This window comes from Colletes latitarsis, chromosome 4 (genome assembly GCF_051014445.1).
Source record: "Colletes latitarsis isolate SP2378_abdomen chromosome 4, iyColLati1, whole genome shotgun sequence".
In the NCBI taxonomy this organism is placed as follows: Eukaryota; Metazoa; Arthropoda; class Insecta; order Hymenoptera; family Colletidae; genus Colletes; species Colletes latitarsis.
Window position 1 is genome coordinate 20,491,855 of NC_135137.1, and position 72,089 is coordinate 20,563,943.

General features: G+C 36.9%; 5 long non-coding RNA genes across 5 annotated transcripts; all 5 read right to left on the minus strand.

Annotated features, from left to right (window-relative positions):
* Positions 1-18,780: 18,780 nt before the first annotated feature.
* LOC143341165 (uncharacterized) lies at positions 18,781-22,344 on the minus strand. Its single transcript, XR_013079566.1, has 3 exons — positions 21,092-22,344; positions 20,910-20,955; positions 18,781-18,830 (listed from the first exon to the last, which is right to left on the minus strand). It is a non-coding gene; the product is annotated as an uncharacterized LOC143341165 (long non-coding RNA).
* Positions 22,345-26,809: 4,465 nt separating this feature from the next.
* Positions 26,810-31,269, minus strand: LOC143341010 (uncharacterized). Its single transcript, XR_013079549.1, has 3 exons — positions 30,017-31,269; positions 29,835-29,880; positions 26,810-27,755 (listed from the first exon to the last, which is right to left on the minus strand). It is a non-coding gene; the product is annotated as an uncharacterized LOC143341010 (long non-coding RNA).
* Positions 31,270-35,750: 4,481 nt separating this feature from the next.
* Positions 35,751-40,194, minus strand: LOC143341015 (uncharacterized). The gene is made up of 3 exons (XR_013079551.1): positions 38,942-40,194; positions 38,760-38,805; positions 35,751-36,680 (listed from the first exon to the last, which is right to left on the minus strand). It is a non-coding gene; the product is annotated as an uncharacterized LOC143341015 (long non-coding RNA).
* Positions 40,195-44,615: 4,421 nt separating this feature from the next.
* LOC143341009 (uncharacterized) lies at positions 44,616-49,123 on the minus strand. The gene is made up of 3 exons (XR_013079548.1): positions 47,871-49,123; positions 47,689-47,734; positions 44,616-45,609 (listed from the first exon to the last, which is right to left on the minus strand). It is a non-coding gene; the product is annotated as an uncharacterized LOC143341009 (long non-coding RNA).
* Positions 49,124-54,471: 5,348 nt separating this feature from the next.
* On the minus strand, positions 54,472-58,229 carry LOC143341007 (uncharacterized). Its single transcript, XR_013079547.1, has 3 exons — positions 56,977-58,229; positions 56,795-56,840; positions 54,472-54,715 (listed from the first exon to the last, which is right to left on the minus strand). It is a non-coding gene; the product is annotated as an uncharacterized LOC143341007 (long non-coding RNA).
* Between the last annotated feature and the right edge of the window lie 13,860 nt (positions 58,230-72,089).

A 72,089-nucleotide genomic window follows, 5' to 3' on the forward strand; every position in this document is an offset into this window, starting at 1 on the left:
GTTAGGTCTGGGATATGCGCGCATCTGGCTTATACTTTCGCCATTTTCGCAAACTTGTTGGCCAGATCCTGGGTTTTTTTCGGGTTTGAATCACGTAGTAATGTGGTACCACACAGAAACAGTCCATTAAACCTGGATTCGGACAGTATTTTAGCGGATAACACGTGTTAGGTCTGGGTTAGGTCTGGGATATGCGCGCATCTGGCTTATACTTTCGCCTTTTTCGCAAACTTGTTGGCGAGATCCTGGGTTTTTTTCGTGTTTGAATCACGTAGTAATGTGGTAACACACTGAAGCAGTCAATTATACCTGCTTTCGATCAATATTTTAGAGGATAACACCGGTTAGGTCTGGGTTAGGTCTGGGATATGAGCGCATCTGGCTTATAGTTTCGCCTTTTTCGCAAACTTGTTGGCCAGATCCTGGGTTTTTTTCGTGTTTGAATCACGTAGTAATGTGGTAACACACTGAAGCAGACAATTAAACCTGCTTTCGATCAATATTTTAGAGGACAACACCGGTTAGGTCTGGGTTAGGTCTGGGATATGCGCGCATCTGGCTTATACTTTCGCCTTTTTCGCAAACTTGTTGGCCAGATCCTGCGTTTTTTTCGTGTTTGAATCACGTAGTAATGTGGTACAACACTGAAGCAGTCAATTAAACCTCGTTTCGATCAATATTTTAGAGGATAACACCGGTTAGGTCTGGGATATGCGCGCATCTGGCTTATACTTTCGCCTTTTTCGCAAACTTGTTGGCCAGATCCTGGGGTTTTTTCGTGTTTGAATCACGTAGTAACGTGGTACCACACCGAAACAGTCCATTAAACCTGGTTTCGGACAGTATTTTAGAGGATAACACCGGTTAGGTCTGGGTTAGGTCTGGGATATGCGCGCATATGGCTTATACTTTCGCCTTTTTCGCAAACTTGTTGGCCAGATCCTGGGTTTTTTTCGTGTTTGAATCACGTAGTAATGTGGTAACACACTGAAGCAGTCAATTAAACCTGCTTTCGATCAATATTTTAGAGGATAACACCGGTTAGGTCTGGGTTAGGTCTGGGTTATACCAGCATCTGGCTCATGATTTCGCCTTCTTCGCATACGTGTTGGTCAGATCCTGGGTTTTTTTCGTGTTTGAATCACGTAGTAATGTGGTACAACACTGAAGCAGTCAATTAAACCTGGTTTCGATCAATATTTTAGAGGATAACGCAGGTTAGGTCTGGGATATGCGCGCATCTGGCTTATACTTTCGCCTTTTTCGCATACTTGTTGGCCAGATCCTGGGTTTTTTCGTGTTTGAATCACGTAGTAATGTGGTAACACACTGAAGCAGTCAATTAAACCTGGTTTCGATCAATATTTTAGAGGATAACACCGGTTAGGTCTGGGTTATGCGCGCATATGGCTTATACTTTCACCTTTTTCGCAAACTTGTTGGCCAGATCCTGGGTTTTATTCGTGTTTGAATCACATAGTAATGTGGTAACACACTGAAGCAGTCAATTAATCCTGGTTTCGATGAATATTTTAGAGGATAACACCGGTTAGGTCTGGGATATGCGCGCATCTGGCTTATACTTTCGCCTTTTTCGCAAACTTGTTGGCTAGATCCTGGATTTTTTTTCGCGTTTGAATCACGTAGTAATGTGGTACCACACAGAAACAGTCCATTAAACCTGGTTTCGGACAGTATTTTAGAGGATAACACCGGTCAGGTCTGGGTTAGGTCTGGGATATGCGCGCATATGGCTTATACTTTCACCTTTTTCGCAAACTTTTTGGCCAGATCCTGGGTTTTTTTCGTGTTTGAATCACGTAGTAATGTGGTAACACACTGAAGCAGTCAATTAATCCTGGTTTCGATCAATATTTTAGAGGATAACACCGGTTAGGTCTGGGTTAGGTCTGGGATATGCGCGCATCTGGCTTTCACTTTCGCCTTTTTCGCAAACTTGTTGGCCAGATCCTGGGTTTTTTTCGTGTTTGAATCACGTAGTAATGTGGTAACACACTGAAGCAGTCAATTAATCCTGGTTTCGATCAATATTTTAGAGGATAACACCGGTTAGGTCTGGGTTAGGTCTGGGATATGCGCGCATCTGGCTTATACTTTCGCCTTTTTCGCAATCTTGTTGGCCAGATCCTGGGGTTTTCTCGTGTTTGAATCACGTAGTAATGTGGTAACACACTGAAGCAGGCAATTAAACCTGCTTTCGATCAATATTTTAGAGGATAACACCGGTTAGGTCTGGGTTAGGTCTGGGATATGCGCGCATCTGGCTTATAGTTTCGCCTTTTTCGCAAACTTGTTGGCCAGATCCTGGGTTTTTTTCGTGTTTGAATCACGTAGTAATGTGGTACCACACCGAAACAGTCCATTAAACCTGGTTTCGGACAGTATTTTACAGGATAACACCGGTTAGGTCTGGGATATGCGCGCATCTGGCTTATACTTTCGCCTTTTTCGCAAACTTGTTGGCCAGATCCTGGGTTTTTGTCGTGTTTGAATCACGTAGTAATGCGGTACCACACAGAAACTGTCCATTAAACCTGGTTTCGGACAGTATTTTAGAGGATAACACCGGTTAGGTTTGGGTTAGGTCTGGGATATGCGCGCATATGGCTTATACTTTCACCTTTTTCGCAAACTTGTTGGCTAGATCCTGGGTTTTTTTTCGGGTTTGAATCACGTAGTAATGTGGTACCACACAGAAACATTCAATTAAACCTGCTTTCGATCAATATTTTAGAGGATAACACCGGTTAGGTCTGGGTTAGGTCTGGGATATGCGCGCATCTGGCTTATACTTTCGCCTTTTTCGCAAACTTGTTGGCCAGATCCTGGGTTTTTTTCGTGTTTGAATCACGTAGTAATGTGGTACAACACTGAAGCAGTCAATTAAACCTGGTTTCGATCAATATTTTAGAGGATAACACCGGTTAGGTCTGGGATATGCGCGCATCTGGCTTATACTTTCGCCTTTTTCGCAAACTTGTTGGCTAGATCCTGGATTTTTTTTCGCGTTTGAATCACGTAGTAATGTGGTACCACACAGAAACAGTCCATTAAACCTGCATTCGGACAGTATTTTAGCGGATAACACCGGTTAGGTCTGGGTTAGGTCTGGGATATGCGCGCATCTGGCTTATAGTTTCGCCTTTTTCGCAAACTTGTTGGCCAGATCCTGGGTTTTTTTCGTGTTTGAATCACGTAGTAATGTGGTAACACACTGAAGCAGTCAATTAATCCTGGTTTCGATCAATATTTTAGAGGATAACACCGGTTAGGTCTGGGTTAGGTCCGGGATATGCCCGCATCTGGCTCATGGTTTTGCCTCCTTTGCATACTTGTTGGCCAGATCCTGGGTTTTTTTCGTGTTTGAATCACGTAGTAATGTGGTAACACACTGAAGCAGTCAATTAATCCTGGTTTCGATCAATATTTTAGAGGATAACACCGGTTAGGTCTGGGTTAGGTCTGGGATATGCGCGCATCTGGCTTATAGTTTTGCCTTTCTCGCAAACTTGTTGGCCAGATCCTGGGGTTTTTTCGTGTTTGAATCACGTAGTAATGTGGTACCACACAGAAACAGTCCATTAAACCTGGTTTCGGACAGTATTTTAGAGGATAACACCGGTTAGGTCTGGGTTAGGTCTGGGATATGCGCGCATATGGCTTATACTTTCACCTTTTTCGCAAACTTGTTGGCCAGATCCTGGGTTTTTTTCGTGTTTGAATCACGTAGTAATGTGGTAACACACTGAAGCAGTCAATTAAGCCTGCTTTCGATCAATATTTTAGAGGATAACACCGGTTAGGTCTGGGTTAGGTCTGGGATATGCGCGCATCTGGCTTATAGTTTTGCCTTTTTCGCAAACTTGTTGGCCAGATCCTGGGTTTTTTTCGTGTTTGAATCACGTAGTAATGTGGTAACACACTGAAGCAGACAATTAAACCTGCTTTCGATCAATATTTTAGAGGACAACACCGGTTAGGTCTGGGTTAGGTCTGGGATATGCGCGCATCTGGCTTATACTTTCGCCTTTTTCGCAAACTTGTTGGCTAGATCCTGGGTTTTTTTCGGGTTTGAATCACGTAGTAATGTGGTACCACACAGAAACAGTCCATTAAACCTGGATTCGGACAGTATTTTAGCGGATAACACGTGTTAGGTCTGGGTTAGGTCTGGGATATGCGCGCATCTGGCTTATACTTTCGCCTTTTTCGCAAACTTGTTGGCCAGATCCTGGGTTTTTTTCGTGTTTGAATCACGTAGTAATGTGGTACAACACTGAAGCAGTCAATTAAACCTGGTTTCGATCAATATTTTAGAGGATAACACCGGTTAGGTCTGGGATATGCGCGCATCTGGCTTATACTTTCGCCTTTTCGCAAACTTCTTGGCCAGATCCTGGGGTTTTTTCGTGTTTGAATCACGTAGTAATGTGGTACCACACAGAAACAGTCCATTAAACCTGGTTTCGGTCAGTATTTTAGAGGATAACACCGGTTAGGTCTGGGTTAGGTCTGGGATATGCGCGCATATGGCTTATACTTTCACCTTTTTCGCAAACTTGTTGGCCAGATCCTGGGTTTTTTTCGTGTTTGAATCACGTAGTAATGTGGTAACACACTGAAGCAGTCAATTAAACCTGCTTTCGATCAATATTTTAGAGGATAACACCGGTTAGGTCTGGGTTAGGTCTGGGATATGCGCGCATCTGGCTTATACTTTCGCCTTTTTCGCAAACTTGTTGGCTAGATCCTGGGTTTTTTTCGGGTTTGAATCACGTAGTAATGTGGTACCACACAGAAACAGTCCATTAAACCTGGATTCGGACAGTATTTTAGCGGATAACACCGGTTAGGTCTGGGTCAGGTCCGGGATATGCCCGCATCTGGCTCATGGTTTTGCCTCCTTTGCATACTTGTTGGCCAGATCCTGGGTTTTTTTCGTATTTGAATCACGTAGTAATGTGGTAACACACTGAAGCAGTCAATTAAACCTGGTTTCGATCAATATTTTAGAGGATAACACCGGTTAGGTCTGGGTTAGGTCTGGGTTATACCAGCATCTGGCTCATGATTTCGCCTTCTTCGCATACGTGTTGGTCAGATCCTGGGTTTTTTTCGTGTTTGAATCACGTAGTAATGTGGTACAACACTGAAGCAGTCAATTAAACCTGGTTTCGATCAATATTTTAGAGGATAACGCAGGTTAGGTCTGGGATATGCGCGCATCTGGCTTATACTTTCGCCTTTTTCGCATACTTGTTGGCCAGATCCTGGGTTTTTTTCGTGTTTGAATCACGTAGTAATGTGGTAACACACTGAAGCAGTCAATTAAACCTGCTTTCGATCAATATTTTAGAGGATAACACCGGTTAGGTCTGGGTTAGGTCTGGGATATGCGCGCATCTGGCTTGTACTTTCGCCTTTTTCGCAAACTTGTTGGCCAGATCCTGGGTTTTTTTCGGGTTTGAATCACGTAGTAATGTGGTACCACACAGAAACAGTCCATTAAACCTGGATTCGGACAGTATTTTAGCGGATAACACGTGTTAGGTCTGGGTTAGGTCTGGGATATGCGCGCATCTGGCTTATACTTTCGCCTTTTTCGCAAACTTGTTGGCGAGATCCTGGGTTTTTTTCGGGTTTGAATCACGTAGTAATGTGGTACCACACAGAAACAGTCAATTAAACCTGCTTTCGATCAATATTTTAGAGGATAACACCGGTTAGGTCTGGGTTAGGTCTGGGATATGCGCGCATCTGGCTTATACTTTCGCCTTTTTCGCAAACTTGTTGGCCAGATCCTGGGTTTTTTTCGTGTTTGAATCACGTAGTAATGTGGTACAACACTGAAGCAGTCCATTAAACCTGGTTTCGATCAATATTTTAGAGGATAACACCGGTTAGGTCTGGGATATGCGCGCATCTGGCTTATACTTTCGCCTTTTTCGCAAACTTGTTGGCTAGATCCTGGATTTTTTTTCGCGTTTGAATCACGTAGTAATGTGGTACCACACAGAAACAGTCCATTAAACCTGGTTTCGGACAGTATTTTAGAGGATAACACCGGTTAGGTCTGGGTTAGGTCTGGGATATGCGCGCATATGGCTTATACTTTCGCGTTTTTCGCATACTTGTTGGCCAGATACTGGGTTTTTTCGTCTTTGAATCACGTAGTAATGTGGTAACACACTGAAGCAGTCAATTAAACCTGGTTTCGATCAATATTTTAGAGGATAACACCGGTTAGGTCTGGGTTATGCGCGCATATGGCTTATACTTTCACCTTTTTCGCAAACTTGTTGGCCAGATCCTGGGTTTTATTCGTGTTTGAATCACATAGTAATGTGGTAACACACTGAAGCAGTCAATTAATCCTGGTTTCGATGAATATTTTAGAGGATAACACCGGTTAGGTCTGGGTTAGGTCTGGGATATGCGCGCATCTGGCTTATACTTTCGCCTTTTTCGCAAACTTGTTGGCCAGATCCTGGGTTTTTCTCGTGTCTGAATCACGTAGTAATGTGGTAACACACTGAAGCAGGCAATTAAACCTGCTTTCGATCAATATTTTAGAGGATAACACCGGTTAGGTCTGGGTTAGGTCTGGGTTATACCAGCATCTGGCTCATGATTTCGCCTTCTTCGCATACGTGTTGGTCAGATCCTGGGTTTTTTTCGTGTTTGAATCACGTAGTAATGTGGTACAACACTGAAGCAGTCAGTTAAACCTGGTTTCGATGAATATTTTAGAGGATAACACCGGTTAGGTCTGGGATATGCGCGCATCTGGCTTATACTTTCGCCATTTTCGCAAACTTGTTGGCCAGATCCTGGGTTTTTTTCGGGTTTGAATCACGTAGTAATGTGGTACCACACAGAAACAGTCCATTAAACCTGGATTCGGACAGTATTTTAGCGGATAACACGTGTTAGGTCTGGGTTAGGTCTGGGATATGCGCGCATCTGGCTTATACTTTCGCCTTTTTCGCAAACTTGTTGGCGAGATCCTGGGTTTTTTTCGTGTTTGAATCACGTAGTAATGTGGTAACACACTGAAGCAGTCAATTATACCTGCTTTCGATCAATATTTTAGAGGATAACACCGGTTAGGTCTGGGTTAGGTCTGGGATATGAGCGCATCTGGCTTATAGTTTCGCCTTTTTCGCAAACTTGTTGGCCAGATCCTGGGTTTTTTTCGTGTTTGAATCACGTAGTAATGTGGTAACACACTGAAGCAGACAATTAAACCTGCTTTCGATCAATATTTTAGAGGACAACACCGGTTAGGTCTGGGTTAGGTCTGGGATATGCGCGCATCTGGCTTATACTTTCGCCTTTTTCGCAAACTTGTTGGCCAGATCCTGCGTTTTTTTCGTGTTTGAATCACGTAGTAATGTGGTACAACACTGAAGCAGTCAATTAAACCTCGTTTCGATCAATATTTTAGAGGATAACACCGGTTAGGTCTGGGATATGCGCGCATCTGGCTTATACTTTCGCCTTTTTCGCAAACTTGTTGGCCAGATCCTGGGGTTTTTTCGTGTTTGAATCACGTAGTAATGTGGTACCACACCGAAACAGTCCATTAAACCTGGTTTCGGACAGTATTTTAGAGGATAACACCGGTTAGGTCTGGGTTAGGTCTGGGATATGCGCGCATATGGCTTATACTTTCACCTTTTTCGCAAACTTGTTGGCCAGATCCTGGGTTTTTTTCGTGTTTGAATCACGTAGTAATGTGGTAACACACTGAAGCAGTCAATTAAACCTGCTTTCGATCAATATTTTAGAGGATAACACCGGTTAGGTCTGGGTTAGGTCTGGGTTATACCAGCATCTGGCTCATGATTTCGCCTTCTTCGCATACGTGTTGGTCAGATCCTGGGTTTTTTTCGTGTTTGAATCACGTAGTAATGTGGTACAACACTGAAGCAGTCAATTAAACCTGGTTTCGATCAATATTTTAGAGGATAACGCAGGTTAGGTCTGGGATATGCGCGCATCTGGCTTATACTTTCGCCTTTTTCGCATACTTGTTGGCCAGATCCTGGGTTTTTTCGTGTTTGAATCACGTAGTAATGTGGTAACACACTGAAGCAGTCAATTAAACCTGGTTTCGATCAATATTTTAGAGGATAACACCGGTTAGGTCTGGGTTAGGTCTGGGTTATGCGCGCATATGGCTTATACTTTCACCTTTTTCGCAAACTTGTTGGCCAGATCCTGGGTTTTTTTCGTGTTTGAATCACGTAGTAATGTGGTAACACACTGAAGCAGACAATTAAACCTGCTTTCGATCAATATTTTAGAGGACAACACCGGTTAGGTCTGGGTTAGGTCTGGGATATGCGCGCATCTGGCTTATACTTTCGCCTTTTTCGCAAACTTGTTGGCTAGATCCTGGGTTTTTTTCGGGTTTGAATCACGTAGTAATGTGGTACCACACAGAAACAGTCCATTAAACCTGGTTTCGGACAGTATTTTAGCGGATAACACGTGTTAGGTCTGGGTTAGGTCTGGGATATGCGCGCATCTGGCTTATACTTTCGCCTTTTTCGCAAACTTGTTGGCCAGATCCTGGGTTTTTTTCGTGTTTGAATCACGTAGTAATGTGGTACAACACTGAAGCAGTCAATTAAACCTGGTTTCGGTCAATATTTTAGAGGATAACACCGGTTAGGTCTGGGATATGCGCGCATCTGGCTTATACTTTCGCCTTTTCGCAAACTTGTTGGCCAGATCCTGGGGTTTTTTCGTGTTTGAATCACGTAGTAATGTGGTACCACACAGAAACAGTCCATTAAACCTGGTTTCGGACAGTATTTTAGAGGATAACACCGGTTAGGTCTGGGTTAGGTCTGGGATATGCGCGCATATGGCTTATACTTTCACCTTTTTCGCAAACTTGTTGGCCAGATCCTGGGTTTTTTTCGTGTTTGAATCACGTAGTAATGTGGTAACACACTGAAGCAGTCAATTAAACCTGCTTTCGATCAATATTTTAGAGGATATCACCGGTTAGGTCTGGGTTAGGTCTGGGATATGCGCGCATCTGGCTTATACTTTCGCCTTTTTCGCAAACTTGTTGGCTAGATCCTGGGTTTTTTTCGGGTTTGAATCACGTAGTAATGTGGTACCACACAGAAACAGTCCATTAAACCTGGATTCGGACAGTATTTTAGCGGATAACACCGGTTAGGTCTGGGTCAGGTCCGGGATATGCCCGCATCTGGCTCATGGTTTTGCCTCCTTTGCATACTTGTTGGCCAGATCCTGGGTTTTTTTCGTGTTTGAATCACGTAGTAATGTGGTAACACACTGAAGCAGTCAATTAAACCTGGTTTCGATCAATATTTTAGAGGATAACACCGGTTAGGTCTGGGTTAGGTCTGGGTTATACCAGCATCTGGCTCATGATTTCGCCTTCTTCGCATACGTGTTGGTCAGATCCTGGGTTTTTTTCGTGTTTGAATCACGTAGTAATGTGGTACAACACTGAAGCAGTCAATTAAACCTGGTTTCGATCAATATTTTAGAGGATAACGCAGGTTAGGTCTGGGATATGCGCGCATCTGGCTTATACTTTCGCCTTTTTCGCATACTTGTTGGCCAGATCCTGGGTTTTTTCGTGTTTGAATCACGTAGTAATGTGGTAACACACTGAAGCAGTCAATTAAACCTGGTTTCGATCAATATTTTAGAGGATAACACCGGTTAGGTCTGGGTTAGGTCTGGGTTATGCGCGCATATGGCTTATACTTTCACCTTTTTCGCAAACTTGTTGGCCAGATCCTGGGTTTTTTTCGTGTTTGAATCACATAGTAATGTGGTAACACACTGAAGCAGTCAATTAATCCTGGTTTCGATGAATATTTTAGAGGATAACACCGGTTAGGTCTGGGATATGCGCGCATCTGGCTTATACTTTCGCCTTTTTCGCAAACTTGTTGGCTAGATCCTGGATTTTTTTTCGCGTTTGAATCACGTAGTAATGTGGTACCACACAGAAACAGTCCATTAAACCTGGTTTCGGACAGTATTTTAGAGGATAACACCGGTCAGGTCTGGGTTAGGTCTGGGATATGCGCGCATATGGCTTATACTTTCACCTTTTTCGCAAACTTTTTGGCCAGATCCTGGGTTTTTTTCGTGTTTGAATCACGTAGTAATGTGGTAACACACTGAAGCAGTCAATTAATCCTGGTTTCGATCAATATTTTAGAGGATAACACCGGTTAGGTCTGGGTTAGGTCTGGGATATGCGCGCATCTGGCTTTCACTTTCGCCTTTTTCGCAAACTTGTTGGCCAGATCCTGGGTTTTTTTCGTGTTTGAATCACGTAGTAATGTGGTAACACACTGAAGCAGTCAATTAATCCTGGTTTCGATCAATATTTTAGAGGATAACACCGGTTAGGTCTGGGTTAGGTCTGGGATATGCGCGCATCTGGCTTATACTTTCGCCTTTTTCGCAATCTTGTTGGCCAGATCCTGGGGTTTTCTCGTGTTTGAATCACGTAGTAATGTGGTAACACACTGAAGCAGGCAATTAAACCTGCTTTCGATCAATATTTTAGAGGATAACACCGGTTAGGTCTGGGTTAGGTCTGGGATATGCGCGCATCTGGCTTATAGTTTCGCCTTTTTCGCAAACTTGTTGGCCAGATCCTGGGTTTTTTTCGTGTTTGAATCACGTAGTAATGTGGTACCACACCGAAACAGTCCATTAAACCTGGTTTCGGACAGTATTTTAGAGGATAACACCGGTTAGGTCTGGGATATGCGCGCATCTGGCTTATACTTTCGCCTTTTTCGCAAACTTGTTGGCCAGATCCTGGGTTTTTGTCGTGTTTGAATCACGTAGTAATGCGGTACCACACAGAAACAGTCCATTAAACCTGGTTTCGGACAGTATTTTAGAGGATAACACCGGTTAGGTCTGGGTTAGGTCTGGGATATGCGCGCATATGGCTTATACTTTCACCTTTTTCGCAAACTTGTTGGCCAGATCCTGGGTTTTTTTCGTGTTTGAATCACGTAGTAATGTGGTAACACACTGAAGCAGTCAATTAAACCTGCTTTCGATCAATATTTTAGAGGATAACACCGGTTAGGTCTGGGTTAGGTCTGGGATATGCGCGCATCTGGCTTATACTTTCGCCTTTTTCGCAAACTTGTTGGCTAGATCCTGGGTTTTTTTCGGGTTTGAATCACGTAGTAATGTGGTACCACACAGAAACAGTCCATTAAACCTGGATTCGGACAGTATTTTAGCGGATAACACCGGTTAGGTCTGGGTCAGGTCCGGGATATGCCCGCATCTGGCTCATGGTTTTGCCTCCTTTGCATACTTGTTGGCCAGATCCTGGGTTTTTTTCGTATTTGAATCACGTAGTAATGTGCTAACACACTGAAGCAGTCAATTAAACCTGGTTTCGATCAATATTTTAGAGGATAACACCGGTTAGGTCTGGGTTAGGTCTGGGTTATACCAGCATCTGGCTCATGATTTCGCCTTCTTCGCATACGTGTTGGTCAGATCCTGGGTTTTTTTCGTGTTTGAATCACGTAGTAATGTGGTACAACACTGAAGCAGTCAATTAAACCTGGTTTCGATCAATATTTTAGAGGATAACGCAGGTTAGGTCTGGGATATGCGCGCATCTGGCTTATACTTTCGCCTTTTTCGCATACTTGTTGGCCAGATCCTGGGTTTTTTCGTGTTTGAATCACGTAGTAATGTGGTAACACACTGAAGCAGTCAATTAAACCTGGTTTCGATCAATATTTTAGAGGATAACACCGGTTAGGTCTGGGTTAGGTCTGGGTTATGCGCGCATATGGCTTATACTTTCACCTTTTTCGCAAACTTGTTGGCCAGATCCTGGGTTTTTTTCGTGTTTGAATCACATAGTAATGTGGTAACACACTGAAGCAGTCAATTAATCCTGGTTTCGATGAATATTTTTGAGGATAACACCGGTTAGGTCTGGGATATGCGCGCATCTGGCTTATACTTTCACCTTTTTCGCAAACTTGTTGGCTAGATCCTGGGTTTTTTTTCGGGTTTGAATCACGTAGTAATGTGGTACCACACAGAAACAGTCAATTAAACCTGCTTTCGATCAATATTTTAGAGGATAACACCGGTTAGGTCTGGGTTAGGTCTGGGATATGCGCGCATCTGGCTTATACTTTCGCCTTTTTCGCAAACTTGTTGGCCAGATCCTGGGTTTTTTTCGTGTTTGAATCACGTAGTAATGTGGTACAACACTGAAGCAGTCAATTAAACCTGGTTTCGATCAATATTTTAGAGGATAACACCGGTTAGGTCTGGGATATGCGCGCATCTGGCTTATACTTTCGCCTTTTTCGCATACTTGTTGGCCAGATACTGGGTTTTTTCGTCTTTGAATCACGTAGTAATGTGGTACCACACTGAAGCAGTCAATTAAACCTGGTTTCGATCAATATTTTAGAGGATAACACCGGTTAGGTCTGGGATATGCGCGCATCTGGCTTATACTTTCGCCTTTTTCGCAAACTTGTTGGCCAGATCCTGGGGGTTTTTCGTGTTTGAATCACGTAGTAATGTGGTACCACACAGAAACAGTCCATTAAACCTGGTTTCGGACAGTATTTTAGAGGATAACACCGGTTAGGTCTGGGTTAGGTCTGGGATATGCGCGCATATGGCTTATACTTTCACCTTTTTCGCAAACTTTTTGGCCAGATCCTGGGTTTTTTTCGTGTTTGAATCACGTAGTAATGTGGTAACACACTGAAGCAGTCAATTAATCCTGGTTTCGATCAATATTTTAGAGGATAACACCGGTTAGGTCTGGGTTAGGTCTGGGATATGCGCGCATCTGGCTTTCACTTTCGCCTTTCTCGCAAACTTGTTGGCCAGATCCTGGGTTTTTTTCGTGTTTGAATCACGTAGTAATGTGGTAACACACTGAAGCAGTCAATTAATCCTGGTTTCGATCAATATTTTAGAGGATAACACCGGTTAGGTCTGGGTTAGGTCTGGGATATGCGCGCATCTGGCTTATACTTTCGCCTTTTTCGCAAACTTGTTGGCCAGGTCCTGAGTTTTTCTCGTGTTTGAATCACGTAGTAATGTGGTAACACACTGAAGCAGGCAATTAAACCTGCTTTCGATCAATATTTTAGAGGATAACACCGGTTAGGTCTGGGTTAGGTCTGGGATATGCGCGCATCTGGCTTATAGTTTCGCCTTTTTCGCAAACTTGTTGGCCAGATCCTGGGTTTTTTTCGTGTTTGAATCACGTAGTAATGTGGTACAACACTGAAGCAGTCAGTTAAACCTGGTTTCGATGAATATTTTAGAGGATAACACCGGTTAGGTCTGGGATATGCGCGCATCTGGCTTATACTTTCGCCATTTTCGCAAACTTGTTGGCCAGATCCTGGGTTTTTTTCGTGTTTGAATCACGTAGTAATACGGTACCACACAGAAACAGTCCATTAAACCTGGTTTCGGACAGTATTTTAGAGGATAACACCGGTTAGGTCTGGGATATGCGCGCATCTGGCTTATACTTTCGCCTTTTTCGCATACTTGTTGGCCAGATACTGGGTTTTTTCGTCTTTGAATCACGTAGTAATGTGGTAACATACTGAAGCAGTCAATTAAACCTGGTTTCGACCAATATTTTAGAGGATAACACGTGTTAGGTCTGGGTTAGGTCTGGGATATCCGCGCATCTGGCTTATACTTTCGCCTTTTTCGCAAACTTGTTGGCCAGATCCTGCGTTTTTTTCGTGTTTGAATCACGTAGTAATGTGGTAACACACTGAAGCAGGCAATTAAACCTGCTTTCGATCAATATTTTAGAGGATAACACCGGTTAGGTCTGGGTTAGGTCTGGGATATGCGCGCATCTGGCTTATAGTTTCGCCTTTTTCGCAAACTTGTTGGCCAGATCCTGGGTTTTTTTCGTGTTTGAATCACGTAGTAATGTGGTACAACACTGAAGCAGTCAATTAAACCTGGTTTCGATCAATATTTTAGAGGATAACACCGGTTAGGTCTGGGATATGCGCGCATCTGGCTTATACTTTCGCCCTTTTCGCAAACTTGTTGGCTAGATCCTGGATTTTTTTTCGCGTTTGAATCACGTAGTAATGTGGTACCACACAGAAACAGTCCATTAAACCTGGTTTCGGACAGTATTTTAGAGGATAACACCGGTTAGGTCTGGGTTAGGTCTGGGATATGCGCGCATATGGCTTATACTTTCGCCTTTTTCGCATACTTGTTGGCCAGATACTGGGTTTTTTCGTCTTTGAATCACGTAGTAATGTGGTAACACACTGAAGCAGTCAATTAAACCTGGTTTCGATCAATATTTTAGAGGATAACACCGGTTAGGTCTGGGTTATGCGCGCATATGGCTTATACTTTCACCTTTTTCGCAAACTTGTTGGCCAGATCCTGGGTTTTATTCGTGTTTGAATCACATAGTAATGTGGTACAACACTGAAGCAGTCAGTTAAACCTGGTTTCGATGAATATTTTAGAGGATAACACCGGTTAGGTCTGGGATATGCGCGCATCTGGCTTATACTTTCGCCATTTTCGCAAACTTGTTGGCCAGATCCTGGGTTTTTTTCGGGTTTGAATCACGTAGTAATGTGGTACAACACTGAAGCAGTCAGTTAAACCTGGTTTCGATGAATATTTTAGAGGATAACACCGGTTAGGTCTGGGATATGCGCGCATCTGGCTTATACTTTCGCCATTTTCGCAAACTTGTTGGCCAGATCCTGGGTTTTTTTCGGGTTTGAATCACGTAGTAATGTGGTACCACACAGAAACAGTCCATTAAACCTGGATTCGGACAGTATTTTAGCGGATAACACGTGTTAGGTCTGGGTTAGGTCTGGGATATGCGCGCATCTGGCTTATACTTTCGCCTTTTTCGCAAACTTGTTGGCGAGATCCTGGGTTTTTTTCGTGTTTGAATCACGTAGTAATGTGGTAACACACTGAAGCAGTCAATTATACCTGCTTTCGATCAATATTTTAGAGGATAACACCGGTTAGGTCTGGGTTAGGTCTGGGATATGCGCGCATCTGGCTTATAGTTTCGCCTTTTTCGCAAACTTGTTGGCCAGATCCTGGGTTTTTTTCGTGTTTGAATCACGTAGTAATGTGGTAACACACTGAAGCAGACAATTAAACCTGCTTTCGATCAATATTTTAGAGGACAACACCGGTTAGGTCTGGGTTAGGTCTGGGATATGCGCGCATCTGGCTTATACTTTCGCCTTTTTCGCAAACTTGTTGGCCAGATCCTGCGTTTTTTTCGTGTTTGAATCACGTAGTAATGTGGTACAACACTGAAGCAGTCAATTAAACCTCGTTTCGATCAATATTTTAGAGGATAACACCGGTTAGGTCTGGGATATGCGCGCATCTGGCTTATACTTTCGCCTTTTTCGCAAACTTGTTGGCCAGATCCTGGGGTTTTTTCGTGTTTGAATCACGTAGTAATGTGGTACCACACCGAAACAGTCCATTGAACCTGGTTTCGGACAGTATTTTAGAGGATAACACCGGTTAGGTCTGGGTTAGGTCTGGGATATGCGCGCATATGGCTTATACTTTCACCTTTTTCGCAAACTTGTTGGCCAGATCCTGGGTTTTTTTCGTGTTTGAATCACGTAGTAATGTGGTAACACACTGAAGCAGTCAATTAAACCTGCTTTCGATCAATATTTTAGAGGATAACACCGGTTAGGTCTGGGTTAGGTCTGGGATATGCGCGCATCTGGCTCACACTTTCACCTTTTTCGCAAACTTGTTGGCTAGATCCTGGGTTTTTTTTCGGGTATGAATCACGTAGTAATGTGGTACCACACAGAAATAGTCCATTAAACCTGGATTCGGACAGTATTTTAGCGGATAACACCGGTTAGGTCTGGGTTAGGTCCGGGATATGCCCGCATCTGGCTCATGATTTTGCCTCCTTTCCATACTTGTTGGCCAGATCCTGGGTTTTTTTCGTGTTTGAATCACGTAGTAATGTGGTACCACACAGAAACAGTCCATTAAACCTGGTTTCGGACAGTATTTTAGAGGATAACACCGGTTAGGTCTGGGATATGCGCGCATCTGGCTTATACTTTCGCCTTTTTCGCATACTTGTTAGCCAGATCCTGGGTTTTTTCGTGTTTGAATCACGTAGTAATGTGGTAACACACTGAAGCAGTCAATTAAACCTGCTTTCGATCAATATTTTAGAGGATAACACCGGTTAGGTCTGGGTTAGGACAGGGATATGCGCGCATCTGGCTCATACTTTCACCTTTTTCGCAAACTTGTTGGCTAGATCCTGGGTTTTTTTTCGGGTATGAATCACGTAGTAATGTGGTACCACACAGAAACAGTCCATTAAACCTGGATTCGGACAGTATTTTAGCGGATAACACCGGTTAGGTCTGGGTTAGGTCCGGGATATGCCCGCATCTGGCTCATGATTTTGCCTCCTTTCCATACTTGTTGGCCAGATCCTGGGTTTTTTTCGTGTTTGAATCACGTAGTAATGTGGTACAACACTGAACCAGTCAATTAAACCTGGTTTCGATCAATATTTTAGAGGATAACACAGGTTAGGTCTGGGATATGCGCGCATCTGGCTTATACTTTCGCCTTTTTCGCATACTTGTTGGCCAGATCCTGGGTTTTTTCGTGTTTGAATCACGTAGTAATGTGGTAACACACTGAAGCAGACAATTAAACCTGCTTTCGATCAATATTTTAAGGATAACACCGGTTAGGTCTGGGTTAGGTCTGGGTTATACCAGCATCTGGCTCATGATTTCGCCTTCTTCGCATACGTGTTGGCCAGATCCTGGGTTTTTTCGTCTTTGAATCACGTAGTAATGTGGTAACACACTGAAGCAGTCAATTAAACCTGGTTTCGACCAATATTTTAGAGGATAACACCGGTTAGGTCTGGGTTAGGTCTGGGATATGCCCGCATATCGCTTATACTTTCACCTTTTTCGCAAACTTGTTGGCTAGATCCTGGGTTTTTTTTCGGGTTTGAATCACGTAGTAATGTGGTACCACACAGAAACAGTCAATTAAACCTGCTTTCGATCAATATTTTAGAGGATAACACCGGTTAGGTCTGGGTTAGGTCTGGGATATGCGCGCATCTGGCTTATACTTTCGTCTTTTTCGCAAACTTGTTGGCCAGATCCTGGGTTTTTTTCGTGTTTGAATCACGTAGTAATGTGGTACAACACAGATGCAGTCAATTAAACCTGGTTTCGATCAATATTTTAGAGGATAACACCGGTTAGGTCTGGGTTAGGTCTGGGATATGCGCGCATCTGGCTTATACTTTCGCCTTTTTCGCAAACTTGTTGGCCAGATCCTGGGTTTTTTTCGTGTTTGTATCACGTAGTAATGTGGTACAACACTGAAGAAGTCAATTAAACCTGGTTTCGATCAAAATTTTAGAGGACAACACCGGTTAGGTCTGGGATATGCGCGCATCTGGCTTATACTTTCGCCTTTTTCGCAAACTTGTTGGCCAGATCCTGGGTTTTTTTCGTGTTTGAATCACGTAGTAATGTGGTACAACACTGAAGCAGTCAATTAAACCTGGTTTCGATCAATATTTTAGAGGACAACACCGGTTAGGTCTGGGATATGCGCGCATCTGGTTTATACTTTCGCCTTTTTCGCAAACTTCTTGGCTAGATCCTGGGTTTTTTTTGGGTTTGAATCACGTAGTAATGTGGTAACACACTGAAGCAGTCAATTAAACCTGCTTTCGATCAATATTTTAGAGGATAACACCGGTTAGGTCTGGGTTAGGTCTGGGATATGCGCGCATCTGGCTTATACTTTCGCCTTTTTCGCAAACTTGTTGGCTAGATCCTGGGTTTTTTTCGGGTTTGAATCACGTAGTAATGTGGTACCACACAGAAACAGTCCATTAAACCTGGATTCGGACAGTATTTTAGCGGATAACACCGGTTAGGTCTGGGTTAGGTCTGGGATATGCGCGCATCTGGCTTATACTTTCGCCTTTTTCGCAAACTTGTTGGCTAGATCCTGGGTTTTTTTTCGGGTATGAATCACGTAGTAATGTGGTACCACACAGAAACAGTCCATTAAACCTGGATTCGGACAGTATTTTAGCGGATAACACCGGTTAGGTCTGGGTTAGGTCCGGGATATGCCCGCATCTGGCTCATGGTTTTGCCTCCTTTGCATACTTGTTGGCCAGATCCTGGGTTTTTTTCGTGTTTGAATCACGTAGTAATGTGGTAACACACTGAAGCAGTCAATTAAACCTGGTTTCGATCAATATTTTAGAGGATAACACCGGTTAGGTCTGGGTTAGGTCTGCGTTATGCCCGCATCTGGCTCATGATTTTGCCTTCTTCGCATACTTGTTGGCCAGATCCTGGGTTTTTTTCGTGTTTGAATCACGTACTAATGTGGTAACACACTGAAGCAGTCAATTAAACCTGGTTTCGATCAATATTTTAGAGGACAACACCGGTTAGGTCTGGGATATGCGCGCATCTGGCTTATACTATCGCCTTTTTCGCAAACTTGTTGGCCAGATCCTGGGTTTTTTTCGTGTTTGAATCACGTAGTAATGTGGTACCACACTGAAGCAGTCAATTAAACCTGGTTTCGATCAATATTTTAGAGGATAACACCGGTTAGGTCTGGGTTAGGTCTGGGTTATGCCCGCATCTGGCTCATGATTTTGCCTTCTTCGCATACGTGTTGGCCACGTGTTGACGATAAAACTGTAAGATAAAGGATGAATTAAGTTCCAAGTCCCTAAAATTTTCCAAATCATAGATTTAAAAATGATTTAGATATTTACATGATTTTAGTGTGGGTATTTATACAAGTATGTAAATCTCTATTTATGCATAACATGTTACCCCTAAATGGGCAAGTTAATGAATTATATACATGTTAATTGTATAATAATAACCCTTTGTTCCTCATAAAAATTCACAACTGAATTGCTATCATTCTAAAAAAATCCATCCCAAAATATATTATCAAAACTAGTAATAAATTATTTGAACAAGGTGATAACAGATTTGAAATATTTAATAAAATTTAAATACCAGTGATTGATAGTATTAATAAAAGATAATATTAATACTATTTTGACACTGTTATTTGATTTTAATATTAATTATAGATACTTTGATTATTGATTTATTAAAACATAAAGTTAATGAAGTCCCAGTAGATTATAAATATTTTAAAGAGCATGAATTAGCATAGAATTTCATAAAAAATTTGATGAGTGATAGAAGTAACTTGAATAATCTGAATTTTGTAGCTTTTACTATATCTTTGGATATGGAATCACAGATTCATTTTATTAATAAAAATAGAGATAGTACTGATGATTTACTCAGACTCGTTAAAGTAAGTGGGCCAAGTGGGAAGAATATTAAGATAGATGGATAGATATTGGTAAAAGTATTCTTCTTGTCCTTATATAGGAAATCTTTAATATTACAAATAAACTCTTTCTGTAAAATCTTGAACTTATCATTATAATTTATAGAATTAAAGTCAACGCATCTAATAATGAAAGTGAACTGAAGTATTTTATAGACTTGTCAAGAACGTTTTTTGGTATATTCCTAGCAAACGACCCGTTCAACGATCGGGATGAGTTATACGTAATTCGATTCGTCTAATTCAGTATATTATTTATATGCATTTCATTATCTGCGGAAATTCGGTATTTTTACAAAGTAACTAAGTATTTTAAATATATTCTGATAGGTTCACAGGTGGAAACAAGTGACTGTCGTTACATGTGTTCAAAATGCCAGCTAGTAAAATGCTAATTTGTTAACAATAACATTTATTGAATGAAATTTCTGCTATTTCTGCAAATATCTCATTGAATAAATCACCATCTTTCTATTATATATACATTTACTAAATACATAATGGCTCAGGTATCCAATGAAGTTACTCTTATTGGAAATATAAAATATTGATAGTATTATATGTTAGAAAAAAGTGGCGTCTTCAATTTAATTCATGTAAGCATCAGTAATGAGATCTTGAAAATTGACGCTGTGATTAATTTTCAAATGGCCTCTGTGCCATTATTTCTACAACAAAATGTTGATTCATCAGTCTCTATCTACTCTACCCTTCCACAATTGCTGCGCAGTATTTTTATTTAATGTTAGTTATATAATATCACGACATTGCTCATAATTATATGTTAGCATATATGGTAATTTTAAAACAATATCTGTAACTGAGTTTGTTTTTAGAAAACCACGTTCTTTGCTTTTCAAATATCTTTATATAATGCAATGGCTTTTAAAAACTAAGGGTATAAACATCTCACCGTAAACCGTAAATAGTTTACATTTTAAAGATCCAGAAACAGGCGCTCATACGAATAAAACAGAAACTACGTGGAAGCATAGTAAACACTTTTTGCCTGAATATTGTCGGTTAGTATTTGCAGTTCCACACGTTTTTTAATATGTTTTTCTAACATATAATACAAAATAATAAATATTATATTTTCTATTTTCAGCAAAAAAGATAATTTCATTGGGTACTTAAGCCATTACGTGTTTTATAAACCTTCCAAGCAAGGAAAGGATGATTTATTTAATCAGTTCTTAAAAGAAATTTCAGAAATTTCATTTGATGATGATTGATTCTGTAAAAAATCAAAATATACCAGACTTAGATGATAATGAAATTTAATAATAAAAACAAGTTAAACCAACGTACTGCGTGCAATAGTAATTTACTATATATTGTAAACACTGTCAGCGGCGGGGAGACATTTTTTACTGTTGCTGCATGTACTGTCTACATACCTGGTTTTAATACTGTCCGCCTGACCGACTCGTGGAAGTTCTATGCCTAAAAAAATGATTTTTATGCATCATACACGTTCTACAAATTCCCATTTGACAATGTAGAATAGATCCAATTAGATAAATTATTTATAATTTTTAAAATGAACATAGCAACGATTTAATGTTAATCATTACATTACCAATTTTTCCAGATATTAGTTTAAAACCATCACCAACTTTAATATCAACCGGGTTTTGTAGATTTTTGGATTCATAAAAGTACTCATCTGTGTTTATTATGTGATCTGAGCAACCACTATCTAGTAGCCATTTAATATTTCTACTTCTTCTATTTTGCTACTTTTCATTACTTCAACCTTGAATGAATTGTAATTTCTACTGTCATCTAGACTCGAATTTCCAGCCACTTTTGTATCGTGTCTATTTTGTATATGTTTGAAAAGGTTGCCTTTTGTAATAATTATTAAAGTTTTCTGGGCAGTAACGTTGGATGTGCCCTGACTTATTACACTTGTAACGTACCGCTTCAGTAGTCGTTGCACTGCTATGCTGATTATCCTTTGAATTGAGATATTTGTTCTGATTGCGTTGTACGTGTCGAAACCTATGACCTCTAGGATTTTTAGTTAAATTTGAACTAAACGTGCGAGTGTAATTTCTGCTGTACTCAAAGTAGTAACTTTTACCGTTTCTCTTTTGATACTCTAACAGTAATTTAGATTTTACATACTCAACTGTTTTCTCCTTCGTTGGCAGTGCATCAATAATATCAACAATAAGTGAGAAGTTAACGTTAATAACAGATAATTCAATTTATCCTCTTCATTCACAGTCTCACCAGTATTTTTGAGCCTATTTATATGCGTTTCAAATTCGTTAAAGAAGTCACTTGGATTTTCACCTTCTTTCATTTTTAATTCTAACAATCTTCTTTTACACAATAGCTTTACTGCACTGTTTTTAACTAGATAAATTTCGTCAAGCTTTGCAATCATATTTTTCGCAGTCGTTTCTGATATTATTAATTCTAACTGAGTGTTTGAAATACTGTTTACGATGTAACTTTTTGCTTTAATTTCTTTTTTATTCCAATCTTCGACTCTTATTTCAGCCGGTCTTTCATCATGTAGAATAACCTCGTTACAGTCTTTCATTTCTAAAAATAAATTTAGCCTGAATTTCCAGTTCCATAAAATATTTGTAACATGAAATCGTCCTTTTTTTCACTTGCCATGCTTCTATCTTAGGTTATCTTCCTTTCACAACTAAATTTCTTTTCTTTACTGTTAACGAACAAACCACGGACCTCTGCTACCATGTTAAAATACTGTTTATATTATTTATTATAATGAATCTTGTTACAAAACAAACACACTTATTTTCCATTGTGAAAAGAAAACTTAAAAACTAAAAGAACATTTCTCGACGTGTGCTTCTTTCACACACACACACACGCGCGCGCGCGCGCGCACACACACACACACTCCTAAACACTAAAGAAACTAACGAATTTTAAGTCATATTTCTAACAATAACAGTAACAGTTTATAAAAAAATAACGAATTTCCACAGATGCATAGAAATGCATATCAATAATGTACTGAATTAGGCGAATCGAATAATGTATAACTCACCCCGATCCGTTGCTAGGAATGTTCCATAACTTTTCAACAAAGTCTAAAATTTTTCCCAAGGGTGAATACCTATACACTGTATAGATATCCTGTTTCCTTCAACCGAACGACACGTGTCCCTAAAAAATATATTTATAAAGTAAGTCGGTCAAGTAGGAAGAATATTCAGATATTTAAGAATATGAATGTATTGGTAAAAATATCCATTCCTCTTACCTTTATGTCCTGTGTATTGGATAATATAGATTTACATACTTTTACCGCTGAATTCGAAATTCTGAACTAAACATAGGTACAGGACTCGTCAAAACCGTTTTTCATTCTTTTTATAGTTTTATCTGTTTTCCAAAAAACAACCAATTAAATTAAGTTGCAAGAATGCAAAAGCGATAAAACTTACAGAGGCTTTAAATGTTTACTTAAGACTTTGCCTTTTGTAAAAACCGGCGATATTGACTGTGTGTGTGTGTGTGTAAATCGTCGTACGTTCGTGCCCGGTGCAGTAAAACACGTGCATCGATCTAGGTTACGTACGTTCCTCACGTGCCACTTTCTCAATCTATACTTTTAAATAAAAATTTTCGATGAGGTGCATTTGTAGCTATTACGTGTAGCATCATGAGCAAACTCTTAGAAAATCACTCCTACTCCTCATTTGGACAGAATTTTTACTTTCATGATTTTAGCGAAAAGTCGTTTTCCTGCTCGGGGAACACATATGTACAGGGTGTTCGGCCACCCCTGGGAAAAATTTTAATGGGGGATTCTAGATGCCAAAATACGAAAATACAGACGAAAATCAAGAATACCAATTTGTTGATAGAGGCTACGTTGAAAAGTTATTAACAATTAAACTCAAAAATTTCAAATCGTTCTGGAAAAATTGTTATCGGTTGCGGGGGTCAATTACAATCATTTTTGGTGAATACACATACCTCCGAAATCTTACCCACTTTCGAGATAAAAATTCGAGAATGTGTGAAATTTGTTCGATGGAAAAGAAAAATTTCAAATCGTTTTGGAAAAATTATCTTCGGTTGCGGGGGTTACTTACAACCATTTTGGGTGAATCGTCATATCCCCCTAATCATGCGCATTTTCGAGAAAGAAATTCAGTACGGGCGGAACTTTAAACGTTAACAACTTTTTAATAAAGCCTCCATTAACAAATTGGTATTCTTGATTTTCGTCTTACTTTGGTCTCTAGAATCCCCTGGGAGAAATTGTAATGGGAGATTCTAGAGGTTAAAGTAGAACGAAAATCAAGAATACCAATTTGTTGATGGAGTAATACGATACTAAACAAAGTTATTGACGTTTAAAGTTCCGCTCTTACTTTCGAATTTTTTTCTCGAAAATGCGCAGGATTTCGTATGTGGTATGTCTATTCACCGAAAATAATTGTAATTGACCCCCGAAACCGAAAGTAATTTTTTCAGAACGATTTGAAATTTTCTTTTTCTTTCGTCGAAAAATTTAGGCACTGCCTGTCGATTTTTCTTAAAAATTCCTTTCTGATTTTTATTCAGTTTGTAAAATAGTTGTTTAATAATACTCTTTGTGTAGGTACCCATGAGCTCTACTCGCGAAAAAAAACGTTTCATTGGAATATATTCACTATTCACTATATCAGTAGGAGTTGCGGGGGCTGTTTGAAAATTTGACCAGTTATATGGGATTTTTCTCACTTTACGGGGTCAAGGAACAACTTTTCCAACATCTCTACATATTCTCCATTAAAATGTGCGTTGTGTTGCTGTTTGAAACATTAAAATCGTTCGATCCGGCTGTCGACCAAAAAAAAAAATGCTTGTAACTGACCCCTGCAACGAAAACTAATTCTTCCAAGACGATTCGAAATTCTTTTTTACTTGAATTTTTTTTGTCGAAACTGAGTAGGATTTCGGGGGTACGATTCTAACTGACCTCCGCGACCAAAAATAATTTTTTCAGAACGATTTGAAATTTTTTTATTTAATGTTATTAATAACTACTTTTTAACGAAACCTCAGTCGAAAAATTGATATTCTTAATTTTCGTCTTATTTTGGCTTCTAGAATCTCCCATTAAAATTTTTCCCAGGTGTGGCCAAACACCCTGTATATATTAAATCAATATTAATGAAATTACACCTTGACCGAATTCATTTCAATCCCCACACTAATACATATATTGTGTGTATGTACCATAAATGGTCGAGAATGGAGTCACCTTTCCTATACTGGTATTATTAGATGGTCGCAGGTCCTGCATAAATTTCAATTTACATAATTTTTGTTTTGAGTAAACTCATTTTACTTTTTTGTATATTATTACCTAATGCAACTCATATTTTCCAGCCATGCGATGTAGGAATATTTAGACGATTAAAAGTTGCATGGCGAAGGGTAGTGCAGGAACATAGACAAAGTACGTAGGTAGACTAAACCCATTACGAAGGTGAATTTCGCACCAATATATCATACCATATATAAATTCCATGAAGAAGGAAATGCTTTTAAAGCTTGTGGTGGCCTATGACCGTTTAACTCAAATACAATTTACTACACAAAACGTATTTCAGAAAGAAGAAAATAAATTAGAATTCATGTCGCCAGATGAAACTGACATCAATGACAGCAATATAGGTAGTTTTACATAGCATTCAAGAGCATATTCCAGATGATCTGAGAGGGGAACAATTTTCTTTTCTATATAGAAAATATTAAAATACAATCGGGACACAACTCGCAGAGAGAAAGCACTGCTGATGTTCAACGCAGTGCAGTTCATAGTAACAGTAAAACCAATACCAGTGTAGAAGACTAATTTAACAACGTTTCGCTAGAAGAAACTAATATATGATATACTGATCATTAATTAACTTTAATATTTCATGACAATGATGCTTTTACTTTTTTCTAATGGGAATTGTTTTGTTTCCGATGGTACTGAAATCAAACTACATTAATTCTACAACGTTACTTTACTTATTTTCTCGTAAAGACAAAGATTCTTCAGAATCTATTCTGGATAAACATTATCAACATTATCAAAAGATTGAAAAAACAACAAAGAAAAGAAAAGAAAAGAAATATAGAAAGAGTGTGTGCAATCAAAGTTACATCAAAGACATGAAAATAGGCTCAGCTTGAAAAAATAGAAGCAATTGATAACCAGGAAAAAGAAAAACAAAGAATGAAAGAAGAACGATTAGAAAAGAAAAAAACAAGCCGAGAAATTAAAAGAAGAAAAGCTATTGAAAAAAGAAAGAAAAACAGAAAAATGAAAAGGAAAAGGAGAAAGAAAAGCAAGACGAAGAGAAGGAGAAATGTAAAACTCAAACTAAAAATAAAAATAAAGTTAAGAACGTGAAAAGAAAATAATAAATAATATTATTGTGTTGTTTTTACAGGGTGAATGTAGTAACTGAACCAGGTGGTTATGACTATGCAACATTTTTATTAGCATCTTTTTCAAACTCCACTTGGAACAACACTGTACGTATGTATGTATGGGATTATCAGGAACCGTGTTTGTTCGTTAATCGGTACACTCGTATTTATTTCGTTAAACACAGTCACACCTACTACGTACTTTTCTTCAATCTTTCTCTCTTCCGTGCTGTCTTTTCTCGCTTTCTGGGTTATTCACCCATCAGCTGTTCGGCCGTACGCTCGCCGCGTGTTGACGGCTTTTTCGGCGGTAACCGTCTTCGCTCGTGCAAGCTCGTGGACAGCGAACGATTCGCTGTACGGCCAAAAATTCGTGCGCGATTTAATAATTTTCAACTGCACGGTTCCCTACATACAGGGTGTTTGGCCATCCATGGGAAAAATTTTAATGGGGGATTCTAGAGGTCAAAATAAGACGAAAATCAAGAATACCAATTTGTTGATGGAGGCACTGTTAAAAAGTTATTAATGTTTAAAGTTCCGCTCGTACTGAATTTTTTTCTCGAAAATGCGCAAGATTTCGGGGGTATGTCTATACATAAAAAATGATTGTCACCGACCCTCGCAACTGAAAATAATTTTTCACAGAACGATTTGAAATCTTTTTTTTTCATCGAAAAATATAGGCACCCGATTAGATTTTCGGTAAGGAATTTTTTCCTCGAAAGTGCGTAGGATTTCGGGGGTATGTGTAATGACCAAAAATGATTGTAATTGACCCCTGCAACCGAAAATAATTTTTTTAGAAAAATTTTTGAAAAATTTGTTTTTCGCCGAAAAATATCAACACATACTCGAATTTTTTTCTCGAAACTGAGTAGGATTTCGAATATATGTCTATTCACTGAAAATGCTTGTAATTGACCTCCGCAGCCGAAAATAATTTTTCCGGAACGATTTGAAATTTTTGAATTTAATTGTTAATAACTTTTTAACGAAGCCACCATCAACAAATTGGTATTCTTGATTTTCGTCTTAGTTTGGCCTCTAGAATCTCCTATTAAAATGTTTCTCAGGGCTGGCCGAACACCCTGTATACTACTATGTTGGTCAGATCCATGGTTTGTTCCGGTTTGAATCACGCAGTAATGTGGGCCCACAAAGAAGCAGTCAATTAAACCTGATTTCGATCAATATTTTAGAGGATAACACCGGTTAGGTCTGGGTCAGGTCTGGGTTATGCCCGCATCTGGCTCATGATTATGCCTTCTTCGCATACTTGTTGGCCAGATCCTGGGTTTCTTCTGGTTTGAATCACGTAGTAATGTGGTACCACACAGTAACAGTCAATTAAACCTGGATTCGGTCAGTATTTTAGAGGATAACACCGGTTAGGTCTGGGTTAGGTCTGGGATATGCGCGCATCTGGCTTATACTTTCGCCTTTTTCGCATACTTGTTGGCCAGATCCTGGGTTTTTTTCGTGTTTGAATCACGTACTAATGTGGTAACACACTGAAGCAGTCAATTAAACCTGGTTTCGATCAATATTTTAGAGGATAACACCGGTTAGGTCTGGGTTAGGTCTGGGATATGCGCGCATCTGGCTTATACTTTCGCCTTTTTCGCAAACTTGTTGGCCAGATCCTGGGTTTTTTTCGTGTTTGAATCACGTAGTAATGTGGTACCACACTGAAGCAGTCAATTAAACCTGGTTTCGATCAATATTTTAGAGGATAACACCGGTTAGGTCTTGGTTAGGTCTGGGTTATACCAGCATCTGGCTCATGATTTTGCCTTCTTCGCATACGTGTTGGCCACGTGTTGACGATAAAACTGTAAGATAAAGGATGAATTAAGTTCCAAGTCCCTAAAATTTTCCAAATCATAGATTTAAAAATGATTTAGATATTTACATGATTTTAGTGTGGGTATTTATACAAGTATGTAAATCTCTATTTATGCATAACATGTTACCCCTAAATGGGCAAGTTAATGAATTATATACATGTTAATTGTATAATAATAACCCTTTGTTCCTCATAAAAATTCACAACTGAATTGCTATCATTCTAAAAAAATCCATCCCAAAATATATTATCAAAACTAGTAATAAATTATTTGAACAAGGTGATAACAGATTTGAAATATTTAATAAAATTTAAATACCAGAGATTGATAGTATTAATAAAAGATAATATTAATACTATTTTGACACTGTTATTTGATTTTAATATTAATTATAGATACTTTGATTATTGATTTATTAAAACATAAAGTTAATGAAGTCCCAGTAGATTATAAATATTTTAAAGAGCATGAATTAGCATAGAATTTCATAAAAAATTTGATGAGTGATAGAAGTAACTTGAATAATCTGAATTTTGTAGCTTTTACTATATCTTTGGATATGGAATCACAGATTCATTTTATTAATAAAAATAGAGATAGTACTGATGATTTACTCAGACTCGTTAAAGTAAGTGGGCCAAGTGGGAAGAATATTAAGATAGATGGATAGATATTGGTAAAAGTATTCTTCTTGTCCTTATATAGGAAATCTTTAATATTACAAATAAACTCTTTCTGTAAAATCTTGAACTTATCATTATAATTTATAGAATTAAAGTCAACGCATCTAATAATGAAAGTGAACTGAAGTATTTTATAGACTTGTCAAGAACGTTTTTTGGTATATTCCTAGCAAACGACCCGTTCAACGATCGGGATGAGTTATACGTAATTCGATTCGTCTAATTCAGTATATTATTTATATGCATTTCATTATCTGCGGAAATTCGGTATTTTTACAAAGTAACTAAGTATTTTAAATATATTCTGATAGGTTCACAGGTGGAAACAAGTGACTGTCGTTACATGTGTTCAAAATGCCAGCTAGTAAAATGCTAATTTGTTAACAATAACATTTATTGAATGAAATTTCTGCTATTTCTGCAAATATCTCATTGAATAAATCACCATCTTTCTATTATATATACATTTACTAAATACATAATGGCTCAGGTATCCAATGAAGTTACTCTTATTGGAAATATAAAATATTGATAGTATTATATGTTAGAAAAAAGTGGCGTCTTCAATTTAATTCATGTAAGCATCAGTAATGAGATCTTGAAAATTGACGCTGTGATTAATTTTCAAATGGCCTCTGTGCCATTATTTCTACAACAAAATGTTGATTCATCAGTCTCTATCTACTCTACCCTTCCACAATTGCTGCGCAGTATTTTTATTTAATGTTAGTTATATAATATCACGACATTGCTCATAATTATATGTTAGCATATATGGTAATTTTAAAACAATATCTGTAACTGAGTTTGTTTTTAGAAAACCACGTTCTTTGCTTTTCAAATATCTTTATATAATGCAATGGCTTTTAAAAACTAAGGGTATAAACATCTCACCGTAAACCGTAAATAGTTTACATTTTAAAGATCCAGAAACAGGCGCTCATACGAATAAAACAGAAACTACGTGGAAGCATAGTAAACACTTTTTGCCTGAATATTGTCGGTTAGTATTTGCAGTTCCACACGTTTTTTAATATGTTTTTCTAACATATAATACAAAATAATAAATATTATATTTTCTATTTTCAGCAAAAAAGATAATTTCATTGGGTACTTAAGCCATTACGTGTTTTATAAACCTTCCAAGCAAGGAAAGGATGATTTATTTAATCAGTTCTTAAAAGAAATTTCAGAAATTTCATTTGATGATGATTGATTCTGTAAAAAATCAAAATATACCAGACTTAGATGATAATGAAATTTAATAATAAAAACAAGTTAAACCAACGTACTGCGTGCAATAGTAATTTACTATATATTGTAAACACTGTCAGCGGCGGGGAGACATTTTTTACTGTTGCTGCATGTACTGTCTACATACCTGGTTTTAATACTGTCCGCCTGACCGACTCGTGGAAGTTCTATGCCTAAAAAAATGATTTTTATGCATCATACACGTTCTACAAATTCCCATTTGACAATGTAGAATAGATCCAATTAGATAAATTATTTATAATTTTTAAAATGAACATAGCAACGATTTAATGTTAATCATTACATTACCAATTTTTCCAGATATTAGTTTAAAACCATCACCAACTTTAATATCAACCGGGTTTTGTAGATTTTTGGATTCATAAAAGTACTCATCTGTGTTTATTATGTGATCTGAGCAACCACTATCTAGTAGCCATTTAATATTTCTACTTCTTCTATTTTGCTACTTTTCATTACTTCAACCTTGAATGAATTGTAATTTCTACTGTCATCTAGACTCGAATTTCCAGCCACTTTTGTATCGTGTCTATTTTGTATATGTTTGAAAAGGTTGCCTTTTGTAATAATTATTAAAGTTTTCTGGGCAGTAACGTTGGATGTGCCCTGACTTATTACACTTGTAACGTACCGCTTCAGTAGTCGTTGCACTGCTATGCTGATTATCCTTTGAATTGAGATATTTGTTCTGATTGCGTTGTACGTGTCGAAACCTATGACCTCTAGGATTTTTAGTTAAATTTGAACTAAACGTGCGAGTGTAATTTCTGCTGTACTCAAAGTAGTAACTTTTACCGTTTCTCTTTTGATACTCTAACAGTAATTTAGATTTTACATACTCAACTGTTTTCTCCTTCGTTGGCAGTGCATCAATAATATCAACAATAAGTGAGAAGTTAACGTTAATAACAGATAATTCAATTTATCCTCTTCATTCACAGTCTCACCAGTATTTTTGAGCCTATTTATATGCGTTTCAAATTCGTTAAAGAAGTCACTTGGATTTTCACCTTCTTTCATTTTTAATTCTAACAATCTTCTTTTACACAATAGCTTTACTGCACTGTTTTTAACTAGATAAATTTCGTCAAGCTTTGCAATCATATTTTTCGCAGTCGTTTCTGATATTATTAATTCTAACTGAGTGTTTGAAATACTGTTTACGATGTAACTTTTTGCTTTAATTTCTTTTTTATTCCAATCTTCGACTCTTATTTCAGCCGGTCTTTCATCATGTAGAATAACCTCGTTACAGTCTTTCATTTCTAAAAATAAATTTAGCCTGAATTTCCAGTTCCATAAAATATTTGTAACATGAAATCGTCCTTTTTTTCACTTGCCATGCTTCTATCTTAGGTTATCTTCCTTTCACAACTAAATTTCTTTTCTTTACTGTTAACGAACAAACCACGGACCTCTGCTACCATGTTAAAATACTGTTTATATTATTTATTATAATGAATCTTGTTACAAAACAAACACACTTATTTTCCATTGTGAAAAGAAAACTTAAAAACTAAAAGAACATTTCTCGACGTGTGCTTCTTTCACACACACACACACACGCGCGCGCGCGCGCGCGCACACACACACTCCTAAACACTAAAGAAACTAACGAATTTTAAGTCATATTTCTAACAATAACAGTAACAGTTTATAAAAAAATAACGAATTTCCACAGATGCATAGAAATGCATATCAATAATGTACTGAATTAGGCGAATCGAATAATGTATAACTCACCCCGATCCGTTGCTAGGAATGTTCCATAACTTTTCAACAAAGTCTAAAATTTTTCCCAAGGGTGAATACCTATACACTGTATAGATATCCTGTTTCCTTCAACCGAACGACACGTGTCCCTAAAAAATATATTTATAAAGTAAGTCGGTCAAGTAGGAAGAATATTCAGATATTTAAGAATATGAATGTATTGGTAAAAATATCCATTCCTCTTACCTTTATGTCCTGTGTATTGGATAATATAGATTTACATACTTTTACCGCTGAATTCGAAATTCTGAACTAAACATAGGTACAGGACTCGTCAAAACCGTTTTTCATTCTTTTTATAGTTTTATCTGTTTTCCAAAAAACAACCAATTAAATTAAGTTGCAAGAATGCAAAAGCGATAAAACTTACAGAGGCTTTAAATGTTTACTTAAGACTTTGCCTTTTGTAAAAACCGGCGATATTGACTGTGTGTGTGTGTGTGTAAATCGTCGTACGTTCGTGCCCGGTGCAGTAAAACACGTGCATCGATCTAGGTTACGTACGTTCCTCACGTGCCACTTTCTCAATCTATACTTTTAAATAAAAATTTTCGATGAGGTGCATTTGTAGCTATTACGTGTAGCATCATGAGCAAACTCTTAGAAAATCACTCCTACTCCTCATTTGGACAGAATTTTTACTTTCATGATTTTAGCGAAAAGTCGTTTTCCTGCTCGGGGAACACATATGTACAGGGTGTTCGGCCACCCCTGGGAAAAATTTTAATGGGGGATTCTAGATGCCAAAATACGAAAATACAGACGAAAATCAAGAATACCAATTTGTTGATAGAGGCTACGTTGAAAAGTTATTAACAATTAAACTCAAAAATTTCAAATCGTTCTGGAAAAATTGTTATCGGTTGCGGGGGTCAATTACAATCATTTTTGGTGAATACACATACCTCCGAAATCTTACCCACTTTCGAGATAAAAATTCGAGAATGTGTGAAATTTGTTCGATGGAAAAGAAAAATTTCAAATCGTTTTGGAAAAATTATCTTCGGTTGCGGGGGTTACTTACAACCATTTTGGGTGAATCGTCATATCCCCCTAATCATGCGCATTTTCGAGAAAGAAATTCAGTACGGGCGGAACTTTAAACGTTAACAACTTTTTAATAAAGCCTCCATTAACAAATTGGTATTCTTGATTTTCGTCTTACTTTGGTCTCTAGAATCCCCTGGGAGAAATTGTAATGGGAGATTCTAGAGGTTAAAGTAGAACGAAAATCAAGAATACCAATTTGTTGATGGAGTAATACGATACTAAACAAAGTTATTGACGTTTAAAGTTCCGCTCTTACTTTCGAATTTTTTTCTCGAAAATGCGCAGGATTTCGTATGTGGTATGTCTATTCACCGAAAATAATTGTAATTGACCCCCGAAACCGAAAGTAATTTTTTCAGAACGATTTGAAATTTTCTTTTTCTTTCGTCGAAAAATTTAGGCACTGCCTGTCGATTTTTCTTAAAAATTCCTTTCTGATTTTTATTCAGTTTGTAAAATAGTTGTTTAATAATACTCTTTGTGTAGGTACCCATGAGCTCTACTCGCGAAAAAAAACGTTTCATTGGAATATATTCACTATTCACTATATCAGTAGGAGTTGCGGGGGCTGTTTGAAAATTTGACCAGTTATATGGGATTTTTCTCACTTTACGGGGTCAAGGAACAACTTTTCCAACATCTCTACATATTCTCCATTAAAATGTGCGTTGTGTTGCTGTTTGAAACATTAAAATCGTTCGATCCGGCTGTCGACCAAAAAAAAAAATGCTTGTAACTGACCCCTGCAACGAAAACTAATTCTTCCAAGACGATTCGAAATTCTTTTTTACTTGAATTTTTTTTGTCGAAACTGAGTAGGATTTCGGGGGTACGATTCTAACTGACCTCCGCGACCAAAAATAATTTTTTCAGAACGATTTGAAATTTTTTTATTTAATGTTATTAATAACTACTTTTTAACGAAACCTCAGTCGAAAAATTGATATTCTTAATTTTCGTCTTATTTTGGCTTCTAGAATCTCCCATTAAAATTTTTCCCAGGTGTGGCCAAACACCCTGTATATATTAAATCAATATTAATGAAATTACACCTTGACCGAATTCATTTCAATCCCCACACTAATACATATATTGTGTGTATGTACCATAAATGGTCGAGAATGGAGTCACCTTTCCTATACTGGTATTATTAGATGGTCGCAGGTCCTGCATAAATTTCAATTTACATAATTTTTGTTTTGAGTAAACTCATTTTACTTTTTTGTATATTATTACCTAATGCAACTCATATTTTCCAGCCATGCGATGTAGGAATATTTAGACGATTAAAAGTTGCATGGCGAAGGGTAGTGCAGGAACATAGACAAAGTACGTAGGTAGACTAAACCCATTACGAAGGTGAATTTCGCACCAATATATCATACCATATATAAATTCCATGAAGAAGGAAATGCTTTTAAAGCTTGTGGTGGCCTATGACCGTTTAACTCAAATACAATTTACTACACAAAACGTATTTCAGAAAGAAGAAAATAAATTAGAATTCATGTCGCCAGATGAAACTGACATCAATGACAGCAATATAGGTAGTTTTACATAGCATTCAAGAGCATATTCCAGATGATCTGAGAGGGGAACAATTTTCTTTTCTATATAGAAAATATTAAAATACAATCGGGACACAACTCGCAGAGAGAAAGCACTGCTGATGTTCAACGCAGTGCAGTTCATAGTAACAGTAAAACCAATACCAGTGTAGAAGACTAATTTAACAACGTTTCGCTAGAAGAAACTAATATATGATATACTGATCATTAATTAACTTTAATATTTCATGACAATGATGCTTTTACTTTTTTCTAATGGGAATTGTTTTGTTTCCGATGGTACTGAAATCAAACTACATTAATTCTACAACGTTACTTTACTTATTTTCTCGTAAAGACAAAGATTCTTCAGAATCTATTCTGGATAAACATTATCAACATTATCAAAAGATTGAAAAAACAACAAAGAAAAGAAAAGAAAAGAAATATAGAAAGAGTGTGTGCAATCAAAGTTACATCAAAGACATGAAAATAGGCTCAGCTTGAAAAAATAGAAGCAATTGATAACCAGGAAAAAGAAAAACAAAGAATGAAAGAAGAACGATTAGAAAAGAAAAAAACAAGCCGAGAAATTAAAAGAAGAAAAGCTATTGAAAAAAGAAAGAAAAACAGAAAAATGAAAAGGAAAAGGAGAAAGAAAAGCAAGACGAAGAGAAGGAGAAATGTAAAACTCAAACTAAAAATAAAAATAAAGTTAAGAACGTGAAAAGAAAATAATAAATAATATTATTGTGTTGTTTTTACAGGGTGAATGTAGTAACTGAACCAGGTGGTTATGACTATGCAACATTTTTATTAGCATCTTTTTCAAACTCCACTTGGAACAACACTGTACGTATGTATGTATGGGATTATCAGGAACCGTGTTTGTTCGTTAATCGGTACACTCGTATTTATTTCGTTAAACACAGTCACACCTACTACGTACTTTTCTTCAATCTTTCTCTCTTCCGTGCTGTCTTTTCTCGCTTTCTGGGTTATTCACCCATCAGCTGTTCGGCCGTACGCTCGCCGCGTGTTGACGGCTTTTTCGGCGGTAACCGTCTTCGCTCGTGCAAGCTCGTGGACAGCGAACGATTCGCTGTACGGCCAAAAATTCGTGCGCGATTTAATAATTTTCAACTGCACGGTTCCCTACATACAGGGTGTTTGGCCATCCATGGGAAAAATTTTAATGGGGGATTCTAGAGGTCAAAATAAGACGAAAATCAAGAATACCAATTTGTTGATGGAGGCACTGTTAAAAAGTTATTAATGTTTAAAGTTCCGCTCGTACTGAATTTTTTTCTCGAAAATGCGCAAGATTTCGGGGGTATGTCTATACATAAAAAATGATTGTCACCGACCCTCGCAACTGAAAATAATTTTTCACAGAACGATTTGAAATCTTTTTTTTTCATCGAAAAATATAGGCACCCGATTAGATTTTCGGTAAGGAATTTTTTCCTCGAAAGTGCGTAGGATTTCGGGGGTATGTGTAATGACCAAAAATGATTGTAATTGACCCCTGCAACCGAAAATAATTTTTTTAGAAAAATTTTTGAAAAATTTGTTTTTCGCCGAAAAATATCAACACATACTCGAATTTTTTTCTCGAAACTGAGTAGGATTTCGAATATATGTCTATTCACTGAAAATGCTTGTAATTGACCTCCGCAGCCGAAAATAATTTTTCCGGAACGATTTGAAATTTTTGAATTTAATTGTTAATAACTTTTTAACGAAGCCACCATCAACAAATTGGTATTCTTGATTTTCGTCTTAGTTTGGCCTCTAGAATCTCCTATTAAAATGTTTCTCAGGGCTGGCCGAACACCCTGTATACTACTATGTTGGTCAGATCCATGGTTTGTTCCGGTTTGAATCACGCAGTAATGTGGGCCCACAAAGAAGCAGTCAATTAAACCTGATTTCGATCAATATTTTAGAGGATAACACCGGTTAGGTCTGGGTCAGGTCTGGGTTATGCCCGCATCTGGCTCATGATTATGCCTTCTTCGCATACTTGTTGGCCAGATCCTGGGTTTCTTCTGGTTTGAATCACGTAGTAATGTGGTACCACACAGTAACAGTCAATTAAACCTGGATTCGGTCAGTATTTTAGAGGATAACACCGGTTAGGTCTGAGTTAGGTCTGGGATATGCGCGCATCTGGCTTATACTTTCGCCTTTTTCGCATACTTGTTGGCCAGATCCTGGGTTTTTTTCGTGTTTGAATCACGTACTAATGTGGTAACACACTGAAGCAGTCAATTAAACCTGGTTTCGATCAATATTTTAGAGGATAACACCGGTTAGGTCTGGGTTAGGTCTGGGATATGCGCGCATCTGGCTTATACTTTCGCCTTTTTCGCAAACTTGTTGGCCAGATCCTGGGTTTTTTTCGTGTTTGAATCACGTAGTAATGTGGTACCACACTGAAGCAGTCAATTAAACCTGGTTTCGATCAATATTTTAGAGGATAACACCGGTTAGGTCTTGGTTAGGTCTGGGTTATACCAGCATCTGGCTCATGATTTTGCCTTCTTCGCATACGTGTTGGCCACGTGTTGACGATAAAACTGTAAGATAAAGGATGAATTAAGTTCCAAGTCCCTAAAATTTTCCAAATCATAGATTTAAAAATGATTTAGATATTTACATGATTTTAGTGTGGGTATTTATACAAGTATGTAAATCTCTATTTATGCATAACATGTTACCCCTAAATGGGCAAGTTAATGAATTATATACATGTTAATTGTATAATAATAACCCTTTGTTCCTCATAAAAATTCACAACTGAATTGCTATCATTCTAAAAAAATCCATCCCAAAATATATTATCAAAACTAGTAATAAATTATTTGAACAAGGTGATAACAGATTTGAAATATTTAATAAAATTTAAATACCAGAGATTGATAGTATTAATAAAAGATAATATTAATACTATTTTGACACTGTTATTTGATTTTAATATTAATTATAGATACTTTGATTATTGATTTATTAAAACATAAAGTTAATGAAGTCCCAGTAGATTATAAATATTTTAAAGAGCATGAATTAGCATAGAATTTCATAAAAAATTTGATGAGTGATAGAAGTAACTTGAATAATCTGAATTTTGTAGCTTTTACTATATCTTTGGATATGGAATCACAGATTCATTTTATTAATAAAAATAGAGATAGTACTGATGATTTACTCAGACTCGTTAAAGTAAGTGGGCCAAGTGGGAAGAATATTAAGATAGATGGATAGATATTGGTAAAAGTATTCTTCTTGTCCTTATATAGGAAATCTTTAATATTACAAATAAACTCTTTCTGTAAAATCTTGAACTTATCATTATAATTTATAGAATTAAAGTCAACGCATCTAATAATGAAAGTGAACTGAAGTATTTTATAGACTTGTCAAGAACGTTTTTTGGTATATTCCTAGCAAACGACCCGTTCAACGATCGGGATGAGTTATACGTAATTCGATTCGTCTAATTCAGTATATTATTTATATGCATTTCATTATCTGCGGAAATTCGGTATTTTTACAAAGTAACTAAGTATTTTAAATATATTCTGATAGGTTCACAGGTGGAAACAAGTGACTGTCGTTACATGTGTTCAAAATGCCAGCTAGTAAAATGCTAATTTGTTAACAATAACATTTATTGAATGAAATTTCTGCTATTTCTGCAAATATCTCATTGAATAAATCACCATCTTTCTATTATATATACATTTACTAAATACATAATGGCTCAGGTATCCAATGAAGTTACTCTTATTGGAAATATAAAATATTGATAGTATTATATGTTAGAAAAAAGTGGCGTCTTCAATTTAATTCATGTAAGCATCAGTAATGAGATCTTGAAAATTGACGCTGTGATTAATTTTCAAATGGCCTCTGTGCCATTATTTCTACAACAAAATGTTGATTCATCAGTCTCTATCTACTCTACCCTTCCACAATTGCTGCGCAGTATTTTTATTTAATGTTAGTTATATAATATCACGACATTGCTCATAATTATATGTTAGCATATATGGTAATTTTAAAACAATATCTGTAACTGAGTTTGTTTTTAGAAAACCACGTTCTTTGCTTTTCAAATATCTTTATATAATGCAATGGCTTTTAAAAACTAAGGGTATAAACATCTCACCGTAAACCGTAAATAGTTTACATTTTAAAGATCCAGAAACAGGCGCTCATACGAATAAAACAGAAACTACGTGGAAGCATAGTAAACACTTTTTGCCTGAATATTGTCGGTTAGTATTTGCAGTTCCACACGTTTTTTAATATGTTTTTCTAACATATAATACAAAATAATAAATATTATATTTTCTATTTTCAGCAAAAAAGATAATTTCATTGGGTACTTAAGCCATTACGTGTTTTATAAACCTTCCAAGCAAGGAAAGGATGATTTATTTAATCAGTTCTTAAAAGAAATTTCAGAAATTTCATTTGATGATGATTGATTCTGTAAAAAATCAAAATATACCAGACTTAGATGATAATGAAATTTAATAATAAAAACAAGTTAAACCAACGTACTGCGTGCAATAGTAATTTACTATATATTGTAAACACTGTCAGCGGCGGGGAGACATTTTTTACTGTTGCTGCATGTACTGTCTACATACCTGGTTTTAATACTGTCCGCCTGACCGACTCGTGGAAGTTCTATGCCTAAAAAAATGATTTTTATGCATCATACACGTTCTACAAATTCCCATTTGACAATGTAGAATAGATCCAATTAGATAAATTATTTATAATTTTTAAAATGAACATAGCAACGATTTAATGTTAATCATTACATTACCAATTTTTCCAGATATTAGTTTAAAACCATCACCAACTTTAATATCAACCGGGTTTTGTAGATTTTTGGATTCATAAAAGTACTCATCTGTGTTTATTATGTGATCTGAGCAACCACTATCTAGTAGCCATTTAATATTTCTACTTCTTCTATTTTGCTACTTTTCATTACTTCAACCTTGAATGAATTGTAATTTCTACTGTCATCTAGACTCGAATTTCCAGCCACTTTTGTATCGTGTCTATTTTGTATATGTTTGAAAAGGTTGCCTTTTGTAATAATTATTAAAGTTTTCTGGGCAGTAACGTTGGATGTGCCCTGACTTATTACACTTGTAACGTACCGCTTCAGTAGTCGTTGCACTGCTATGCTGATTATCCTTTGAATTGAGATATTTGTTCTGATTGCGTTGTACGTGTCGAAACCTATGACCTCTAGGATTTTTAGTTAAATTTGAACTAAACGTGCGAGTGTAATTTCTGCTGTACTCAAAGTAGTAACTTTTACCGTTTCTCTTTTGATACTCTAACAGTAATTTAGATTTTACATACTCAACTGTTTTCTCCTTCGTTGGCAGTGCATCAATAATATCAACAATAAGTGAGAAGTTAACGTTAATAACAGATAATTCAATTTATCCTCTTCATTCACAGTCTCACCAGTATTTTTGAGCCTATTTATATGCGTTTCAAATTCGTTAAAGAAGTCACTTGGATTTTCACCTTCTTTCATTTTTAATTCTAACAATCTTCTTTTACACAATAGCTTTACTGCACTGTTTTTAACTAGATAAATTTCGTCAAGCTTTGCAATCATATTTTTCGCAGTCGTTTCTGATATTATTAATTCTAACTGAGTGTTTGAAATACTGTTTACGATGTAACTTTTTGCTTTAATTTCTTTTTTATTCCAATCTTCGACTCTTATTTCAGCCGGTCTTTCATCATGTAGAATAACCTCGTTACAGTCTTTCATTTCTAAAAATAAATTTAGCCTGAATTTCCAGTTCCATAAAATATTTGTAACATGAAATCGTCCTTTTTTTCACTTGCCATGCTTCTATCTTAGGTTATCTTCCTTTCACAACTAAATTTCTTTTCTTTACTGTTAACGAACAAACCACGGACCTCTGCTACCATGTTAAAATACTGTTTATATTATTTATTATAATGAATCTTGTTACAAAACAAACACACTTATTTTCCATTGTGAAAAGAAAACTTAAAAACTAAAAGAACATTTCTCGACGTGTGCTTCTTTCACACACACACACACACGCGCGCGCGCGCGCACACACACACACACACACTCCTAAACACTAAAGAAACTAACGAATTTTAAGTCATATTTCTAACAATAACAGTAACAGTTTATAAAAAAATAACGAATTTCCACAGATGCATAGAAATGCATATCAATAATGTACTGAATTAGGCGAATCGAATAATGTATAACTCACCCCGATCCGTTGCTAGGAATGTTCCATAACTTTTCAACAAAGTCTAAAATTTTTCCCAAGGGTGAATACCTATACACTGTATAGATATCCTGTTTCCTTCAACCGAACGACACGTGTCCCTAAAAAATATATTTATAAAGTAAGTCGGTCAAGTAGGAAGAATATTCAGATATTTAAGAATATGAATGTATTGGTAAAAATATCCATTCCTCTTACCTTTATGTCCTGTGTATTGGATAATATAGATTTACATACTTTTACCGCTGAATTCGAAATTCTGAACTAAACATAGGTACAGGACTCGTCAAAACCGTTTTTCATTCTTTTTATAGTTTTATCTGTTTTCCAAAAAACAACCAATTAAATTAAGTTGCAAGAATGCAAAAGCGATAAAACTTACAGAGGCTTTAAATGTTTACTTAAGACTTTGCCTTTTGTAAAAACCGGCGATATTGACTGTGTGTGTGTGTGTGTAAATCGTCGTACGTTCGTGCCCGGTGCAGTAAAACACGTGCATCGATCTAGGTTACGTACGTTCCTCACGTGCCACTTTCTCAATCTATACTTTTAAATAAAAATTTTCGATGAGGTGCATTTGTAGCTATTACGTGTAGCATCATGAGCAAACTCTTAGAAAATCACTCCTACTCCTCATTTGGACAGAATTTTTACTTTCATGATTTTAGCGAAAAGTCGTTTTCCTGCTCGGGGAACACATATGTACAGGGTGTTCGGCCACCCCTGGGAAAAATTTTAATGGGGGATTCTAGATGCCAAAATACGAAAATACAGACGAAAATCAAGAATACCAATTTGTTGATAGAGGCTACGTTGAAAAGTTATTAACAATTAAACTCAAAAATTTCAAATCGTTCTGGAAAAATTGTTATCGGTTGCGGGGGTCAATTACAATCATTTTTGGTGAATACACATACCTCCGAAATCTTACCCACTTTCGAGATAAAAATTCGAGAATGTGTGAAATTTGTTCGATGGAAAAGAAAAATTTCAAATCGTTTTGGAAAAATTATCTTCGGTTGCGGGGGTTACTTACAACCATTTTGGGTGAATCGTCATATCCCCCTAATCATGCGCATTTTCGAGAAAGAAATTCAGTACGGGCGGAACTTTAAACGTTAACAACTTTTTAATAAAGCCTCCATTAACAAATTGGTATTCTTGATTTTCGTCTTACTTTGGTCTCTAGAATCCCCTGGGAGAAATTGTAATGGGAGATTCTAGAGGTTAAAGTAGAACGAAAATCAAGAATACCAATTTGTTGATGGAGTAATACGATACTAAACAAAGTTATTGACGTTTAAAGTTCCGCTCTTACTTTCGAATTTTTTTCTCGAAAATGCGCAGGATTTCGTATGTGGTATGTCTATTCACCGAAAATAATTGTAATTGACCCCCGAAACCGAAAGTAATTTTTTCAGAACGATTTGAAATTTTCTTTTTCTTTCGTCGAAAAATTTAGGCACTGCCTGTCGATTTTTCTTAAAAATTCCTTTCTGATTTTTATTCAGTTTGTAAAATAGTTGTTTAATAATACTCTTTGTGTAGGTACCCATGAGCTCTACTCGCGAAAAAAAACGTTTCATTGGAATATATTCACTATTCACTATATCAGTAGGAGTTGCGGGGGCTGTTTGAAAATTTGACCAGTTATATGGGATTTTTCTCACTTTACGGGGTCAAGGAACAACTTTTCCAACATCTCTACATATTCTCCATTAAAATGTGCGTTGTGTTGCTGTTTGAAACATTAAAATCGTTCGATCCGGCTGTCGACCAAAAAAAAAAATGCTTGTAACTGACCCCTGCAACGAAAACTAATTCTTCCAAGACGATTCGAAATTCTTTTTTACTTGAATTTTTTTTGTCGAAACTGAGTAGGATTTCGGGGGTACGATTCTAACTGACCTCCGCGACCAAAAATAATTTTTTCAGAACGATTTGAAATTTTTTTATTTAATGTTATTAATAACTACTTTTTAACGAAACCTCAGTCGAAAAATTGATATTCTTAATTTTCGTCTTATTTTGGCTTCTAGAATCTCCCATTAAAATTTTTCCCAGGTGTGGCCAAACACCCTGTATATATTAAATCAATATTAATGAAATTACACCTTGACCGAATTCATTTCAATCCCCACACTAATACATATATTGTGTGTATGTACCATAAATGGTCGAGAATGGAGTCACCTTTCCTATACTGGTATTATTAGATGGTCGCAGGTCCTGCATAAATTTCAATTTACATAATTTTTGTTTTGAGTAAACTCATTTTACTTTTTTGTATATTATTACCTAATGCAACTCATATTTTCCAGCCATGCGATGTAGGAATATTTAGACGATTAAAAGTTGCATGGCGAAGGGTAGTGCAGGAACATAGACAAAGTACGTAGGTAGACTAAACCCATTACGAAGGTGAATTTCGCACCAATATATCATACCATATATAAATTCCATGAAGAAGGAAATGCTTTTAAAGCTTGTGGTGGCCTATGACCGTTTAACTCAAATACAATTTACTACACAAAACGTATTTCAGAAAGAAGAAAATAAATTAGAATTCATGTCGCCAGATGAAACTGACATCAATGACAGCAATATAGGTAGTTTTACATAGCATTCAAGAGCATATTCCAGATGATCTGAGAGGGGAACAATTTTCTTTTCTATATAGAAAATATTAAAATACAATCGGGACACAACTCGCAGAGAGAAAGCACTGCTGATGTTCAACGCAGTGCAGTTCATAGTAACAGTAAAACCAATACCAGTGTAGAAGACTAATTTAACAACGTTTCGCTAGAAGAAACTAATATATGATATACTGATCATTAATTAACTTTAATATTTCATGACAATGATGCTTTTACTTTTTTCTAATGGGAATTGTTTTGTTTCCGATGGTACTGAAATCAAACTACATTAATTCTACAACGTTACTTTACTTATTTTCTCGTAAAGACAAAGATTCTTCAGAATCTATTCTGGATAAACATTATCAACATTATCAAAAGATTGAAAAAACAACAAAGAAAAGAAAAGAAAAGAAATATAGAAAGAGTGTGTGCAATCAAAGTTACATCAAAGACATGAAAATAGGCTCAGCTTGAAAAAATAGAAGCAATTGATAACCAGGAAAAAGAAAAACAAAGAATGAAAGAAGAACGATTAGAAAAGAAAAAAACAAGCCGAGAAATTAAAAGAAGAAAAGCTATTGAAAAAAGAAAGAAAAACAGAAAAATGAAAAGGAAAAGGAGAAAGAAAAGCAAGACGAAGAGAAGGAGAAATGTAAAACTCAAACTAAAAATAAAAATAAAGTTAAGAACGTGAAAAGAAAATAATAAATAATATTATTGTGTTGTTTTTACAGGGTGAATGTAGTAACTGAACCAGGTGGTTATGACTATGCAACATTTTTATTAGCATCTTTTTCAAACTCCACTTGGAACAACACTGTACGTATGTATGTATGGGATTATCAGGAACCGTGTTTGTTCGTTAATCGGTACACTCGTATTTATTTCGTTAAACACAGTCACACCTACTACGTACTTTTCTTCAATCTTTCTCTCTTCCGTGCTGTCTTTTCTCGCTTTCTGGGTTATTCACCCATCAGCTGTTCGGCCGTACGCTCGCCGCGTGTTGACGGCTTTTTCGGCGGTAACCGTCTTCGCTCGTGCAAGCTCGTGGACAGCGAACGATTCGCTGTACGGCCAAAAATTCGTGCGCGATTTAATAATTTTCAACTGCACGGTTCCCTACATACAGGGTGTTTGGCCATCCATGGGAAAAATTTTAATGGGGGATTCTAGAGGTCAAAATAAGACGAAAATCAAGAATACCAATTTGTTGATGGAGGCACTGTTAAAAAGTTATTAATGTTTAAAGTTCCGCTCGTACTGAATTTTTTTCTCGAAAATGCGCAAGATTTCGGGGGTATGTCTATACATAAAAAATGATTGTCACCGACCCTCGCAACTGAAAATAATTTTTCACAGAACGATTTGAAATCTTTTTTTTTCATCGAAAAATATAGGCACCCGATTAGATTTTCGGTAAGGAATTTTTTCCTCGAAAGTGCGTAGGATTTCGGGGGTATGTGTAATGACCAAAAATGATTGTAATTGACCCCTGCAACCGAAAATAATTTTTTTAGAAAAATTTTTGAAAAATTTGTTTTTCGCCGAAAAATATCAACACATACTCGAATTTTTTTCTCGAAACTGAGTAGGATTTCGAATATATGCCTATTCACTGAAAATGCTTGTAATTGACCTCCGCAGCCGAAAATAATTTTTCCGGAACGATTTGAAATTTTTGAATTTAATTGTTAATAACTTTTTAACGAAGCCACCATCAACAAATTGGTATTCTTGATTTTCGTCTTAGTTTGGCCTCTAGAATCTCCTATTAAAATGTTTCTCAGGGCTGGCCGAACACCCTGTATACTACTATGTTGGTCAGATCCATGGTTTGTTCCGGTTTGAATCACGCAGTAATGTGGGCCCACAAAGAAGCAGTCAATTAAACCTGATTTCGATCAATATTTTAGAGGATAACACCGGTTAGGTCTGGGTCAGGTCTGGGTTATGCCCGCATCTGGCTCATGATTATGCCTTCTTCGCATACTTGTTGGCCAGATCCTGGGTTTCTTCTGGTTTGAATCACGTAGTAATGTGGTACCACACAGTAACAGTCAATTAAACCTGGATTCGGTCAGTATTTTAGAGGATAACACCGGTTAGGTCTGAGTTAGGTCTGGGATATGCGCGCATCTGGCTTATACTTTCGCCTTTTTCGCATACTTGTTGGCCAGATCCTGGGTTTTTTTCGTGTTTGAATCACGTACTAATGTGGTAACACACTGAAGCAGTCAATTAAACCTGGTTTCGATCAATATTTTAGAGGATAACACCGGTTAGGTCTGGGTTAGGTCTGGGATATGCGCGCATCTGGCTTATACTTTCGCCTTTTTCGCAAACTTGTTGGCCAGATCCTGGGTTTTTTTCGTGTTTGAATCACGTAGTAATGTGGTACCACACTGAAGCAGTCAATTAAACCTGGTTTCGATCAATATTTTAGAGGATAACACCGGTTAGGTCTTGGTTAGGTCTGGGTTATACCAGCATCTGGCTCATGATTTTGCCTTCTTCGCATACGTGTTGGCCACGTGTTGACGATAAAACTGTAAGATAAAGGATGAATTAAGTTCCAAGTCCCTAAAATTTTCCAAATCATAGATTTAAAAATGATTTAGATATTTACATGATTTTAGTGTGGGTATTTATACAAGTATGTAAATCTCTATTTATGCATAACATGTTACCCCTAAATGGGCAAGTTAATGAATTATATACATGTTAATTGTATAATAATAACCCTTTGTTCCTCATAAAAATTCACAACTGAATTGCTATCATTCTAAAAAAATCCATCCCAAAATATATTATCAAAACTAGTAATAAATTATTTGAACAAGGTGATAACAGATTTGAAATATTTAATAAAATTTAAATACCAGAGATTGATAGTATTAATAAAAGATAATATTAATACTATTTTGACACTGTTATTTGATTTTAATATTAATTATAGATACTTTGATTATTGATTTATTAAAACATAAAGTTAATGAAGTCCCAGTAGATTATAAATATTTTAAAGAGCATGAATTAGCATAGAATTTCATAAAAAATTTGATGAGTGATAGAAGTAACTTGAATAATCTGAATTTTGTAGCTTTTACTATATCTTTGGATATGGAATCACAGATTCATTTTATTAATAAAAATAGAGATAGTACTGATGATTTACTCAGACTCGTTAAAGTAAGTGGGCCAAGTGGGAAGAATATTAAGATAGATGGATAGATATTGGTAAAAGTATTCTTCTTGTCCTTATATAGGAAATCTTTAATATTACAAATAAACTCTTTCTGTAAAATCTTGAACTTATCATTATAATTTATAGAATTAAAGTCAACGCATCTAATAATGAAAGTGAACTGAAGTATTTTATAGACTTGTCAAGAACGTTTTTTGGTATATTCCTAGCAAACGACCCGTTCAACGATCGGGATGAGTTATACGTAATTCGATTCGTCTAATTCAGTATATTATTTATATGCATTTCATTATCTGCGGAAATTCGGTATTTTTACAAAGTAACTAAGTATTTTAAATATATTCTGATAGGTTCACAGGTGGAAACAAGTGACTGTCGTTACATGTGTTCAAAATGCCAGCTAGTAAAATGCTAATTTGTTAACAATAACATTTATTGAATGAAATTTCTGCTATTTCTGCAAATATCTCATTGAATAAATCACCATCTTTCTATTATATATACATTTACTAAATACATAATGGCTCAGGTATCCAATGAAGTTACTCTTATTGGAAATATAAAATATTGATAGTATTATATGTTAGAAAAAAGTGGCGTCTTCAATTTAATTCATGTAAGCATCAGTAATGAGATCTTGAAAATTGACGCTGTGATTAATTTTCAAATGGCCTCTGTGCCATTATTTCTACAACAAAATGTTGATTCATCAGTCTCTATCTACTCTACCCTTCCACAATTGCTGCGCAGTATTTTTATTTAATGTTAGTTATATAATATCACGACATTGCTCATAATTATATGTTAGCATATATGGTAATTTTAAAACAATATCTGTAACTGAGTTTGTTTTTAGAAAACCACGTTCTTTGCTTTTCAAATATCTTTATATAATGCAATGGCTTTTAAAAACTAAGGGTATAAACATCTCACCGTAAACCGTAAATAGTTTACATTTTAAAGATCCAGAAACAGGCGCTCATACGAATAAAACAGAAACTACGTGGAAGCATAGTAAACACTTTTTGCCTGAATATTGTCGGTTAGTATTTGCAGTTCCACACGTTTTTTAATATGTTTTTCTAACATATAATACAAAATAATAAATATTATATTTTCTATTTTCAGCAAAAAAGATAATTTCATTGGGTACTTAAGCCATTACGTGTTTTATAAACCTTCCAAGCAAGGAAAGGATGATTTATTTAATCAGTTCTTAAAAGAAATTTCAGAAATTTCATTTGATGATGATTGATTCTGTAAAAAATCAAAATATACCAGACTTAGATGATAATGAAATTTAATAATAAAAACAAGTTAAACCAACGTACTGCGTGCAATAGTAATTTACTATATATTGTAAACACTGTCAGCGGCGGGGAGACATTTTTTACTGTTGCTGCATGTACTGTCTACATACCTGGTTTTAATACTGTCCGCCTGACCGACTCGTGGAAGTTCTATGCCTAAAAAAATGATTTTTATGCATCATACACGTTCTACAAATTCCCATTTGACAATGTAGAATAGATCCAATTAGATAAATTATTTATAATTTTTAAAATGAACATAGCAACGATTTAATGTTAATCATTACATTACCAATTTTTCCAGATATTAGTTTAAAACCATCACCAACTTTAATATCAACCGGGTTTTGTAGATTTTTGGATTCATAAAAGTACTCATCTGTGTTTATTATGTGATCTGAGCAACCACTATCTAGTAGCCATTTAATATTTCTACTTCTTCTATTTTGCTACTTTTCATTACTTCAACCTTGAATGAATTGTAATTTCTACTGTCATCTAGACTCGAATTTCCAGCCACTTTTGTATCGTGTCTATTTTGTATATGTTTGAAAAGGTTGCCTTTTGTAATAATTATTAAAGTTTTCTGGGCAGTAACGTTGGATGTGCCCTGACTTATTACACTTGTAACGTACCGCTTCAGTAGTCGTTGCACTGCTATGCTGATTATCCTTTGAATTGAGATATTTGTTCTGATTGCGTTGTACGTGTCGAAACCTATGACCTCTAGGATTTTTAGTTAAATTTGAACTAAACGTGCGAGTGTAATTTCTGCTGTACTCAAAGTAGTAACTTTTACCGTTTCTCTTTTGATACTCTAACAGTAATTTAGATTTTACATACTCAACTGTTTTCTCCTTCGTTGGCAGTGCATCAATAATATCAACAATAAGTGAGAAGTTAACGTTAATAACAGATAATTCAATTTATCCTCTTCATTCACAGTCTCACCAGTATTTTTGAGCCTATTTATATGCGTTTCAAATTCGTTAAAGAAGTCACTTGGATTTTCACCTTCTTTCATTTTTAATTCTAACAATCTTCTTTTACACAATAGCTTTACTGCACTGTTTTTAACTAGATAAATTTCGTCAAGCTTTGCAATCATATTTTTCGCAGTCGTTTCTGATATTATTAATTCTAACTGAGTGTTTGAAATACTGTTTACGATGTAACTTTTTGCTTTAATTTCTTTTTTATTCCAATCTTCGACTCTTATTTCAGCCGGTCTTTCATCATGTAGAATAACCTCGTTACAGTCTTTCATTTCTAAAAATAAATTTAGCCTGAATTTCCAGTTCCATAAAATATTTGTAACATGAAATCGTCCTTTTTTTCACTTGCCATGCTTCTATCTTAGGTTATCTTCCTTTCACAACTAAATTTCTTTTCTTTACTGTTAACGAACAAACCACGGACCTCTGCTACCATGTTAAAATACTGTTTATATTATTTATTATAATGAATCTTGTTACAAAACAAACACACTTATTTTCCATTGTGAAAAGAAAACTTAAAAACTAAAAGAACATTTCTCGACGTGTGCTTCTTTCACACACACACACACACGCGCGCGCGCGCGCGCGCACACACACACACACTCCTAAACACTAAAGAAACTAACGAATTTTAAGTCATATTTCTAACAATAACAGTAACAGTTTATAAAAAAATAACGAATTTCCACAGATGCATAGAAATGCATATCAATAATGTACTGAATTAGGCGAATCGAATAATGTATAACTCACCCCGATCCGTTGCTAGGAATGTTCCATAACTTTTCAACAAAGTCTAAAATTTTTCCCAAGGGTGAATACCTATACACTGTATAGATATCCTGTTTCCTTCAACCGAACGACACGTGTCCCTAAAAAATATATTTATAAAGTAAGTCGGTCAAGTAGGAAGAATATTCAGATATTTAAGAATATGAATGTATTGGTAAAAATATCCATTCCTCTTACCTTTATGTCCTGTGTATTGGATAATATAGATTTACATACTTTTACCGCTGAATTCGAAATTCTGAACTAAACATAGGTACAGGACTCGTCAAAACCGTTTTTCATTCTTTTTATAGTTTTATCTGTTTTCCAAAAAACAACCAATTAAATTAAGTTGCAAGAATGCAAAAGCGATAAAACTTACAGAGGCTTTAAATGTTTACTTAAGACTTTGCCTTTTGTAAAAACCGGCGATATTGACTGTGTGTGTGTGTGTGTAAATCGTCGTACGTTCGTGCCCGGTGCAGTAAAACACGTGCATCGATCTAGGTTACGTACGTTCCTCACGTGCCACTTTCTCAATCTATACTTTTAAATAAAAATTTTCGATGAGGTGCATTTGTAGCTATTACGTGTAGCATCATGAGCAAACTCTTAGAAAATCACTCCTACTCCTCATTTGGACAGAATTTTTACTTTCATGATTTTAGCGAAAAGTCGTTTTCCTGCTCGGGGAACACATATGTACAGGGTGTTCGGCCACCCCTGGGAAAAATTTTAATGGGGGATTCTAGATGCCAAAATACGAAAATACAGACGAAAATCAAGAATACCAATTTGTTGATAGAGGCTACGTTGAAAAGTTATTAACAATTAAACTCAAAAATTTCAAATCGTTCTGGAAAAATTGTTATCGGTTGCGGGGGTCAATTACAATCATTTTTGGTGAATACACATACCTCCGAAATCTTACCCACTTTCGAGATAAAAATTCGAGAATGTGTGAAATTTGTTCGATGGAAAAGAAAAATTTCAAATCGTTTTGGAAAAATTATCTTCGGTTGCGGGGGTTACTTACAACCATTTTGGGTGAATCGTCATATCCCCCTAATCATGCGCATTTTCGAGAAAGAAATTCAGTACGGGCGGAACTTTAAACGTTAACAACTTTTTAATAAAGCCTCCATTAACAAATTGGTATTCTTGATTTTCGTCTTACTTTGGTCTCTAGAATCCCCTGGGAGAAATTGTAATGGGAGATTCTAGAGGTTAAAGTAGAACGAAAATCAAGAATACCAATTTGTTGATGGAGTAATACGATACTAAACAAAGTTATTGACGTTTAAAGTTCCGCTCTTACTTTCGAATTTTTTTCTCGAAAATGCGCAGGATTTCGTATGTGGTATGTCTATTCACCGAAAATAATTGTAATTGACCCCCGAAACCGAAAGTAATTTTTTCAGAACGATTTGAAATTTTCTTTTTCTTTCGTCGAAAAATTTAGGCACTGCCTGTCGATTTTTCTTAAAAATTCCTTTCTGATTTTTATTCAGTTTGTAAAATAGTTGTTTAATAATACTCTTTGTGTAGGTACCCATGAGCTCTACTCGCGAAAAAAAACGTTTCATTGGAATATATTCACTATTCACTATATCAGTAGGAGTTGCGGGGGCTGTTTGAAAATTTGACCAGTTATATGGGATTTTTCTCACTTTACGGGGTCAAGGAACAACTTTTCCAACATCTCTACATATTCTCCATTAAAATGTGCGTTGTGTTGCTGTTTGAAACATTAAAATCGTTCGATCCGGCTGTCGACCAAAAAAAAAAATGCTTGTAACTGACCCCTGCAACGAAAACTAATTCTTCCAAGACGATTCGAAATTCTTTTTTACTTGAATTTTTTTTGTCGAAACTGAGTAGGATTTCGGGGGTACGATTCTAACTGACCTCCGCGACCAAAAATAATTTTTTCAGAACGATTTGAAATTTTTTTATTTAATGTTATTAATAACTACTTTTTAACGAAACCTCAGTCGAAAAATTGATATTCTTAATTTTCGTCTTATTTTGGCTTCTAGAATCTCCCATTAAAATTTTTCCCAGGTGTGGCCAAACACCCTGTATATATTAAATCAATATTAATGAAATTACACCTTGACCGAATTCATTTCAATCCCCACACTAATACATATATTGTGTGTATGTACCATAAATGGTCGAGAATGGAGTCACCTTTCCTATACTGGTATTATTAGATGGTCGCAGGTCCTGCATAAATTTCAATTTACATAATTTTTGTTTTGAGTAAACTCATTTTACTTTTTTGTATATTATTACCTAATGCAACTCATATTTTCCAGCCATGCGATGTAGGAATATTTAGACGATTAAAAGTTGCATGGCGAAGGGTAGTGCAGGAACGTAGACAAAGTACGTAGGTAGACTAAACCCATTACGAAGGTGAATTTCGCACCAATATATCATACCATATATAAATTCCATGAAGAAGGAAATGCTTTTAAAGCTTGTGGTGGCCTATGACCGTTTAACTCAAATACAATTTACTACACAAAACGTATTTCAGAAAGAAGAAAATAAATTAGAATTCATGTCGCCAGATGAAACTGACATCAATGACAGCAATATAGGTAGTTTTACATAGCATTCAAGAGCATATTCCAGATGATCTGAGAGGGGAACAATTTTCTTTTCTATATAGAAAATATTAAAATACAATCGGGACACAACTCGCAGAGAGAAAGCACTGCTGATGTTCAACGCAGTGCAGTTCATAGTAACAGTAAAACCAATACCAGTGTAGAAGACTAATTTAACAACGTTTCGCTAGAAGAAACTAATATATGATATACTGATCATTAATTAACTTTAATATTTCATGACAATGATGCTTTTACTTTTTTCTAATGGGAATTGTTTTGTTTCCGATGGTACTGAAATCAAACTACATTAATTCTACAACGTTACTTTACTTATTTTCTCGTAAAGACAAAGATTCTTCAGAATCTATTCTGGATAAACATTATCAACATTATCAAAAGATTGAAAAAACAACAAAGAAAAGAAAAGAAAAGAAATATAGAAAGAGTGTGTGCAATCAAAGTTACATCAAAGACATGAAAATAGGCTCAGCTTGAAAAAATAGAAGCAATTGATAACCAGGAAAAAGAAAAACAAAGAATGAAAGAAGAACGATTAGAAAAGAAAAAAACAAGCCGAGAAATTAAAAGAAGAAAAGCTATTGAAAAAAGAAAGAAAAACAGAAAAATGAAAAGGAAAAGGAGAAAGAAAAGCAAGACGAAGAGAAGGAGAAATGTAAAACTCAAACTAAAAATAAAAATAAAGTTAAGAACGTGAAAAGAAAATAATAAATAATATTATTGTGTTGTTTTTACAGGGTGAATGTAGTAACTGAACCAGGTGGTTATGACTATGCAACATTTTTATTAGCATCTTTTTCAAACTCCACTTGGAACAACACTGTACGTATGTATGTATGGGATTATCAGGAACCGTGTTTGTTCGTTAATCGGTACACTCGTATTTATTTCGTTAAACACAGTCACACCTACTACGTACTTTTCTTCAATCTTTCTCTCTTCCGTGCTGTCTTTTCTCGCTTTCTGGGTTATTCACCCATCAGCTGTTCGGCCGTACGCTCGCCGCGTGTTGACGGCTTTTTCGGCGGTAACCGTCTTCGCTCGTGCAAGCTCGTGGACAGCGAACGATTCGCTGTACGGCCAAAAATTCGTGCGCGATTTAATAATTTTCAACTGCACGGTTCCCTACATACAGGGTGTTTGGCCATCCATGGGAAAAATTTTAATGGGGGATTCTAGAGGTCAAAATAAGACGAAAATCAAGAATACCAATTTGTTGATGGAGGCACTGTTAAAAAGTTATTAATGTTTAAAGTTCCGCTCGTACTGAATTTTTTTCTCGAAAATGCGCAAGATTTCGGGGGTATGTCTATACATAAAAAATGATTGTCACCGACCCTCGCAACTGAAAATAATTTTTCACAGAACGATTTGAAATCTTTTTTTTTCATCGAAAAATATAGGCACCCGATTAGATTTTCGGTAAGGAATTTTTTCCTCGAAAGTGCGTAGGATTTCGGGGGTATGTGTAATGACCAAAAATGATTGTAATTGACCCCTGCAACCGAAAATAATTTTTTTAGAAAAATTTTTGAAAAATTTGTTTTTCGCCGAAAAATATCAACACATACTCGAATTTTTTTCTCGAAACTGAGTAGGATTTCGAATATATGCCTATTCACTGAAAATGCTTGTAATTGACCTCCGCAGCCGAAAATAATTTTTCCGGAACGATTTGAAATTTTTGAATTTAATTGTTAATAACTTTTTAACGAAGCCACCATCAACAAATTGGTATTCTTGATTTTCGTCTTAGTTTGGCCTCTAGAATCTCCTATTAAAATGTTTCTCAGGGCTGGCCGAACACCCTGTATACTACTATGTTGGTCAGATCCATGGTTTGTTCCGGTTTGAATCACGCAGTAATGTGGGCCCACAAAGAAGCAGTCAATTAAACCTGATTTCGATCAATATTTTAGAGGATAACACCGGTTAGGTCTGGGTCAGGTCTGGGTTATGCCCGCATCTGGCTCATGATTATGCCTTCTTCGCATACTTGTTGGCCAGATCCTGGGTTTCTTCTGGTTTGAATCACGTAGTAATGTGGTACCACACAGTAACAGTCAATTAAACCTGGATTCGGTCAGTATTTTAGAGGATAACACCGGTTAGGTCTGGGTTAGGTCTGGGATATGCGCGCATCTGGCTTATACTTTCGCCTTTTTCGCATACTTGTTGGCCAGATCCTGGGTTTTTTTCGTGTTTGAATCACGTACTAATGTGGTAACACACTGAAGCAGTCAATTAAACCTGGTTTCGATCAATATTTTAGAGGATAACACCGGTTAGGTCTGGGTTAGGTCTGGGATATGCGCGCATCTGGCTTATACTTTCGCCTTTTTCGCAAACTTGTTGGCCAGATCCTGGGTTTTTTTCGTGTTTGAATCACGTAGTAATGTGGTACCACACTGAAGCAGTCAATTAAACCTGGTTTCGATCAATATTTTAGAGGATAACACCGGTTAGGTCTGGGTTAGGTCTGGGATATGCGCGCATCTGGCTTATACTTTCGCCTTTTTCGCAAACTTGTTGGCCAGATCCTGGGTTTTTTTCGTGTTTGAATCACGTAGTAATGTGGTACCACACTGAAGCAGTCAATTAAACCTGGTTTCGATCAATATTTTAGAGGATAACACCGGTTAGGTCTTGGTTAGGTCTGGGTTATACCAGCATCTGGCTCATGATTTTGCCTTCTTCGCATACGTGTTGGCCACGTGTTGACGATAAAACTGTAAGATAAAGGATGAATTAAGTTCCAAGTCCCTAAAATTTTCCAAATCATAGATTTAAAAATGATTTAGATATTTACATGATTTTAGTGTGGGTATTTATACAAGTATGTAAATCTCTATTTATGCATAACATGTTACCCCTAAATGGGCAAGTTAATGAATTATATACATGTTAATTGTATAATAATAACCCTTTGTTCCTCATAAAAATTCACAACTGAATTGCTATCATTCTAAAAAAATCCATCCCAAAATATATTATCAAAACTAGTAATAAATTATTTGAACAAGGTGATAACAGATTTGAAATATTTAATAAAATTTAAATACCAGAGATTGATAGTATTAATAAAAGATAATATTAATACTATTTTGACACTGTTATTTGATTTTAATATTAATTATAGATACTTTGATTATTGATTTATTAAAACATAAAGTTAATGAAGTCCCAGTAGATTATAAATATTTTAAAGAGCATGAATTAGCATAGAATTTCATAAAAAATTTGATGAGTGATAGAAGTAACTTGAATAATCTGAATTTTGTAGCTTTTACTATATCTTTGGATATGGAATCACAGATTCATTTTATTAATAAAAATAGAGATAGTACTGATGATTTACTCAGACTCGTTAAAGTAAGTGGGCCAAGTGGGAAGAATATTAAGATAGATGGATAGATATTGGTAAAAGTATTCTTCTTGTCCTTATATAGGAAATCTTTAATATTACAAATAAACTCTTTCTGTAAAATCTTGAACTTATCATTATAATTTATAGAATTAAAGTCAACGCATCTAATAATGAAAGTGAACTGAAGTATTTTATAGACTTGTCAAGAACGTTTTTTGGTATATTCCTAGCAAACGACCCGTTCAACGATCGGGATGAGTTATACGTAATTCGATTCGTCTAATTCAGTATATTATTTATATGCATTTCATTATCTGCGGAAATTCGGTATTTTTACAAAGTAACTAAGTATTTTAAATATATTCTGATAGGTTCACAGGTGGAAACAAGTGACTGTCGTTACATGTGTTCAAAATGCCAGCTAGTAAAATGCTAATTTGTTAACAATAACATTTATTGAATGAAATTTCTGCTATTTCTGCAAATATCTCATTGAATAAATCACCATCTTTCTATTATATATACATTTACTAAATACATAATGGCTCAGGTATCCAATGAAGTTACTCTTATTGGAAATATAAAATATTGATAGTATTATATGTTAGAAAAAAGTGGCGTCTTCAATTTAATTCATGTAAGCATCAGTAATGAGATCTTGAAAATTGACGCTGTGATTAATTTTCAAATGGCCTCTGTGCCATTATTTCTACAACAAAATGTTGATTCATCAGTCTCTATCTACTCTACCCTTCCACAATTGCTGCGCAGTATTTTTATTTAATGTTAGTTATATAATATCACGACATTGCTCATAATTATATGTTAGCATATATGGTAATTTTAAAACAATATCTGTAACTGAGTTTGTTTTTAGAAAACCACGTTCTTTGCTTTTCAAATATCTTTATATAATGCAATGGCTTTTAAAAACTAAGGGTATAAACATCTCACCGTAAACCGTAAATAGTTTACATTTTAAAGATCCAGAAACAGGCGCTCATACGAATAAAACAGAAACTACGTGGAAGCATAGTAAACACTTTTTGCCTGAATATTGTCGGTTAGTATTTGCAGTTCCACACGTTTTTTAATATGTTTTTCTAACATATAATACAAAATAATAAATATTATATTTTCTATTTTCAGCAAAAAAGATAATTTCATTGGGTACTTAAGCCATTACGTGTTTTATAAACCTTCCAAGCAAGGAAAGGATGATTTATTTAATCAGTTCTTAAAAGAAATTTCAGAAATTTCATTTGATGATGATTGATTCTGTAAAAAATCAAAATATACCAGACTTAGATGATAATGAAATTTAATAATAAAAACAAGTTAAACCAACGTACTGCGTGCAATAGTAATTTACTATATATTGTAAACACTGTCAGCGGCGGGGAGACATTTTTTACTGTTGCTGCATGTACTGTCTACATACCTGGTTTTAATACTGTCCGCCTGACCGACTCGTGGAAGTTCTATGCCTAAAAAAATGATTTTTATGCATCATACACGTTCTACAAATTCCCATTTGACAATGTAGAATAGATCCAATTAGATAAATTATTTATAATTTTTAAAATGAACATAGCAACGATTTAATGTTAATCATTACATTACCAATTTTTCCAGATATTAGTTTAAAACCATCACCAACTTTAATATCAACCGGGTTTTGTAGATTTTTGGATTCATAAAAGTACTCATCTGTGTTTATTATGTGATCTGAGCAACCACTATCTAGTAGCCATTTAATATTTCTACTTCTTCTATTTTGCTACTTTTCATTACTTCAACCTTGAATGAATTGTAATTTCTACTGTCATCTAGACTCGAATTTCCAGCCACTTTTGTATCGTGTCTATTTTGTATATGTTTGAAAAGGTTGCCTTTTGTAATAATTATTAAAGTTTTCTGGGCAGTAACGTTGGATGTGCCCTGACTTATTACACTTGTAACGTACCGCTTCAGTAGTCGTTGCACTGCTATGCTGATTATCCTTTGAATTGAGATATTTGTTCTGATTGCGTTGTACGTGTCGAAACCTATGACCTCTAGGATTTTTAGTTAAATTTGAACTAAACGTGCGAGTGTAATTTCTGCTGTACTCAAAGTAGTAACTTTTACCGTTTCTCTTTTGATACTCTAACAGTAATTTAGATTTTACATACTCAACTGTTTTCTCCTTCGTTGGCAGTGCATCAATAATATCAACAATAAGTGAGAAGTTAACGTTAATAACAGATAATTCAATTTATCCTCTTCATTCACAGTCTCACCAGTATTTTTGAGCCTATTTATATGCGTTTCAAATTCGTTAAAGAAGTCACTTGGATTTTCACCTTCTTTCATTTTTAATTCTAACAATCTTCTTTTACACAATAGCTTTACTGCACTGTTTTTAACTAGATAAATTTCGTCAAGCTTTGCAATCATATTTTTCGCAGTCGTTTCTGATATTATTAATTCTAACTGAGTGTTTGAAATACTGTTTACGATGTAACTTTTTGCTTTAATTTCTTTTTTATTCCAATCTTCGACTCTTATTTCAGCCGGTCTTTCATCATGTAGAATAACCTCGTTACAGTCTTTCATTTCTAAAAATAAATTTAGCCTGAATTTCCAGTTCCATAAAATATTTGTAACATGAAATCGTCCTTTTTTTCACTTGCCATGCTTCTATCTTAGGTTATCTTCCTTTCACAACTAAATTTCTTTTCTTTACTGTTAACGAACAAACCACGGACCTCTGCTACCATGTTAAAATACTGTTTATATTATTTATTATAATGAATCTTGTTACAAAACAAACACACTTATTTTCCATTGTGAAAAGAAAACTTAAAAACTAAAAGAACATTTCTCGACGTGTGCTTCTTTCACACACACACACACACGCGCGCGCGCGCGCGCGCACACACACACACACTCCTAAACACTAAAGAAACTAACGAATTTTAAGTCATATTTCTAACAATAACAGTAACAGTTTATAAAAAAATAACGAATTTCCACAGATGCATAGAAATGCATATCAATAATGTACTGAATTAGGCGAATCGAATAATGTATAACTCACCCCGATCCGTTGCTAGGAATGTTCCATAACTTTTCAACAAAGTCTAAAATTTTTCCCAAGGGTGAATACCTATACACTGTATAGATATCCTGTTTCCTTCAACCGAACGACACGTGTCCCTAAAAAATATATTTATAAAGTAAGTCGGTCAAGTAGGAAGAATATTCAGATATTTAAGAATATGAATGTATTGGTAAAAATATCCATTCCTCTTACCTTTATGTCCTGTGTATTGGATAATATAGATTTACATACTTTTACCGCTGAATTCGAAATTCTGAACTAAACATAGGTAAAGGACTCGTCAAAACCGTTTTTCATTCTTTTTATAGTTTTATCTGTTTTCCAAAAAACAACCAATTAAATTAAGTTGCAAGAATGCAAAAGCGATAAAACTTACAGAGGCTTTAAATGTTTACTTAAGACTTTGCCTTTTGTAAAAACCGGCGATATTGACTGTGTGTGTGTGTGTGTAAATCGTCGTACGTTCGTGCCCGGTGCAGTAAAACACGTGCATCGATCTAGGTTACGTACGTTCCTCACGTGCCACTTTCTCAATCTATACTTTTAAATAAAAATTTTCGACGAGGTGCATTTGTAACTATCACGTGTAGCAACATGTGCAAACTTTTAGAAAATTGCTCGTACGTCTCGTTTGGACAGAATTTTGATTTTCATGATTTTAGCGAGAAGTCGTTTTTCTGCTCGGTGAACACGGATCCTGCTAAATTTTCGACGTGCATTTGTAGCTATTACGTGTAGCAACATGTGCAAACTTTTAGAAAATCGCTCGTACGTCTCGTTTGGACAGAATTTTGACTTTCATGATTTTAGCGAGAAGTCGTTTTTCTGCTCGGTGAACACGGATCCTGCTAAATTTTCGACGTGCATTTGTAGCTATTACGTGTAGCAACATGTGCAAACTTTTAGAAAATCGCTCGTACGTCTCGTTTGGACAGAATTTTGACTTTCATGATTTTAGCGAGAAGTCGTTTTTCTGCTCGGTGAACACGGATCCTGCTAAATTTTCGACGTGCATTTCTAGCTATTACGTGTAGCAACATGTGCAAACTTTTAGAAAATCGCTCGTACGTCTCGTTTGGACAGAATTTTGACTTTCATGATTTTAGCGAGAAGTCGTTTTTCTGCTCGGTGAACACGGATCCTGCTAAATTTTCGACGTGCATTTGTAGCTATTACGTGTAGCAACATGTGCAAACTTTTAGAAAATCGCTCGTACGTCTCGTTTGGACAGAATTTTGACTTTCATGATTTTAGCGAGAAGTCGTTTTTCTGCTCGGTGAACACGGATCCTGCTAAATTTTCGACGTGCATTTGTAGCTATTACGTGTAGCAACATGTGCAAACTTTTAGAAAATCGCTCGTACGTCTCGTTTGGACAGAATTTTGACTTTCATGATTTTAGCGAGAAGTCGTTTTTCTGCTCGGTGAACACGGATCCTGCTAAATTTTCGACGTGCATTTGTAGCTATTACGTGTAGCAACATGTGCAAACTTTTAGAAAATCGCTCGTACGTCTCGTTTGGATAGAATTTTGACTTTCATGATTTTAGCGAGAAGTCGTTTTTCTGCTCGGTGAACACGGATCCTGCTAAATTTTCGACGTGCATTTGTAGCTATTACGTGTAGCAACATGTGCAAACTTTTAGAAAATCGCTCGTACGTCTCGTTTGGACAGAATTTTGACTTTCATGATTTTAGCGAGAAGTCGTTTTTCTGCTCGGTGAACACGGATCCTGCTAAATTTTCGACGTGCATTTGTAGCTATTACGTGTAGCAACATGTGCAAACTTTTAGAAAATCGCTCGTACGTCTCGTTTGGACAGAATTTTGACTTTCATGATTTTAGCGAGAAGTCGTTTTTCTGCTCGGTGAACACGGATCCTGCTAAATTTTCGACGTGCATTTGTAGCTATTACGTGTAGCAACATGTGCAAACTTTTAGAAAATCGCTCGTACGTCTCGTTTGGACAGAATTTTGACTTTCATGATTTTAGCGAGAAGTCGTTTTTCTGCTCGGTGAACACGGATCCTGCTAAATTTTCGACGTGCATTTGTAGCTATTACGTGTAGCAACATGTGCAAACTTTTAGAAAATCGCTCGTACGTCTCGTTTGGACAGAATTTTGACTTTCATGATTTTAGCGAGAAGTCGTTTTTCTGCTCGGTGAACACGGATCCTGCTAAATTTTCGACGTGCATTTGTAGCTATTACGTGTAGCAACATGTGCAAACTTTTAGAAAATCGCTCGTACGTCTCGTTTGGACAGAATTTTGACTTTCATGATTTTAGCGAGAAGTCGTTTTTCTGCTCGGTGAACACGGATCCTGCTAAATTTTCGACGTGCATTTGTAGCTATTACGTGTAGCAACATGTGCAAACTTTTAGAAAATCGCTCGTACGTCTCGTTTGGACAGAATTTTGACTTTCATGATTTTAGCGAGAAGTCGTTTTTCTGCTCGGTGAACACGGATCCTGCTAAATTTTCGACGTGCATTTGTAGCTATTACGTGTAGCAACATGTGCAAACTTTTAGAAAATCGCTCGTACGTCTCGTTTGGACAGAATTTTGACTTTCATGATTTTAGCGAGAAGTCGTTTTTCTGCTCGGTGAACACGGATCCTGCTAAATTTTCGACGTGCATTTGTAGCTATTACGTGTAGCAACATGTGCAAACTTTTAGAAAATCGCTCGTACGTCTCGTTTGGACAGAATTTTGACTTTCATGATTTTAGCGAGAAGTCGTTTTTCTGCTCGGTGAACACGGATCCTGCTAAATTTTCGACGTGCATTTGTAGCTATTACGTGTAGCAACATGTGCAAACTTTTAGAAAATCGCTCGTACGTCTCGTTTGGACAGAATTTTGACTTTCATGATTTTAGCGAGAAGTCGTTTTTCTGCTCGGTGAACACGGATCCTGCTAAATTTTCGACGTGCATTTGTAGCTATTACGTGTAGCAACATGTGCAAACTTTTAGAAAATCGCTCGTACGTCTCGTTTGGACAGAATTTTGACTTTCATGATTTTAGCGAGAAGTCGTTTTTCTGCTCGGTGAACACGGATCCTGCTAAATTTTCGACGTGCATTTGTAGCTATTACGTGTAGCAACATGTGCAAACTTTTAGAAAATCGCTCGTACGTCTCGTTTGGACAGAATTTTGACTTTCATGATTTTAGCGAGAAGTCGTTTTTCTGCTCGGTGAACACGGATCCTGCTAAATTTTCGACGTGCATTTGTAGCTATTACGTGTAGCAACATGTGCAAACTTTTAGAAAATCGCTCGTACGTCTCGTTTGGACAGAATTTTGACTTTCATGATTTTAGCGAGAAGTCGTTTTTCTGCTCGGTGAACACGGATCCTGCTAAATTTTCGACGTGCATTTGTAGCTATTACGTGTAGCAACATGTGCAAACTTTTAGAAAATCGCTCGTACGTCTCGTTTGGACAGAATTTTGACTTTCATGATTTTAGCGAGAAGTCGTTTTTCTGCTCGGTGAACACGGATCCTGCTAAATTTTCGACGTGCATTTGTAGCTATTACGTGTAGCAACATGTGCAAACTTTTAGAAAATCGCTCGTACGTCTCGTTTGGACAGAATTTTGACTTTCATGATTTTAGCGAGAAGTCGTTTTTCTGCTCGGTGAACACGGATCCTGCTAAATTTTCGACGTGCATTTGTAGCTATTACGTGTAGCAACATGTGCAAACTTTTAGAAAATCGCTCGTACGTCTCGTTTGGACAGAATTTTGACTTTCATGATTTTAGCGAGAAGTCGTTTTTCTGCTCGGTGAACACGGATCCTGCTAAATTTTCGACGTGCATTTGTAGCTATTACGTGTAGCAACATGTGCAAACTTTTAGAAAATCGCTCGTACGTCTCGTTTGGACAGAATTTTGACTTTCATGATTTTAGCGAGAAGTCGTTTTTCTGCTCGGTGAACACGGATCCTGCTAAATTTTCGACGTGCATTTGTAGCTATTACGTGTAGCAACATGTGCAAACTTTTAGAAAATCGCTCGTACGTCTCGTTTGGACAGAATTTTGACTTTCATGATTTTAGCGAGAAGTCGTTTTTCTGCTCGGTGAACACGGATCCTGCTAAATTTTCGACGTGCATTTGTAGCTATTACGTGTAGCAACATGTGCAAACTTTTAGAAAATCGCTCGTACGTCTCGTTTGGACAGAATTTTGACTTTCATGATTTTAGCGAGAAGTCGTTTTTCTGCTCGGTGAACACGGATCCTGCTAAATTTTCGACGTGCATTTGTAGCTATTACGTGTAGCAACATGTGCAAACTTTTAGAAAATCGCTCGTACGTCTCGTTTGGACAGAATTTTGACTTTCATGATTTTAGCGAGAAGTCGTTTTTCTGCTCGGTGAACACGGATCCTGCTAAATTTTCGACGTGCATTTGTAGCTATTACGTGTAGCAACATGTGCAAACTTTTAGAAAATCGCTCGTACGTCTCGTTTGGACAGAATTTTGACTTTCATGATTTTAGCGAGAAGTCGTTTTTCTGCTCGGTGAACACGGATCCTGCTAAATTTTCGACGTGCATTTGTAGCTATTACGTGTAGCAACATGTGCAAACTTTTAGAAAATCGCTCGTACGTCTCGTTTGGACAGAATTTTGACTTTCATGATTTTAGCGAGAAGTCGTTTTTCTGCTCGGTGAACACGGATCCTGCTAAATTTTCGACGTGCATTTGTAGCTATTACGTGTAGCAACATGTGCAAACTTTTAGAAAATCGCTCGTACGTCTCGTTTGGACAGAATTTTGACTTTCATGATTTTAGCGAGAAGTCGTTTTTCTGCTCGGTGAACACGGATCCTGCTAAATTTTCGACGTGCATTTGTAGCTATTACGTGTAGCAACATGTGCAAACTTTTAGAAAATCGCTCGTACGTCTCGTTTGGACAGAATTTTGACTTTCATGATTTTAGCGAGAAGTCGTTTTTCTGCTCGGTGAACACGGATCCTGCTAAATTTTCGACGTGCATTTGTAGCTATTACGTGTAGCAACATGTGCAAACTTTTAGAAAATCGCTCGTACGTCTCGTTTGGACAGAATTTTGACTTTCATGATTTTAGCGAGAAGTCGTTTTTCTGCTCGGTGAACACGGATCCTGCTAAATTTTCGACGTGCATTTGTAGCTATTACGTGTAGCAACATGTGCAAACTTTTAGAAAATCGCTCGTACGTCTCGTTTGGACAGAATTTTGACTTTCATGATTTTAGCGAGAAGTCGTTTTTCTGCTCGGTGAACACGGATCCTGCTAAATTTTCGACGTGCATTTGTAGCTATTACGTGTAGCAACATGTGCAAACTTTTAGAAAATCGCTCGTACGTCTCGTTTGGACAGAATTTTGACTTTCATGATTTTAGCGAGAAGTCGTTTTTCTGCTCGGTGAACACGGATCCTGCTAAATTTTCGACGTGCATTTGTAGCTATTACGTGTAGCAACATGTGCAAACTTTTAGAAAATCGCTCGTACGTCTCGTTTGGACAGAATTTTGACTTTCATGATTTTAGCGAGAAGTCGTTTTTCTGCTCGGTGAACACGGATCCTGCTAAATTTTCGACGTGCATTTGTAGCTATTACGTGTAGCAACATGTGCAAACTTTTAGAAAATCGCTCGTACGTCTCGTTTGGACAGAATTTTGACTTTCATGATTTTAGCGAGAAGTCGTTTTTCTGCTCGGTGAACACGGATCCTGCTAAATTTTCGACGTGCATTTGTAGCTATTACGTGTAGCAACATGTGCAAACTTTTAGAAAATCGCTCGTACGTCTCGTTTGGACAGAATTTTGACTTTCATGATTTTAGCGAGAAGTCGTTTTTCTGCTCGGTGAACACGGATCCTGCTAAATTTTCGACGTGCATTTGTAGCTATTACGTGTAGCAACATGTGCAAACTTTTAGAAAATCGCTCGTACGTCTCGTTTGGACAGAATTTTGACTTTCATGATTTTAGCGAGAAGTCGTTTTTCTGCTCGGTGAACACGGATCCTGCTAAATTTTCGACGTGCATTTGTAGCTATTACGTGTAGCAACATGTGCAAACTTTTAGAAAATCGCTCGTACGTCTCGTTTGGACAGAATTTTGACTTTCATGATTTTAGCGAGAAGTCGTTTTTCTGCTCGGTGAACACGGATCCTGCTAAATTTTCGACGTGCATTTGTAGCTATTACGTGTAGCAACATGTGCAAACTTTTAGAAAATCGCTCGTACGTCTCGTTTGGACAGAATTTTGACTTTCATGATTTTAGCGAGAAGTCGTTTTTCTGCTCGGTGAACACGGATCCTGCTAAATTTTCGACGTGCATTTGTAGCTATTACGTGTAGCAACATGTGCAAACTTTTAGAAAATCGCTCGTACGTCTCGTTTGGACAGAATTTTGACTTTCATGATTTTAGCGAGAAGTCGTTTTTCTGCTCGGTGAACACGGATCCTGCTAAATTTTCGACGTGCATTTGTAGCTATTACGTGTAGCAACATGTGCAAACTTTTAGAAAATCGCTCGTACGTCTCGTTTGGACAGAATTTTGACTTTCATGATTTTAGCGAGAAGTCGTTTTTCTGCTCGGTGAACACGGATCCTGCTAAATTTTCGACGTGCATTTGTAGCTATTACGTGTAGCAACATGTGCAAACTTTTAGAAAATCGCTCGTACGTCTCGTTTGGACAGAATTTTGACTTTCATGATTTTAGCGAGAAGTCGTTTTTCTGCTCGGTGAACACGGATCCTGCTAAATTTTCGACGTGCATTTGTAGCTATTACGTGTAGCAACATGTGCAAACTTTTAGAAAATCGCTCGTACGTCTCGTTTGGACAGAATTTTGACTTTCATGATTTTAGCGAGAAGTCGTTTTTCTGCTCGGTGAACACGGATCCTGCTAAATTTTCGACGTGCATTTGTAGCTATTACGTGTAGCAACATGTGCAAACTTTTAGAAAATCGCTCGTACGTCTCGTTTGGACAGAATTTTGACTTTCATGATTTTAGCGAGAAGTCGTTTTTCTGCTCGGTGAACACGGATCCTGCTAAATTTTCGACGTGCATTTGTAGCTATTACGTGTAGCAACATGTGCAAACTTTTAGAAAATCGCTCGTACGTCTCGTTTGGACAGAATTTTGACTTTCATGATTTTAGCGAGAAGTCGTTTTTCTGCTCGGTGAACACGGATCCTGCTAAATTTTCGACGTGCATTTGTAGCTATTACGTGTAGCAACATGTGCAAACTTTTAGAAAATCGCTCGTACGTCTCGTTTGGACAGAATTTTGACTTTCATGATTTTAGCGAGAAGTCGTTTTTCTGCTCGGTGAACACGGATCCTGCTAAATTTTCGACGTGCATTTGTAGCTATTACGTGTAGCAACATGTGCAAACTTTTAGAAAATCGCTCGTACGTCTCGTTTGGACAGAATTTTGACTTTCATGATTTTAGCGAGAAGTCGTTTTTCTGCTCGGTGAACACGGATCCTGCTAAATTTTCGACGTGCATTTGTAGCTATTACGTGTAGCAACATGTGCAAACTTTTAGAAAATCGCTCGTACGTCTCGTTTGGACAGAATTTTGACTTTCATGATTTTAGCGAGAAGTCGTTTTTCTGCTCGGTGAACACGGATCCTGCTAAATTTTCGACGTGCATTTGTAGCTATTACGTGTAGCAACATGTGCAAACTTTTAGAAAATCGCTCGTACGTCTCGTTTGGACAGAATTTTGACTTTCATGATTTTAGCGAGAAGTCGTTTTTCTGCTCGGTGAACACGGATCCTGCTAAATTTTCGACGTGCATTTGTAGCTATTACGTGTAGCAACATGTGCAAACTTTTAGAAAATCGCTCGTACGTCTCGTTTGGACAGAATTTTGACTTTCATGATTTTAGCGAGAAGTCGTTTTTCTGCTCGGTGAACACGGATCCTGCTAAATTTTCGACGTGCATTTGTAGCTATTACGTGTAGCAACATGTGCAAACTTTTAGAAAATCGCTCGTACGTCTCGTTTGGACAGAATTTTGACTTTCATGATTTTAGCGAGAAGTCGTTTTTCTGCTCGGTGAACACGGATCCTGCTAAATTTTCGACGTGCATTTGTAGCTATTACGTGTAGCAACATGTGCAAACTTTTAGAAAATCGCTCGTACGTCTCGTTTGGACAGAATTTTGACTTTCATGATTTTAGCGAGAAGTCGTTTTTCTGCTCGGTGAACACGGATCCTGCTAAATTTTCGACGTGCATTTGTAGCTATTACGTGTAGCAACATGTGCAAACTTTTAGAAAATCGCTCGTACGTCTCGTTTGGACAGAATTTTGACTTTCATGATTTTAGCGAGAAGTCGTTTTTCTGCTCGGTGAACACGGATCCTGCTAAATTTTCGACGTGCATTTGTAGCTATTACGTGTAGCAACATGTGCAAACTTTTAGAAAATCGCTCGTACGTCTCGTTTGGACAGAATTTTGACTTTCATGATTTTAGCGAGAAGTCGTTTTTCTGCTCGGTGAACACGGATCCTGCTAAATTTTCGACGTGCATTTGTAGCTATTACGTGTAGCAACATGTGCAAACTTTTAGAAAATCGCTCGTACGTCTCGTTTGGACAGAATTTTGACTTTCATGATTTTAGCGAGAAGTCGTTTTTCTGCTCGGTGAACACGGATCCTGCTAAATTTTCGACGTGCATTTGTAGCTATTACGTGTAGCAACATGTGCAAACTTTTAGAAAATCGCTCGTACGTCTCGTTTGGACAGAATTTTGACTTTCATGATTTTAGCGAGAAGTCGTTTTTCTGCTCGGTGAACACGGATCCTGCTAAATTTTCGACGTGCATTTGTAGCTATTACGTGTAGCAACATGTGCAAACTTTTAGAAAATCGCTCGTACGTCTCGTTTGGACAGAATTTTGACTTTCATGATTTTAGCGAGAAGTCGTTTTTCTGCTCGGTGAACACGGATCCTGCTAAATTTTCGACGTGCATTTGTAGCTATTACGTGTAGCAACATGTGCAAACTTTTAGAAAATCGCTCGTACGTCTCGTTTGGACAGAATTTTGACTTTCATGATTTTAGCGAGAAGTCGTTTTTCTGCTCGGTGAACACGGATCCTGCTAAATTTTCGACGTGCATTTGTAGCTATTACGTGTAGCAACATGTGCAAACTTTTAGAAAATCGCTCGTACGTCTCGTTTGGACAGAATTTTGACTTTCATGATTTTAGCGAGAAGTCGTTTTTCTGCTCGGTGAACACGGATCCTGCTAAATTTTCGACGTGCATTTGTAGCTATTACGTGTAGCAACATGTGCAAACTTTTAGAAAATCGCTCGTACGTCTCGTTTGGACAGAATTTTGACTTTCATGATTTTAGCGAGAAGTCGTTTTTCTGCTCGGTGAACACGGATCCTGCTAAATTTTCGACGTGCATTTGTAGCTATTACGTGTAGCAACATGTGCAAACTTTTAGAAAATCGCTCGTACGTCTCGTTTGGACAGAATTTTGACTTTCATGATTTTAGCGAGAAGTCGTTTTTCTGCTCGGTGAACACGGATCCTGCTAAATTTTCGACGTGCATTTGTAGCTATTACGTGTAGCAACATGTGCAAACTTTTAGAAAATCGCTCGTACGTCTCGTTTGGACAGAATTTTGACTTTCATGATTTTAGCGAGAAGTCGTTTTTCTGCTCGGTGAACACGGATCCTGCTAAATTTTCGACGTGCATTTGTAGCTATTACGTGTAGCAACATGTGCAAACTTTTAGAAAATCGCTCGTACGTCTCGTTTGGACAGAATTTTGACTTTCATGATTTTAGCGAGAAGTCGTTTTTCTGCTCGGTGAACACGGATCCTGCTAAATTTTCGACGTGCATTTGTAGCTATTACGTGTAGCAACATGTGCAAACTTTTAGAAAATCGCTCGTACGTCTCGTTTGGACAGAATTTTGACTTTCATGATTTTAGCGAGAAGTCGTTTTTCTGCTCGGTGAACACGGATCCTGCTAAATTTTCGACGTGCATTTGTAGCTATTACGTGTAGCAACATGTGCAAACTTTTAGAAAATCGCTCGTACGTCTCGTTTGGACAGAATTTTGACTTTCATGATTTTAGCGAGAAGTCGTTTTTCTGCTCGGTGAACACGGATCCTGCTAAATTTTCGACGTGCATTTGTAGCTATTACGTGTAGCAACATGTGCAAACTTTTAGAAAATCGCTCGTACGTCTCGTTTGGACAGAATTTTGACTTTCATGATTTTAGCGAGAAGTCGTTTTTCTGCTCGGTGAACACGGATCCTGCTAAATTTTCGACGTGCATTTGTAGCTATTACGTGTAGCAACATGTGCAAACTTTTAGAAAATCGCTCGTACGTCTCGTTTGGACAGAATTTTGACTTTCATGATTTTAGCGAGAAGTCGTTTTTCTGCTCGGTGAACACGGATCCTGCTAAATTTTCGACGTGCATTTGTAGCTATTACGTGTAGCAACATGTGCAAACTTTTAGAAAATCGCTCGTACGTCTCGTTTGGACAGAATTTTGACTTTCATGATTTTAGCGAGAAGTCGTTTTTCTGCTCGGTGAACACGGATCCTGCTAAATTTTCGACGTGCATTTGTAGCTATTACGTGTAGCAACATGTGCAAACTTTTAGAAAATCGCTCGTACGTCTCGTTTGGACAGAATTTTGACTTTCATGATTTTAGCGAGAAGTCGTTTTTCTGCTCGGTGAACACGGATCCTGCTAAATTTTCGACGTGCATTTGTAGCTATTACGTGTAGCAACATGTGCAAACTTTTAGAAAATCGCTCGTACGTCTCGTTTGGACAGAATTTTGACTTTCATGATTTTAGCGAGAAGTCGTTTTTCTGCTCGGTGAACACGGATCCTGCTAAATTTTCGACGTGCATTTGTAGCTATTACGTGTAGCAACATGTGCAAACTTTTAGAAAATCGCTCGTACGTCTCGTTTGGACAGAATTTTGACTTTCATGATTTTAGCGAGAAGTCGTTTTTCTGCTCGGTGAACACGGATCCTGCTAAATTTTCGACGTGCATTTGTAGCTATTACGTGTAGCAACATGTGCAAACTTTTAGAAAATCGCTCGTACGTCTCGTTTGGACAGAATTTTGACTTTCATGATTTTAGCGAGAAGTCGTTTTTCTGCTCGGTGAACACGGATCCTGCTAAATTTTCGACGTGCATTTGTAGCTATTACGTGTAGCAACATGTGCAAACTTTTAGAAAATCGCTCGTACGTCTCGTTTGGACAGAATTTTGACTTTCATGATTTTAGCGAGAAGTCGTTTTTCTGCTCGGTGAACACGGATCCTGCTAAATTTTCGACGTGCATTTGTAGCTATTACGTGTAGCAACATGTGCAAACTTTTAGAAAATCGCTCGTACGTCTCGTTTGGACAGAATTTTGACTTTCATGATTTTAGCGAGAAGTCGTTTTTCTGCTCGGTGAACACGGATCCTGCTAAATTTTCGACGTGCATTTGTAGCTATTACGTGTAGCAACATGTGCAAACTTTTAGAAAATCGCTCGTACGTCTCGTTTGGACAGAATTTTGACTTTCATGATTTTAGCGAGAAGTCGTTTTTCTGCTCGGTGAACACGGATCCTGCTAAATTTTCGACGTGCATTTGTAGCTATTACGTGTAGCAACATGTGCAAACTTTTAGAAAATCGCTCGTACGTCTCGTTTGGACAGAATTTTGACTTTCATGATTTTAGCGAGAAGTCGTTTTTCTGCTCGGTGAACACGGATCCTGCTAAATTTTCGACGTGCATTTGTAGCTATTACGTGTAGCAACATGTGCAAACTTTTAGAAAATCGCTCGTACGTCTCGTTTGGACAGAATTTTGACTTTCATGATTTTAGCGAGAAGTCGTTTTTCTGCTCGGTGAACACGGATCCTGCTAAATTTTCGACGTGCATTTGTAGCTATTACGTGTAGCAACATGTGCAAACTTTTAGAAAATCGCTCGTACGTCTCGTTTGGACAGAATTTTGACTTTCATGATTTTAGCGAGAAGTCGTTTTTCTGCTCGGTGAACACGGATCCTGCTAAATTTTCGACGTGCATTTGTAGCTATTACGTGTAGCAACATGTGCAAACTTTTAGAAAATCGCTCGTACGTCTCGTTTGGACAGAATTTTGACTTTCATGATTTTAGCGAGAAGTCGTTTTTCTGCTCGGTGAACACGGATCCTGCTAAATTTTCGACGTGCATTTGTAGCTATTACGTGTAGCAACATGTGCAAACTTTTAGAAAATCGCTCGTACGTCTCGTTTGGACAGAATTTTGACTTTCATGATTTTAGCGAGAAGTCGTTTTTCTGCTCGGTGAACACGGATCCTGCTAAATTTTCGACGTGCATTTGTAGCTATTACGTGTAGCAACATGTGCAAACTTTTAGAAAATCGCTCGTACGTCTCGTTTGGACAGAATTTTGACTTTCATGATTTTAGCGAGAAGTCGTTTTTCTGCTCGGTGAACACGGATCCTGCTAAATTTTCGACGTGCATTTGTAGCTATTACGTGTAGCAACATGTGCAAACTTTTAGAAAATCGCTCGTACGTCTCGTTTGGACAGAATTTTGACTTTCATGATTTTAGCGAGAAGTCGTTTTTCTGCTCGGTGAACACGGATCCTGCTAAATTTTCGACGTGCATTTGTAGCTATTACGTGTAGCAACATGTGCAAACTTTTAGAAAATCGCTCGTACGTCTCGTTTGGACAGAATTTTGACTTTCATGATTTTAGCGAGAAGTCGTTTTTCTGCTCGGTGAACACGGATCCTGCTAAATTTTCGACGTGCATTTGTAGCTATTACGTGTAGCAACATGTGCAAACTTTTAGAAAATCGCTCGTACGTCTCGTTTGGACAGAATTTTGACTTTCATGATTTTAGCGAGAAGTCGTTTTTCTGCTCGGTGAACACGGATCCTGCTAAATTTTCGACGTGCATTTGTAGCTATTACGTGTAGCAACATGTGCAAACTTTTAGAAAATCGCTCGTACGTCTCGTTTGGACAGAATTTTGACTTTCATGATTTTAGCGAGAAGTCGTTTTTCTGCTCGGTGAACACGGATCCTGCTAAATTTTCGACGTGCATTTGTAGCTATTACGTGTAGCAACATGTGCAAACTTTTAGAAAATCGCTCGTACGTCTCGTTTGGACAGAATTTTGACTTTCATGATTTTAGCGAGAAGTCGTTTTTCTGCTCGGTGAACACGGATCCTGCTAAATTTTCGACGTGCATTTGTAGCTATTACGTGTAGCAACATGTGCAAACTTTTAGAAAATCGCTCGTACGTCTCGTTTGGACAGAATTTTGACTTTCATGATTTTAGCGAGAAGTCGTTTTTCTGCTCGGTGAACACGGATCCTGCTAAATTTTCGACGTGCATTTGTAGCTATTACGTGTAGCAACATGTGCAAACTTTTAGAAAATCGCTCGTACGTCTCGTTTGGACAGAATTTTGACTTTCATGATTTTAGCGAGAAGTCGTTTTTCTGCTCGGTGAACACGGATCCTGCTAAATTTTCGACGTGCATTTGTAGCTATTACGTGTAGCAACATGTGCAAACTT